Source organism: Haematobia irritans, chromosome 4 (genome assembly GCF_050003625.1).
Source record: "Haematobia irritans isolate KBUSLIRL chromosome 4, ASM5000362v1, whole genome shotgun sequence".
NCBI classification, from domain to species: Eukaryota; Metazoa; Arthropoda; class Insecta; order Diptera; family Muscidae; genus Haematobia; species Haematobia irritans.
In genome coordinates this window covers 14,360,522-14,432,610 of record NC_134400.1, presented here as the reverse complement: position 1 = coordinate 14,432,610, position 72,089 = coordinate 14,360,522, and the positions used below count along the sequence as shown (strand labels likewise).

At 28.5% G+C, this 72,089-nt stretch overlaps 2 protein-coding genes across 5 annotated transcripts; one reads left to right on the top strand and one right to left on the bottom strand.

Annotated features, from left to right (window-relative positions):
• Positions 1-12,637: 12,637 nt before the first annotated feature.
• On the top strand, positions 12,638-54,588 carry LOC142236996 (uncharacterized). 4 transcript variants are annotated; one of them, XM_075308284.1, is made up of 5 exons: positions 12,638-12,655; positions 36,561-37,052; positions 47,624-48,377; positions 49,284-49,394; positions 51,832-54,588. In XM_075308284.1, exons 2-5 carry the CDS (start codon positions 36,971-36,973, stop codon positions 51,908-51,910), a joined length of 1,026 nt encoding a protein of 341 aa, XP_075164399.1. In that variant the 5' UTR covers positions 12,638-12,655; positions 36,561-36,970; the 3' UTR covers positions 51,911-54,588. The 4 variants fall into 4 exon arrangements, with proteins under 4 accessions (XP_075164399.1, XP_075164396.1, XP_075164398.1 ...); XM_075308281.1 differs by lacking the exon at positions 12,638-12,655 and adding an exon at positions 28,863-28,925 and having other exon boundaries at positions 36,564-37,052; XM_075308283.1 differs by lacking the exon at positions 12,638-12,655 and adding an exon at positions 28,871-28,925.
• An 11,996-nt stretch (positions 54,589-66,584) lies between these two features.
• Positions 66,585-67,717, bottom strand: Ocho (ocho). Its single transcript, XM_075305756.1, has one exon. The coding sequence runs from the start codon at positions 67,565-67,567 to the stop codon at positions 67,058-67,060; it is 510 nt and encodes a 169-aa protein (XP_075161871.1). The 5' UTR covers positions 67,568-67,717; the 3' UTR covers positions 66,585-67,057.
• Between the last annotated feature and the right edge of the window lie 4,372 nt (positions 67,718-72,089).

Genomic DNA, 72,089 nt, shown 5'->3' with positions numbered 1-72,089 from the left:
TCGTTTCTATAGAAAATTTTGTCAAAATTTTATTTGTATAGAAAATTTTGTCGAAATTGTATATTTATACATTTCTATAGAACATTTTTGCAAAATTTACTTTCTATATAAAATTCTGTCAAATTGTATTTCAATAGAAAATTTTTAAAAATTATATTCCTATAGAAAATTTTGTCAAAATTTTATTTCTGTAGAATATTTTTGCAAAGTTTTATTTCTATAGAACATTTTTATTAAAATTTTATTTCTATAGAAAATTTTATTTCTATAGAACATTTTTGCAAACTTTAATTTCTATAGAAAATTTTGTCAAAATTTTATTTCTATGGAAGTTTGTGTCAAAATTTTATTTTTATAAAAATTTTTGTCAAAATTTAATTTTTTTAGAAAATTCTGGCAAAATTGTATTTCTATAAAAAAAATTTTGTCAAAATTTTATTTCCCTAGAAAATTTTGCCAAAATTTTATTTCCATAGAAAATTTTGTCAAAATTTTATTTCTATAATAAATTCTAGCAAAATTTTATTTCTATAGAAAATTTTGCCAAAATTTTATTTCTGTAGAAAATTTTACCTTTTAGTGGTCATGTAGAAATGAAGCGAGCAATCTCCATTTTAAGCCACTCTTGACTGACACGTGCTGAGTCCGATAGTCCTAATGAAATGTCCGTGGTCTCTGTCCGATATGTTTGTCTGCCCAGGGATTCAATACTGTCTTTGACCCCAATCGGTATTTATTTTGTCCCCATAACCTTACCATCGGTGGAAGTTGAGTTCTGATGTCCAATCGAAAGTTTAAATTTTCAGTTGCACTCCTTGGCAAGTAAATCCGATCTTTTTAATAAAATTAACTGTCACAGGATTAAATCCGTCAGATGTTAGACGAATGGTTTTGAAATGATATGTTAGTAACCTGAAGTTGGTTGGCCATATACCTGGCGACGTTTTATCGTAGCAGATTAAGAACAAATGTACTCTACTGTTTTCTAAAACCGTTTTTAAGAGAAAAAAATCGACATTCCATGAAAATGTTACAAAATTTATTGTAATCGATTGAGTTTTTAATGCAAAGCTTTACATATAGCTCCCAATAAATTTGAAGGACTTTGAAGGACAGATGACATCGAAGATGTTGGTCTACAGAATGGTGTAGTGTATAGTATGGTCAATTACGCAAGACTTTAGACTTTCCTTACTTGTTTTTATATTCCTTTTGTGGTTTTTATTTCATAAATTTATCAAACACAATGTTGACAGAGACATCTAGCGTTTAATAACGTTTCCAAAGACAAGTATTAAATATCACTCATTTGGAGCATACTTTTAGGCGGATCTTTTAAAACTTGTTATGTGAGTGAAAATACTTTGCTAAACATATGTCATACAGCGAATTATATTATGGACCGATATGGATCAATTTTTGCATGATTGTACCAAATTTCAACCGGATCGGATGAAATTTAGTCCTCCCAGAGGTTCCGCAAGTCCATCCTGGAGATTGGGGGCTATACCTAAAAGTGATGTTTGTAATGTGTGACTTCTGTAAATTTGGGATCAAATCCATTGATTCATCTCTAGACAGACAGACAAACATTTGCAACAAAAGTCTCCTGGTCCAACAAAGATATTTCCATAATTTATCGAAAAAATATTTTCATAATCCGCACGAAATTATGCATTGAGATTTACTGCTAACAAGTTTAAATCTTTAATACTCTTGGATAAATTCAATGTAAACTTTTGCAATTGTTTAAATAGGATACTCACCTTGTTGTTGTTGATTTGAACCCATTGTCTGTCATTCTTTGTCCCTTTTCTGGCTTCCTGTGGCCGTGGCATCGGTGTAGGTATAGTGAAAGTGTTGTTATTCCCTTAATCTGAAAATAAATTTTTGGGCGAACCGAAAAAACGTAATTATCATTATTTTTTCCGGTTCAATAAATTTTTATGCTACTTGCCTTTTTTGCCTAACCCGAAACTGAAAGGAAATATTCCAGGGGAAAATGTGGTGAAGATTCTAAGAAAGAAAAAACAAACGCATAAAACTTAGATGAAACAAATGACTTGAAGGGAACTTAATGTAGGCGTATTGGACTTGGATTTGCTGGGTTCAATTTGTTTGCTTTGTGCCTGAGTGAAGGGGGTGGACAGGGGGTTTAAGAAGGTGACAAGGATTGTAGGTGTTTGATGTTTTGGGTTGAATCTTTTAAAAAATAAACTCACGTTCAATTTGGACGATTTAAACGAACATAAATTTGCCATTAAAATTCATTCATATTTGAGCAAAATGAGTGTCAAATTTTTTCCTGGAACATTTTTCAAATATCTGGTTACCGATTTTGCGAAAAAATTCGATAGAAATAAAATTTTGACAAATTTTTTAAAGAACTAAATTTTTTATAGAAATAAAATTTTGACAAAATTTTCTATGGAAATTAAATTTTGAGAAAATTTTCTATAGAACTAAAACATTGACAAAATTTTCTATAGAGATAAAATTTTGAGAAATTTTTCTATAGAAATAAAACTTTAAAAAAATGTTCCATAGAAATAAAATTTTAACAAAATTTTCTATAGAAATAAGGTTTTGAGAAAATTTTCTATAGAAATAAATTTTTTTATATAATTTTCTATAGAAATAGCATTTTAACAAATTTTTTAAAGAACTAAATTTTTCACAAAATTTTATATAGAAATAAAAATTTTGACAAAATTTTTTATAGAAATAAAATTTAGAGAAAATTATCTATAGAAATAAAATTTTTACAAAATTTAATATAGAAATATAATTTTGACAAAATTTTCTATAGGGAAAATTTTTACAAAATTTTTTTATATAAATTTCCTATAGAAATAAAATTTTGACAAAATTTTCTACTAAAATAAAATTTTGACAAAATTTTCTACAGAAATAAAATTTTGACAATATTTTCTATAGAAATAAAACTTTGACAAAATTTTCTATAGAAATATAATTTTGACAAAATTTTCTATAGAAATTAAATTTTGACAAAATTGTCTATAGAAATAAAATTTAGAGAAAATTTTCTATAGAAATAAAATTTTCAGAAATTTTTCTATAGAAAAACAAATTTTTTAAAGAACTAAAATTTTGACAAAATTCTCTATAGAAATAAAATTTTGACAATATTTTCTATAGAAATTAAATTTTGACAAAATTTTCTATAGAAATATAATTTTGACAATATTTTCTATAGAAATTAAATTTTGACAAAATTTTTTATAGAAATAAAATTTAGAGAAAATTATCTATAGAAATAAAATTTTTACAAAATTTAATATAGAAGTATAATTTTGACAAAATTTTCTATAGGGAAAATTTTTACAAAATTTTTTTATATAAATTTCCTATAGAAATAAAATTTTGACAAAATTTTCTACTAAAATAAAATTTTGACAAAATTTTCTACAGAAATAAAATTTTGACACAATTTTCTATAGAAATAAAATTTTGACAAAATTTTCTATGGAAATAAAATTTTGAAAATATTTTCTATAGAAATAAAATTTTGACAATATTTTCTACAGAAATAAAATTTTGACAAAATTTTCTATGGAAATAAAATTTTGAAAACATTTTATATAGAAATAAAATTTTGACAATATTTTCTACAGAAATAAAATTTTGACAAAATTTAATATAGAAATAAAATTTTGACAAAAATTTCTATAAAATTTTGACAAAATTTTCTATAGAAATAAAAATTTGAGAACATGTTCTATAGAAATACAATTTTAACAGATTTTTCTATAGAAATAAAATTTTGACAAAATTTTCTCTAGAAATAAATTTTTTACAAGATTTTAGAAATAAAAGTTTGAGATAATTTTCTGTAGAAATAAAATTTTCACAAAATTTTCTAAAGAAATAAAATTTAGAGAAAATTATCTATAGAAATAAAATTTTAACTAAATTTAATATAGAAATATAATTTTGACAAAATTTTTTATAGGAAAAAATTTTTACAAAATTTTTTATATAAATTTCCTATAGAAATAAAGTTTTGACAAAATTTTCTATGGAAATAAAATTTTGAAAACATTTTCTATAGAAATAAAATTTTGACAATATTTTCTACAGAAATAAAATTTTGACAAAATTTTCTATGGAAATAAAATTTTGAAAACATTTTCCATAGAAATAAAATTTTTCTATAGAAAAACAAATTTTTTAAAGAACTAAAATTTTGACAAAATTCTCTATAGAAATTAAATTTTGACAAAATTTTCTATAGAAATATAATTTTGACAATATTTTCTATAGAAATTAAATTTTGACAAAATTTTCTATAGAAATAAAATTTAAAGAAAATTATCTATAGAAATAAAATTTTTACAAAATTTAATATAGAAATATGATTTTGACAAAATTTTCTATAGGGAAAATTTTTACAAAATTTTTTTATATAAATTTCCTATAGAAATAAAATTTTGACAAAATTTTCTACTAAAATAAAATTTTGACAAAATTTTCTACAGAAATAAAATTTTGACACAATTTTCTACAGAAATAAAATTTTGACAAAATTTTTTATGGAAATAAAATTTTGAAAATATTTTCTATAGGAATAAAATTTTGACAATATTTTCTACAGAAATAAAATTTTGACAAAATTTTCTATGGAAATAAAATTTTGAAAACATTTTCTATGGAAATAAAATTTTGAAAACATTTTCTATAGAAATAAAATTTTGACAATATTTGCTACAGAAATAAAATTTTGACAAAATTTTTTATATGAAAATACAATTTTGAGGAAAATTTCTACAGAAATAAATTTTTGATAACATTTTTTATATGAAAATACAATTTTGAGAAAAATTTCTACAGAAATAAAATTTTGACAAAATTTTCTATGGAAATAAAATTTTGAAAACATTTTCTATAGAAATAAAATTTTGACAATATTTTCTACAGAAATAAAATTTTGACAAAATTTTTTATATGAAAATTAGGAAAATTTCTATAGAAATATACATTTTTGATAACAATTTGAAATACAATTTTAACAAATTTTTCTAAAGAAATAAAATTTTGACAAAATTTTGTCTAGCAATAAAATTTTTACAAGATTTTCTATAGAAAAATTTTGACAAAATTTTGAGATAAAAGTTTGAGATAATTTTCGGTAGAAATAAAATTTTCACAAAATTTTCTATAGAAATAAAATTCCTTGCTTCTGATTTAATCTTTTGCACCACTTCCAGATTCTTAAAGGACATTCTCATTGATGTTTTTTTCATCGATACCTAAATTTACAAATGAATATGGCCGGACTGATGTTTCTGGAAATATATTCGTACTGATTGCTTTCATTAAAACAGGAAATGTTGGCTTCCACATTTCTTTCTCTGCTGCTTTAATATACAAAACAATACTGTTTGGAGAAATCATAACATCCATTTGATCTCGTGCCAATCCTCTTAGTTCTTCTATCCATTCATTATTTGATATTCTATAAGCCGGAAATAATATGTGTATTCAAATTTAAATGAACGGAAGTAATTTCAAGGATAGCAATGGACAACCAATCACCAAGGACAAAAGCAATCAGTCGTATTATATCAATGGGTGTGGAATCCACACTGTGGATTGACCACCACTAACAAAAAGAAGAACCCAAAAAGACAACATTACTGGCAATCATGCATCACAACTACAGATTGAAGGTAAAATCCGGTGTTGCTAGCTTATTCATGTTTAGATCTACCCCAGCAAAAAAAAATTGGAAGTTCTTCCAATGGCACAACTTTAAAAGCACTTCCAGAAGATGCACACCAAATGATGTTCTTTATTTTAACTACCCAGGAAGTTCTTTTAATTCGGTTTTTTATAACTTTGTTTTTTCATACTTTTAATGGATAGTTTTAACTTTTTTTGTTTCAATTAGGTTAAAAACAGAGTAAGAATTCATAAAATGGTACAAATCATTTAAATTTTGTCGACAAAAATGCTAAATCCAATCTGAAAAAATTGTGAATTTTTGAAAATATTTGAGGTCAAACGTTTGCGACAAGCGTTAGAATCTATTACAAATTATAAAAAATTATAAAAAATATTTATTTGACAAAATATCACAGAATTTTTTAATTTACATCCAAAACATTCAATTCGGATCACACCTAAAGAAGTGATGCAAATTCAGTGCAACGGCTGTTGAAATGGAGAACTTCCGTCCTATGACAAGCCCATGTTAAATTCATCGCTTCTGCGTCAATTTTGCACCACTTCCGGATCTAAAAAGAACATTATCATTACTTTTTTGGCAACGCTTTTTATGCTGGGACGTCAATTCCATGTTGTGTGATATGGACAACATATCATGTTTTGCAATCAATTACATTCTGAGAACAACATCAATTGACCGAACAGTTCAATCGGAAATTATTACAAGTCAAATTAAAATTGGAATAAAAATGAAATTCAATGACTTGAATTAAAGACAAATAAATAACCCATAAAGAAACTTCAAAGCTGGGGGCCAAAAATTGTCAACATTTTATTTTCCATAGAAATAATTTTATTTTCCTATAGAAATTAAATTTTGTCAAAATCTTATTTCTATAGTAAATTTTGTCAAAATGTTGTTTCTATAGAAAAGTTTGTCAAAATGTTGTTTCTTTAGAAAATTTTGTCAACATTTTATTTCTGTAGAAAATTTTGTCAAAATTTTATTTCTATCGAAAATTTTATCAAAATTTTATTTCTATCGAAAATTTTATCAAAATTTTATTCCTATAGAAAATGTTGTCAAAATTTTATTTCTGTAGAAAATATTGTCTAAATTTTATTTCTATAGAAAATATTGTCAAAATGTTATTTCTATAGAAAACTAGCGTAATCCGGCCCGCTTCGCTGCGCCTTCCTAAGCATATTTGGAGGAATATTTTGCGTTAACATAGTCAACTATATCCTTCGTGCTGAAAACAAATTCGAAAAGATTTGAATTCTTTTAAACAAAACGGACTACTTGATTTTTCGTTTATAGGTACAAATACGGCGGGAGAGGGTATACCTTCTTCTATATTTCTTGTGAATTTTAAGTGTGGTTTGTCAAGGAAAGGTATCCTTCTCCTCAACATATCTGAAAATTAGGCACTATATTATAATAACATACAAAGAATTACTCTTTCCCATCCAATAAATCGGAAAAAGCAAAATTAGTAAAAAATTTTACCACATTAACATTTGCTAAAATGTTGGAAAATGATGCACCCTCTACGTTGGCTGCCAATTTCATGTAAATTTAAGTTCTTTACTAAAAAGAAGTCTGGCAGAAGCCTGTGCAAAAATCATAAAATTATGTACCGAGTTCCCATTTACGGACAACCCTCTACTTTCAATTTAAGAAAAAAAAGGACAAAAGGGAACCCTCCCCCCACCTTCGCTCCACTCCGACCTGATATCGGTCTATCACGTACCCTATATTAATTTCGCAACTACTCAATGGTCCCTATAAATTCTATCGAAGTAAATCGACAAAGTTTATTTCAATTTTCCCCTTCCCCAACCAGATATCGAAAAATCATATACTAATTTAAAAATCATGTATAAATTTAATCACCTCCTCCCACGTTCCCTGTAAATTTCAAGTAGATCGGCGATGTTTAAATTTTGCTCTATTGTTTTAAAGGGACGTCACTTTCCCCGATACAATATCGACAAACACCGTAGTGAATAGCACCCCTAACCTTCCCTGAAAGTTCTTGAAACTTTCCTTCAAGTGTGGGGCAAGGAAGGTTGCCTCTTCGTTCATAACCTTCCCCCACTGCCTATGTAAATTTCAAGAAAACTTTCTCTCCTTAGTCGCCTTTCTCTTCCCTTTGGAACTTTCGGCGGATCTAGTGTTCGATGATCTTAAGCGCTGTGATAAAAGACGCGTAGCTTGATCTTCTACAGATTCTGAATTTATACGATTTGAAAATCGTACTTGTTCTGATTGCACTCGGGCATCATGTTGTTGTTGTGTCTCTGATTGTCGCGATGCAGCAGTTCTTATCAGTTGGGAGCGTAATCGTTCATCCCATTGTTGTTGCGTCTCCGATTCTCTTAATGAAAGAGTTCTGACCAATTGCGATTGGAGTCGTGTATCGCGTTGTTCTTGCGTTTCAGATTGTCTCAATGCAATAGTTCTTACCATTTGCGATTGGAGCCGAATATCGCGCTGATTCTGAATTTCGATTTCTCGAGAAGCTAACGTCCGTATTCGTTGTGCTTGGATTCAGCGGCGACTTTCTTCAGATTTCTCTAATGTACGCAATGTGCTTGATCGAAATCTTTGTGACAGGATTCGAATTTCATGCTGTTGGTTTGTCTCTGCTTGTCTAGAAGTTGTTGCTCTATTTCTATTTTCTTCTAAACGCAACTCACGCTCTTCTTGCGACTCTTTATTCCTTCTTTGTTTTAGTTTCTGCGATTTTATAGAAAGTTTCGTAAGAGTTACCTTCTTCTTCATTGGCATGATTTAAAAATTTATTACAGGAGTTACAGAGTTGTGAATGCAAATGGTAATAATTGCTACACACTGATTTCACACTGACTACTTTATCGGTAATAGTTATGAAAGGTAAAATAACAAAGCCACAATTTAATAGTTTTTTTAATATCAAAAGATACGCGTGTCCGCACTATTTCGTTTTTAAAAAGCAGGTAGAATAGTTTCCTAAAAACATTTTGCACGACTACTGTGAAGAGTAGTACTGTACACTGTATTTTACTGTACTGTATTTAAAAAAAGTAGAGTAAAGGGGAGAGACCCCTCCACGACTAAATTTCGAAAAATAAATTAGCGGCTCCTTTTCTAGGGGCCACCCCTACCATCCTGAAAAATTTTAAGTTAATCGGAGAAGTTATGTCCAATTTTCAAAAAAATCGCGCAAGGAGGAGGTACCCCTCCCAGACCAAATACCAAAAAATGAGGTACCCTATTTTCACCACATGGTCACCCTCTACATTCTTGAAAAGTTCAAGTAAATCTGCTTGACCGTTTCCGACTTCAAGCAAATCCGAAACTTGAAAAAGGATCGGCAAGGGGGAGGTACGCCTCCGGCAAAGGGTCCCTTCCCTGATTCAATTTCAGAAAATGAAGTTGCGGATCTTTGTCCCATAGTCACCCCCAACTTTCACTGAAAATTTTAAGCAAATCGAAGAACGTAAGTCAAATTAACAAAAAGTCGGGCAAGGGGGAGGTACCTCTCCACGACCGGATATAACAAAAGGGAGTACCTTTTTCTACCAAATGATCATATTTTACCTTCGGTTCAACCGTTTGCGAGTTCAAGCAAATCTGAAAACGTAAGTCCAATTCTAAAAAAATCGAGCAAGGGGGTGGTACCCCCACCCCCCCGGGACAGAAATATAAAAATGATTTACCCTATTTCTACTACATGATCATCCTTTACCTTCTCTTAAAATTTCAAATAAGTCGGTTCAGCCGCTTCCGATTTCAAGCAAATCGGAAAATTTGAGCTCTATTTTCAAAAAGTCGCTTAAGGGGAGGTACCCCCTCCCGACCAAATTTCGAAAAAAAAATTTGCGAATCTTTGTCTAGGGATCACCCCCTACTATCCCAGAAAATTTCGTGCAAATCGGTCAACTTTGGTCTAATTTTCAAAAAGTCGGACAAAGGGGAGGTTCCTCTTAGCGACCATATGTCAAAAAATGAGGTACCCTATTTTCAGCACATGAGTGCCCCCCACGATCTCTGAAAGTTTCAAGTAAATCGGTTCAACCGTTTTCGCGCCAACCCGGAAAATACAAATAAACAAATAAACAAACAAACAAACAAACAAATAAACAAACATAATTTGAATTTTATATATATAGATTTTCTCAAAATTTTGATTTTATAGAAAATTTTGTCAAAATTTTATTTCTATAGAAAATTTTCTCAAAATTTTATTTCTGTAGAAAATTTTCTCAAAATTTTATTTCTATAGAAAAATTTGTCGAAATGTTATTTTCTATAGAAAATTTTGTCAAGTTTTTATTTCTATAGAAAATTTTTAAAAATTATATTTCTATAGAAAAATTTGTCAAAATTTTACTTCGATAGAAAATTTTTAAAAATTGTATTTCTATAGAAAATTTTGTCAAAATTTTACTTCGATAGAAAATTTTGTAAAAAATTTATTTTCTATAGAAAATTTTGTAAAAAATTTATTTTCTATAGAAAATTTTGTAAAAATTTTATTTGTATAAAAAATTTCTAAAAATAGAAGATATTGTTAAATTTTTATTTCTATTAAAAATTTTGTCAAAATTTTATTTCTATAGATAATTTTTTCAAAAATTTATTTCTATAGAAAATTTTTTGTCAAAATTGTACTTAAGAAAATAAAATTTTGATTTTATAGAAAATTTTCTCAAAATTTTATTTCTATAGAAAATTTTGTCAACATTTTATTTCTACAATTTTGTCAAAATTTTATTTTCTATAGAAAATGATTCTCGCTTCAATTTAAATTATATAAAACTAATTATATTATATAAAACTATATAAAACTTCAAAATTGCTTAAAAAGAAGAAATCGCTCTAGTCGCTCAAGCAGAATAAAATGAATAATCAGAATAAAATTTTATTTCTATAGAAAATTTTGTCAAAATCTTATTTCTATAGATTTTTTTAATTTTATTTCTAAAAAAAATCTTAATTTCTTTCTATAAAAATTTTTTCTCAAAATTTTATTTCTCAAAATTTTATTTCTTAGATAATTTTGTCAAAATTTTTTTTTTATAGAAAATTTTCTAAAAATTTTTTGTTTCTACAGAAAAGTTTGTCAAAATTTTAGTCTATAGAAAACTTAAAAAAATTTGATTTCTTTACAAAATTCTATCAAAGTTTTATTTTCTAAAATTAAAAACAAGATTGTCTTCACATAAATCGGATTTAAAAACAACAGACAAACCAATGGAACAAAAAACAGCACTTGCGGCCCACTGTACTCTGGCTAGTCACATACCTAACTTAAACAACGTAGAGCTCCTAAGCAAGGTAAACAACTACAGACGAAGATTTACTCTGGAGATGTTACACATAATTAACACTCCAACTGACGAGAGAATAAAAAAGAATAAAATTTAAATGAGAAGGTCAACAATATCAACAAGAACAATTTTATTTCTATAGAAAATGTTGTCAAAATTTTATTTCTGTACTAAATTTAAGTAACAAATTTATTTCTATAGAAAATTTGGTCAAAATTTTATATTTATAGAAAATTTCGTGAAAATTTTATATCTTTAGAAAATTTTGTCAAAAATTTATTTTTTTAGAAAAAAAAATGTTGACATTTTATTTCTGTAGAAAATTTTGTCAAAAATTTATTTCTATTGAAAATTTTGTCAAAATTTTATTTCTATCGAAAATTTTGTCAAAATTTTATTCCTATAGAAAATGTTGTCAAAATTTTATTTCTATAGAAAATATTGTCTAAATTTTATTTCTATAGAAAATATTGTCAAAATGTTATTTCTATAGAAAATTTTCTCAAAATTTTGATTTTATAGAAAACTTTGTCAAAATTTTATTTCTATAGAAAATTTTCTCAAAATTTTATTTCTGTAGAAAATTTTCTCAAAATTTTATTTCTATAGAAAAATTTGTCGAAATGTTATTTTCTATAGAAAATTTTGTCAAAATGTTATTTTCTATAAAAAAAATTTTGTCAAGTTTTTATTTCTATAGAAAATTTTTAAAAATTATATTTCTATAGAAAAATTTGTCAAAATTTTACTTCGATAGAAAATTTTGTAAAAAATGTATTTTCTATAGAAAATTTTGTAAAAAAATTATATTCTATAGAAAATTTTGTGAAAAATTTATTTTCTATAGAAAATTTTGTAAAAATTTTATTTGTATAAAAAAAAATTCTAAAAATTTTATTTTTATAGAAAATATTGTTAAATTTTTATTTCTATTAAAATTTTTGTCAAAATTTTATTTCTATAGATAATTTTTTCAAAAATTTATTTCTATAGAAAATTTTTGTCAAAATTGTACTTAAGAAAATAAAATTTTGATTTTATAGAAAATTTTCTCAAAATTTTATTTCTATAGAAAATTTTGTCAACATTTTATTTCTATAATTTTGTCAAAATTTTATTTTCTATAGAAAATGATTCTCGCTTCAATTTAAATTATATAAAACTATATAAAACTTCAAAATTGCTTAAAAAGAAGAAATCGCTCTAATTCTGACGAAACTAAAAGGTCATCATTGAAATTTTTTGAATTTATGTTGCCTTCCAGTTGTAGTTAATTTATCATAAGGTTTTAACTTTTTACCTAGTGTGCACCTGTGGCCACTTAAATTAAAATCGCATCTGAGCACTATAAGAATACTCGTGCTAGTAAAGAAAAATAAAGAGATAAGCGCCAATATAGTGTCCAAACTGTCGTACCTGTCATTTTATGGGCAAAATAATAAACTCAATTTATTCTTCTAGATTTTTCCAGTTATTGAACAGAAAGTTTTTTGCCCCCACAAAGAACTTTTCTTTATCGAAAGAAGCCTGTTATCGCTGTATGTCTCCTTGCTCACAGTCGCCAATACTTTTGGTTGTTCTATTGTAATGATGTCCTGGCTGAAAGGGGCTATAAAAATCATACTGGCAAATATATAAAGAGAAACAGGTAAATATGATATCAAACTAATTTCGAATTTTATGACACCGGAGCTTAAAACAAAAATCGCAAACTAATATCATTACTTGAAGTAAGGCAAGGCTGAACTACAGCAACCCCCCTCGCCACCCAAAAAAAAAACTTTAAACCAAAGAGGCAAAATCGTCCTAATATTTATTAGCCTATTTTGAAGCTTTTTTATCTTTGATCCAAAGTTTCCATATCTCAGCTAATTTAAAGATTATTTCTTTAAATCAAAAGTCATCTCTTTCCTCTTCCCACTCCCCCCTAAAAAAAGAGCATCACAAATCCTTAGACAGTGTCATAAGTGCAGTGATGCCAACTCGCGAAGGTCAAAAAGCACCAAAAATATATTTTAAATTCTAACATACCTCCTCCCACCACAAACTACTAAAGCCAGCTAAAATTCAATGCTCTACTAAAAAAACAAAAAAAACTTCCAAAGATGTATTATAGAACTTTTGTTTTGAAGCATGATTTGTTTATGAAATTATTAACTTATATTCAAGTGTACACCTTGATTAGTTTGAATGCTTTCATCCCATTCATTTTGATCAGTAATGTCTTTAAAATTTCACATTATTTTTTTAGAGGAGAAAAACATTTTTTCGACATTAAATTTTTGACATATTAATAAAGGGTGATTTGTTAAGAGCTTGATAACTTTTTTTTTTTAAAAAACGCATAAAATTTGCAAAATCTCATCGGTTCTTTATTTGAAACGTTAGATTGGTCCATGACATTTACTTTTTGAAGATAATTTCATTTAAATGTTGACCGCGGCTGCGTCTTAGGTGGTCCATTCGGAAAGTCCAATTTTGGGCAACTTTTTCGAGCATTTCGGCCGGAATAGCCCGAATTTCTTCGGAAATGTTGTCTTCCAAAGCTGGAATAGTTGCTGGCTTATTTCTGTAGACTTTAGACTTGACGTAGCCCCACAAAAAATAGTCTAAAGGCGTCAAATGGCATGATCTTGGTGGCCAACTTACCGGTCCATTTCTTGAGATGAATTGTTCTCCGAAGTTTTCCCTCAAAATGGCCATAGAATCGCGAGCTGTGTGGCATGTAGCGCCATCTTGTTGAAACCACATGTCAACCAAGTTCAGTTCTTCCATTTTTGGCAACAAAAAGTTTGTTAGCATCGAACGATAGCGATCGCCATTCACCGTAACGATGCGTCCAACAGCATCTTTGAAAAAATACGGTCCAATGATTCCACCAGCGTACAAACCACACCAAACAGTGCATTTGTCGGGATGCATGGGCAGTTCTTGAACGGCTTCTGGTTGCTCTTCACTCCAAATGCGGCAATTTTGCTTATTTACGTAGCCATTCAACCAGAAATGAGCCTCATCGCTGAACAAAATTTGTCGATAAAAAAGCGGATTTTCTGCCAACTTTTCTAGGGCCCATTCACTGAAAATTCGACGTTGTGGCAGATCGTTCGGCTTCAGTTCTTGCACGAGCTGTATTTTATACGGTTTTACACCAAGATCTTTGCGTAAAATCTTCCATGTGGTCGAATAACACAAACCCAATTGCTGCGAACGGCGACGAATCGACATTTCACGGTCTTCAGCAACACTCTCAGAAACAGACGCAATATTCTCTTCTGTACGCACTGTACGCATTCGTGTGGTTGGTTTAATGTCCAATAAAGTAAACTGAGTGCGAAACTTGGTCACAATCGCATTAATTGTTTGCTCACTTGGTCGATTATGTAGACCATAAATCGGACGTAAAGCGCGAAACACATTTCGAACCGAACACTGATTTTGGTAATAAAATTCAATGATTTGCAAGCGTTGCTCGTTAGTAAGTCTATTCATGATGAAATGTCAAAGCATACTGAGCATCTTTCTCTTTGACACCATGTCTGAAATCCCACGTGATCTGTCAAATACTAATGCATGAAAATCCTAACCTCAAAAGAATCACCCTTTATTTGGAGGGAGTGTATTTCTAATTTCAGTTATGAGTGCTTTTGTGAATTTAAAAAAAGTTTTAAATGGCATCTTTAACAAGTTCAGAAATTCATCACTCGTCGCTAAGCATTTCTAAAGAATACCCTAAATACCAATATTGATTAAAAAAAGAATCAATACCACCTTCATAATAATCAAATTCTATATTTTGCAATACAGTTGAGTTTCTTAAGTTTTTGAAAGTCTAATCCGAATTTTGTATGAAAAGATATCGTCAATTTTATACTGTTAATATTGTTCAAATTGAAAAAAGCACCAAAAGCACTAAATGAAAATGCCAGAAAGCACCAAGTTGGTGCTTTTTTTGAAAAGGCACTAAAAAGACAATTTGGTGCTTTTTGGAAATCAAAAAGCACTAAATTTGGTGCTAAAAGCACCAAATTGGCATCACTGCATAAGTGTTTCCATGTGAGGTGAGTTTACTTTATTTACGGAAAATAAATTGAACTGGAATCTACTTAAGAGACAGAAATTTGTTGCCATTGTAATTGTTATAATGCCAATTCCATCCCACTCTATGTTTTTTTGATATGGAATTCTTGATGATGGTGCAAATAAGCTTGTGTCGACGACGATAACGTTGATGGAGTGATGTAGCATTTGCCACTCTAACACTCCCCTTGGGATTTCATTTATTTCTATGGGATATCTCATAGAGCTAATATATGCTTGTGTGTGCTCGTATGTGTGCTGGTCTCTTTTTTCTTCATTATGAGTGAATGTTTATGACAAATTACTCTTCTCTTCATTATAGCAAAATCAGTGATGCTCACTACTGGAAAAAAATTCATTGAGTGAGATAAATAGGAATTTCCACGACTATGTGCAGTGTTGTTTAAAACACTTGTAACTACACGCTCACAAAAAATCGCTTCTGTAACATATACTCCCAAACATATTTTGCTTCAAGCATATACATTTTTGGCTATTGCCCAAACATTTATATGTTTGATCTCTTCCAATATATAATATGTTTGAAAGCATATTGGTCTAAACAATATATGTTTGGGTAGTCAATTTCCAAACATTTTGTATTTTTGCATCCAAATTCAATAATGTTGTCTTCCAAAAAACAATATGTTATTATGTGGACATATAATATGTTTGGAAGCATTTTGCACCCAAAAATATTATATGCTTAAAAAAAATTCTCCCAAACAATATTGTGCTCAAAATTTTATTTATTTATTTATATATTTACAATCATAATGAATTATGAAAATAAACAGGTAATATAGGTGCTAACAACATAGGTTTTCGAACTGAATGCTCAAAATTTTGTTTCTGCCTAATTGTATATTCCCCCACATCTTTCTCACTTCCACGAGATTTTTTAGTTATTAGCACCGTTTTCTGTAATACAAACATTTTAGAAGAAATTATTCAATTTTATAATTTTTTATTTTAATTTTACCTTTTGCCGGACGGGGATTCGAACAGCGGACCACACAGTTTGTAAGGATCATAGAAGTAGCTGATCAATTGCCCAAGGAAAAATAAAATGTTAATTTTGTAATAACAAGCAACAACCACCAACTTAATTCAATATCGCTCCCTGTTAAATAGCGCTCCAAGCTACTAAACACATATATGTTTATAGGCTATTTCTAAATTAATATATGTTTGCATCCAAGCATATTATATTTACAAACATTTTATGTCCCAAACATAATATGTTCTAACATATTAACATATATGTCCCAAACATGTTATGCTAGTTTTTGAACATTATATGCTTGCACTCAAAAATATTGTGTTTAAAAATTTGTGTTCCAAACATATAATGTTTATAGCCAAACATATGAAAAACAGTCTTTTTCATCCGTGTATGACCTCAAGCCGAATAAAATGAATAATCAGAATAAAATTTTATTTCTATAGAAATTTTTGTCAAAATCTTATTTCTATAGATTTTTTTAATTTTATTTCTAAAAAAATTCTTAATTTTTTTCTATAAAAAAATTTTCTCAAAATTTTATTTCTCAAAAAAATTTTCTCTAAATTTTATTTCTAAGATAATTTTGTCAAAATTTTATTTTTTATAAAAAAAATTTTAAAAATTTTTTGTTTCTACAGAAAAGTTTGTCAAAATTTTTGTCTATAGAAAACTTAATAAAAATTTGATTTCTTTACAAAATTCTATCAAAGTTTTATTTTGTAAAATTAAAAACAAGATTGTCTTCACATAAATCGGATTTAAAAACAACAGAACAACAACAGAACAGAAAACAGCACTTGCGGTCCACTGTACTCTGGCTAGTCACAAACCTAACTTAAACAACTTAGAGATCCTAAGCAAGGTAAACAACTACAGTCGAAGATACTACTCTGGAAATGTTACACATAATTAACACTCCAACTGACGAGAGAATAAAAAAAAGAATAAAATTTAAATGAAAAGGTCAACAATATCAACAAGAAAAGTGTTATTTCTATAGAAAATGTTGTCAAAATTTTATTTCTTTACTAAATTTAAGTAACAAATTTATTTCTATAGAAAATTTGGTCAAAATTTTCTTTTTATAGAAAATTTCGTGAAAATTTTATATCTTTAGAAAATTTTGTCAAAAATTTATTTTTTTAGAAAATTTTGTCAAATCTTTATTTATATAGAAAATTTTGTCAAATTTTATTTCTGTAGATAATTTTGTCAAAAATTTATTTCTATAGAAAAATTTTTATTTCTATAGAAACATTTTTGTCAACATTTTATTTCTATAGAAAATTTTGTCAAATTTTTAGTTTGTATAGAAAATTTTCTCAAAATTTTATTTCTATAGAAAATTTTGTCAAATTTTTAGTTTGTATAGAAAATTTCCTCAAAATTTTATTTCTATAGAAAATTGTTTTTGTAACATTTTATTTCTATAGAAAAATTGATCAAATTTTTTGTATAGAAATAAAATTTGGTCACAATTTTATTTCTATAGAAAATTTTTTCAAAATTTTGTTATTATAGAAATTTTCTCAAAATTTTATTTCTGTAGCAAATTTTCTCAGAATTTTATTTCAATAGAAAATTTTCTCAAAATTTTATTTCTATAGAAAATTTTATCAAAATTTTATTTCTATAGAAAATGTTCTCAAAATTTTATTTCTATAGAAAATTTTCTCAAAATGTTATTTCTATAGAAAATTTTCTCAAAATTTTATTTCTATAGAAAATTTTGTCAAAATTGTATTTATATAGAAAATTTTGTCAATTTTTTTTTCTATAGAAAATTTTGTCAATTTTTTTTATAGAAAATTTTGTCAAAATTTTATTTGTGTTGTGTTTTTTTTTTCACTTTGATACTTTTGTGCCACCTTTTTGCCACTTTGTGTCACTTTTTTTTAATTCCTTTAATCTTAATATATTTTGTGCATTTTTTACTGCTAATCCTATTAAGATTACAAATGTGCTGGATAATTTCGTCAAGCGAAAACACATAGCGCCTAAAACTATGTAACGAAAATTGTCTAAACAACGTAAGTCATGTTACTCCCCTCAACTGTTAACTTCAATTGGTGACTTTCTATAAAATCGAGATAAAATTATTGAAAAAATTGATTCGATTTAAAAAACTAATATAAATTCATTTAATTCGTATTGTTTTGTTTTTTTTTTGCATGTGTTGTGTCTGTGAGTGTGGCTTCGAAATATAAAATATTTTGTTTTTCCTTTACAAACAACCCAAACAATTTATTTAAGATTTATATTGGTCTTTACAATCTTACTTGAAAAGAAGAAAAAAAAACACAAAAAAAAAACTTTTTGAAAAAGTTTTACCAGTCAGAATACAAAATCAGTAAATAAAAACAATGGTGAACAAAAGTTTTATTCCATATTTTTTTTTTTTTTGGATTTTGCACATTTCCAAAAAAAAAAAACAAATACCAAGCCTTAGTACGCAAAACAAATACAATTTCTAGTGAAATGGCATAATAAGTTACAAGACATAATTTTCCCACGAATCAATGGGCAGGAGAATATATGAACAAAGGAAGACATTTCTAAGAATTTCTCAGTATCTGGTTTTTGTTACGGACATGTTCATTTGTTTGCTATAAATGTTGCCTTTCAAAAAAGTTTCACTTTATGTTGTACTTCCTTTTTCTTTTTCGTTTGTGTAAGTTATTCACTCTCTCGACCTATGTCTTGGACCCCCCAAACCCACAAAGTTTGGAATGAAGCAAAAAACCATTCAAATTTATGTCTTTTACAAAGTGTAAATGACAGTTGGAAAACATGAAATTAATGTCAATAACTTGTCATAATTAAAATATACCCTCATAAAAACTATATATGCAATATGGTAAAATAATCTAGGGGTTTAATAAATTCGGGTGAACTGTTTTTTTTTTGTAAAAGAAACAAAGAAAATAACAAATAAACTACCAAAATTTGGAGAAAATTACCAAAAAAACTGGCAAACAAAAAAATCTTCTGTAGAAAATTTTGCCAAAATTTTATTTCTATAGAAATGTTTTTTTCAAAATTTTATTTCTATAGAAATTTTTTCTCTAAATTTTAGCTTCTATAGAAAATTTTCTCAAAACTTCATTTCTATAGAAATTTTTGTCAAAATTTTAATTCTATAGAAAATTTTGAAAAACTTTAATTTCTACAGAAAATTTTGTTGAAATTTTATTTCTTTAGAAAATTTTGTCAAAATTTTATTTCTGTAGAAAATTTTGTCAAAATTTTAGTTCTTATAGAAAATTTGTATTATTGGCCAAAATTTTATATTCTATAGAAAATGTTGTTAAAATTTTGCTTTCTATAGAAATTTTGTTTTAAAATATTAGTTTCTATAGAAAATTTTGTCAACATTTATTTCTATAGAAAATGTCAATATTTTATTTCTATAGAAAAATTTTCTCAAAATTTTAGTGTCTATAGAAAAATTTCTCAAAACTTCATTTCTATAGAAAAATTTCTCAAAACTTCATTTCTATAGAAAATTTTGTCAAAATTTTGGTTTCTATAGAAAATTTTCTCAACATTTTATTTCTATAGAAAATTTTGCCAATATTTTATCTCTATAGAAAATTTTTTAAAAATTTTGTTTCTATTGAATATTTTGTAATTTTTTTTCTATAGAAAATTGTGTCAACATTTTATTTCTATAGAACATTTTGTCGAAATTTTATTTCTATCGAAAATTTTTCTCAAAATTTCAGTGTCTATAGAAAAATTTCTCAAAACTTCATTTCTATAGAAAATTTTTTCAAACTTTATTTCCAAAGAAAAATTTCTCAAAATTTTATTGCTATAGAAAAATTTGCCAAAATTTTATTTCTATAGAAAATTTTATCAAAATGTTTGCTTCTATAGAAAATTTCCTCAAAATTTTATTTCTATAGAAATTTTTTTGGAGAGGAGTACCTTGCAAAATCTACCAAAACATCAAAATTAGGCTATAACCTAACCTAACTTATAATTCTTTTCCGTCGTTGACCTTTTCCTAAATATCACAATATGGAATTCCCACACTCTTAATACCACCCCTCGAATTGCATAAAATACTCAATAAAGCCAAATGACAAGTTATTCAATATCTTATTAGCACATCACCACCACTCACTTCACTTTCGTCCTTTGATCCTAGCTCGTCCGGAATCGATGTCAATTTACAATTTTTTTTTTAGTTGCGTTTTGATTCGATTCGTTGATATTATACTTTAGTTTACTTCATTATCGCAGTATCTGTCTGCCAGTTATTGAAAGATATTTTTCTGATTTTCTCAATTGATTCGATATAGACTTTTATTCCCTAGCTCCAAAGGAGTACGATATGCGTTTTGTAAAAGGCAAAACGAAAAATGATTTATTATGGGTGCCTGTGTCATAATGTTCGTGAGAGGCATATCACCATTCAAATGACATTTATTGGCCATTTTATACGGAGCTATAATATCCCTTTTTAAGCCAGCGTTGCCGTTGTACGGTGCCACAACATTTGTCGAAGCACACTTCTAGTCGACGTACTCTAGACTAAGAAACACGTGGTTTGAGTAATCTCACACCACTAATGGAAAGATGACTAGCGGGTAGGCGGCTGAATAATACGATCGAGCTAATAAATGGATGAAGCCGTAATTCTAGAGAGGTCGCTATTCTTTGGCTTACGGGTGACGAACTAAGGAACTGGGGACTAAAGAGAGAGACTAAAATGATCCCACATCCCCCGGTGATGAATGGAACCAAATGTGGAACAAGAGAGTTCGTTGCTCTCTGGTTCAGGGGTGACTAACTAAGGAATACGTGACTAGAGTGATCACACACCTCTGGCTGGAGTAATCGTACATTTCTATATTGGAAGGATGAAGGGAGGGAAGGCGCCTGACTACAATGATCGTACACCCGTAGCTAATGGATGATAATAGAGAGTTCGGGTTTATGGGTGGCTAACTAAGGAACGTGAACTAAAAAGATTGCACACCTCTAACGGACGTATGACTGAAGGGGAGGCGCCCAACTAGAATGATCCCACATCATTAGCTGATGAATGCAACAAAACGTGGTACTAGAGAGTTCGCCTTTTCTAGGTTACGGGTGACGAACTAAGGACTATGTAACTAGAGTGATCGCACACCTTCAGTGGGCGGACAACGGACTCAGGAGCAAGTGGTTAGAGTGATCGCGGACACCTAGCTGATGAATGGAAGAAATCGTGGTACTATGGAGATCGCTGTCATCTAGTTTACGAGGACGAACTAAGGAACAAGTGGATGAAGTATTTGCACACCTCTGGTGGAAATATGAAGGGAGGGGAGGCGCCTGACTAGAATGGTCGTAGATCGCTCTCATCTAGTTTACCAGAACGAACTGAAGAACAGGTGGCTGGAATGATCGCACGCCTCAGGAGCAAGTGACACCCTAGCGATTGATCGAAGTAATCGTAGTACTAGGGAGATCGCTCTCATCTAGTTTACGAGGACGAACTAAGGAATACGTGGCTGGAATGATCGCACACCTCTGATGGAAGGATGATGGGAAGGAAGGCGCCTGATTAACATGGTTGTACACCAGTAGCTAATGGATGGCATTAGAGAGGTCGCTGTCCTTTGGTTTACGAACTTATGAATACGAAGCTAGAGTGATCTCACACCTCTAGTGGACGGACGATGGACTCATGAGCAAGTGGCTAGAGTGATCGCACATCCCTAGCTGATGGATGGAAGAAATCGTCGTGCTAGAAAGATCGTTCTCATCTAGTTTACGAAGACGAACTAAGGAACATGTGGCTGGAGTGATCGCACATCTCTAGTGGAAGAATAAAGGGAGGGTGGCGCCTGACTATAATGATCGTACACACCTAGCTAGGGGATGGTATTAGAGAGGTCGCACACCAGTACCGGATACATAGCTGGAGGAGAGACGCCCGACTAGAATGGTCCCACATCCCTAGCTGATGAATGGAACAAAAAGTCGTACTAGAAAGTTCGTTAATCTCTAATTTACGGGGGACCAACTACGGAATACGTAACTAGAGTGATCGCGCACCTCTCGTGGACAGACTAAGGAGCAAAGGGTTAGAATATTCGTCCAAACATAGATGATGGATGGAAGAACTCGTGGTATAACAGAAATCGCTCTCATCTAGTTTACGAGGCAGAACTAAGGAACTCGTGGACAAAGTGATCGTACATCTCTGGTGGAAGGATGAAGAAACACGGGACTTGATTTATGAGGATGTGGTAAAGGCGTATACCCATAATATCCGTCGGCCTTTGAATTTGTCTATGCACTCTTCTAGTAGACGACCAATAGAACACGTGGCCAGAGTAATCGCAAAACTCTAGTGTAAGAATGACTTGAGAGTAGGCGCCTGACTAATACGATCGCACACCCCTAGCTAATGGATAGATGAAACCGTATTAGTAGAGAAGTCGCTGTCCTTTGGGAGCCACCGTGGTGCAATGGTTAGCATGCCTGCCTTGCATACACAAGGTCGTGGATACGATTCCTGCTTCGACCGAACACCAAAAAGGTTTTCAGCGGTAGATTATCACACCTCAGTAATGCTGGCGAGGTGTGAGTGTTTCAAAGCTTCTCTAAGTGGTTTCACTGCAATGTGGAACGCCGTTCGGACTCGGCTATAAAAAGGATGTCCCTTACCATTGTGCTTAACATGGAATCGGGTAGCACTCAGTGATAAGAGAGAAGGTCACCATTGTGGTATCACAATGGACTGAATAGTCTAAGTGACGGGCTGCCACCTAACCTAACCTTTGGTTTACTTGTAACGAACTAAGTGGGCGCATGAATGAAGGGGAGGAGCATACTCCTAGTTGAAGGATGGTACTCAAGATGTCGCTCTCCTCTAGTTTATGTGTGACTAAAGAGATCGTACACTGCTAGCTGATGGATGGAAGAAAATCTGGTGTTCGAGAGGTCACTCACACTCCTCCAGTTCACCTGCGACGAACAAGTGACTAGAGTAATCGCACACCTCTGGTGGGCGGATGACTGATATAAGAAACTGTAGTACTAGAGAGGTCGCTCTCCTCTGACTAAGGAGCCTTTCTAAGGAGCCTTTTCAAAATAATGTAAAATTTTGTCCTTTAATATTGTACAACTTTAAATCAATTCTATTCAAACATTATGGAGCTTGGATGGGCGGAGGTTAAGGGTGCGGTGAGAATAAATTCTCCATGATGTATAGTAATGTGCCATCAACTGTTTATTTTGCCCAAAACAATTTGTTAACTTGCTTGTTTCACCAACAAATAATGTCTTATTCTACACCTTCTTCAGAGTCTCGTATGTCCCCTCACCCCTGAGAGTTGTACCACTCCATTTGCCAACAACCAGAGGAGTGTTCAATCTTATGTTACATCGGGTTACAGCTCATGTCATCAGTTTTCGTTTCGATTTTCTAGAATTTCGCATATAAAATAAGAAACAAAACATAAGTCGTGATAGATGCATTTAATTCGATAGGCCACAACGGTGGTGATGGCAAAAATGAGAGTGAATGTCTCGTTTTTCTTTTTCCCCGCCAGAAGCATTTTTTTTAATGTGAAGTCATACACATAGCCACCTATCACACCATTGAATTGGGGCCACAAATTGCAAAAGTTTTTCTATTCCTTCGTCTTTTCGCAAATGTTTGCTACTTGGATTTCTTGAAAAGGAGAAGTCTGCAATGTTTTGTTTGCTTGGGGATTTCGGGATCATAAATAATGTATTACTGACGACAGCTGTAAAACAATGTCTTCTAAGAGCAGAATTGATGTTTTTTCATCCCCAATGGTGATAGTGAAGTATTTGATATCGCACTCAAACACCGTTTACTTGAATCCAATGATTTCGACATTCCCCTAAGGATTCCGATATTGATTACGAGTCAAAGATGCGACTTCTTTAAAATAAAGTTCAATTTCATCTATGTCATTTACCATGATCCCAGACTAATACTGTGGTTCCTTTTAGTACGTCACGCCTAAGATATCCAGTCAAAATTTTCTATATTTTTTTTTGAGAAAATTTTCCAAAAAACATAACATTTTGAGAAAATTTTTCTATAAAAAATAAAATTTTGAGAAAATTTTCTATAGAAATGAAATTTTGAGAAAATTTTCTATAGAAATAAAATTTTGAGAAAATTTTTAAAAGAAATAAAATTTTGAGAAAATTTTCTATAGAAATAAAATTTTGACAAAATTTTCAAAAGAAATAAAATTTTGAGAAAATTTTTTATAACAAAATGAAATTTTGACAACATTTTCTATAGAAAAAATTTTTTGCCAAATTTGCAATAGAAATAAAATTTTGTCAAAATTCTCTATAGAAATAAAATTTTGAAAAAATTTTCTATAGAAATAAATTTTTGCCCAATTTGCAATAGAAATAAAATTTTGACAAAATTTTCTATAGAAATAAAATTTTGACAAAATTCTCTATAGAAAAAAAAAATTAAAAAATTTGCTATAGAAATACAATTTTGACAAAATTTTCTATAGAAATAAATTTTTGCCAAATTTTCAATAGAAATAAAATTTTGACAAAATGTTCTATAGAAATAAAATTGTTTTTTGTTTTTACTTCATATTTTTCATATCGTTTCACAATTTATTTTAAATTGATTGGTGTACATTTTTTTTGTTGACTCTACCTACCATGCAAATATTGGTCCATAACGGTCTATAATTACATATGGAAACTATATAAACTGATCACCACATTTGAAATCACTGTGCATTTTAATATTTCGCCCTTAATATCTCATACCTATGTCCATATTTGAAGTTACTGCTGTGTCTCACAACTCTGGATTGCATAGAAACAGCTACAGCTGAAAACGAAGTGAGAAACATGAGGAATAACAAAAACAATGCTCCATATGTAAAGGAAGTAATAACCCAAAGAAAAACAGCTGATAGGGAACATAAATAAATGTGGGATACTGTGTGTGTGTATGTGTGTGCGAGTGGATGGAGCACAAACATATGATGGCTTAACTGAGTCTTAAAGCAAAACAACTGTTTCTGAGTGAGTTTTAGGCTTTAACTTTTATAACTTGGAAAACTAGAGAGAGAGAGAGAGAATAAAAAAAAACGTCTTTGCAAAGATAAAATACACAGCAGGGATGGAAAATTGTCTCAGAATTTTTTTCTTCAAATATAAAATATATAGAAGGGATGGGACTTAATATTAACTTTATAGAAAATTTTGTCAAAATTTTATTTCTATAGAAAATTTTATCAAAGTTGTATTAATATAGAAAATTTTGTCAAAATGTTATTTCTATAGAAAATTTTATTTCTATACAAAATTTTGTGAACATTTTTTTATAACAAATTATTTTTTTTTATAACAATAAAACAAATTTTCTCAAAATTTTATTTCTATAGAGAATTGTGTCAAAATTTTATTTTTATAGAACATTTTCTCAAAATTTTATTTCTGTAGAAAATGTTGTCAAAATTTTCTTTCTTTAGATCATTTTCTCAAAATTTTATTTCTATAGAATATTTTGTCAAAATTTTATTTCTATAGAAAATTTTGCCAAAATTTTATTTCTATAGAAAATTTTATTTAAAAAAAAAAAAAAGGTTGTCAAAATTTTATTTCCATAGAAAATTTTGTTAAATATTATTTCTACATTAAATTTTCTTAAAATTTTATTTCTGTAAAAAATTTTCTTAAAATTTTATTTCTATAAAAAATTTTGTCAAATTTTTTTGTAACAAATTAACAAATTATTTTTATACCCACCACCATCGAATCCGTCACCATTCTATAATAATAAGTTTGTCATTCCGTTTGTAACACATCGAAATATCGATTTCCGACTATATAAAGTATATATATTCTTGATCAGGGAGAAATTCTAAGACGATATAGCCATGTCCGTCTGTCTGTCTGTTGTAATCACGCTACAGTCTTCAATAATAAAGCAATCGTGCTGAAATTTCGCACAAACTCGTCTTTTGTCTGCAGGCAGGTCAAGTTCGTAGATGGGCTATATCGGTCCAAGTTTTGATATAGTCCCCATATAAACCGACCTCCCGATTTGGGGTCTTGGGCTTATAAAAACCTTAGTTTCTATCCAATTTGCCTGAAATTGGAAATCTAGAGGTATTTTAGGACCACAAAGAGGTGTTCCAAAAATGGTGAGTATCGGTCCATGTTTTGGTATAGCCCCCATATAGACCGATCTCCCGATTATATTTCTAGGGCTTCTAGAATCGGTAGTTTCTATCCAATTTGCCTGAAATTGGAAATATAGAGGTATTTTAGCACCATAAACAGGTGTGCCAAAAATGGTGACTATCGGTTGATGTTTAGGTATAGCCCCCATATCGACCGATTTCCCGATTTTACTTCTTGGGCTTCTAGAATCCGTAGTTATTATCCAATTTGGTTGAAATTTGAAATCTAGAGGTATTTTAGGACCATAAAGAGGTGTGCTAAAAATGGTGAGTATTGGTCCAGGTTTTGGTATATCCCCCATATAGACCGATCTCCCGATATGGGGTCTTGTAGAATCCGTAGTTTTTATCCAATTTGCCTGAAATTCGAAATCTAGAGGTATTTTGGAACAATAAAGAGGTGTGCCGAAAATGGTGAGTATCGGTCCATGTTTTGGTATAGCCCCCATATAGACCGATCTCCAGTTTTTACTTCTTGGGCTCTAAAATTTGTACTTTTTATCTAATTTGCCTGAAATCAGAAATCTAGAGGTATTTTAAAACCCTAAAGAGGTGTGCTGAAAATAATGAGTATCGGACCATGTTTTTATGGCCTCCATATAGACCGATCTCCAGATTTTATTCTTGGGCTTATAGAAACCATAGTTTTTATCCAACTTGCCTCAAATTGGAAATCTAGAGGTATTTTAGGACCATAAAAAGGTGTGCTGAAAATGGTGAGTATAGGTCCATGTTTTGATATAGCCATCAGATAGACCGATCTCCCGATATTACTTTTTGGGATTCTAGAAACTGTAATTGTTGTCCACTTTGCCTGAAATTAAAAATCTGGAGTTTTTTAGGAATATAAATAGGCGTGCAAGAAAAGATTTTATTTTTAGGCTTCTAGAATCCGTAGTTTTTATCTAATTTGCCTGAAATGAGAAATCCAGAGGTATTTTAGGACCTTAAATATGAGAGCCGAAAATGGCGTGTATTGGTCCATGTTTTGGTTTATCTCCCAAATAGACCGATCTCCCGATTTTACTTCTTGGGCTTTTAAAAACCATAGTTTTTATCAAATTTACATGAAATTTTAAATCTAGAAGTATTTTAGGAACATAAAGAGGTGTGCCGAAAATGGTGAATATCGATCCATGTGCACTGATAATGAAAATTGCTTGAAATTGAATTATAGTTTCCAGATTTTACTTCTGGTAATCATTTAAATAATGGGGGTAAAAATCTACAGATGTTAGATTTTAAATCAAGGCGTTATTTCGTCGTTTTCTTGCACACTTGCACACTATGTTTATGATTCCTCTAAAACTCAAACAAATATGGTTCTTATAAATCCAGAATCTGATCTAGTCTTCATAGATAAATTCTTTGAATTTATCTTCGGGAAGTGTACTGGTTGAACTGATCTGCTTGTCATCAAATCCCCCTGACATTTTCACAGGAAATTATAATATTAGATTCATGGTGGTGGGTATTTAAGATTCGGCCCGGCCGAACTTACTGCTTTATATACTTGTTTTATAACAATATAACAAATGTTCTCAAAATTTTATTTCAATAGAAAATTTTGTCAAAATTTTATTTTTATAGATCATTTTGTCAAAATTTTATTTCTATAAAAAATTTTATTTCTATAGAAAAATTTTTCAAAATTTTATTTCTATAGAAAATTTTGTCAAAATTTTATTTTTATAGAAAATTTTGTCAAAATTTAATTCTTAGAAAAGGTTTCCAAAATTTTAGTTCTATAGAAAATTTTATTTCTATAGGAAAATTACTCATCATTTAATTCTATAGAAAATTTTCTAAAAAAATGTATTTTGTCAAAATTGTATCTTTATAAAAAAATATTGTCACATTTTGTTATAACAAATTTACAAATTAATTTTTTTTTAAACAATATAACAAATTTTATCAAAATTTTATGTATATAGAAAATTTTCTCAAAATTTTAGTTCTATACAAAATTTTGTCAAAAAAAAAGTTTTGTTTGTTTTGTGTTTCTATAGAAAATTTTATAAAATTTGCTGTCTATAGAAAATTTTGTCAAAATTGTATTTCTTTAGAAAATTTTATCCTTCCGCTCACTAACATAAAACGCTTAAGAGTTAAATTCATTTACAATTTTAGTGACACCTTGAATGTGAAGAGTTTAATAACGCTCTCGATTTTAATAATGCTCATGTTTTCAGACACATCGCTAAGGCAAATTACTCAAAAAATTGTTTGTGAGTCACGGTATTTTTCGTGAGTCACCACATTTTCGTGCGAGAGTGTGCGTGAGTACAAATTTTCGTTTCGTGAGTGTGCGTGAGCGTGTGTCCTATCAAACAATATCGTGCGTGAGTGTGCGTGAGTAAGATTTCTCCGTCGTGAGTGTGCGTGAGTAAACTATTACTCACGTGCACATCCCTACTTATAAGCATAGTTTACAAGAGCCTCTCTCTTATGGTATTGCCATGCGCTGCGTGTGACAATAGACCGTAAAATGAAATGAGTGAAGAACATTTCTTGCAACCACTCATTGAGCATTGAGGAGTATAACCAAGTATTAAATGTATAAATCCCCTGCATAGCAACCGGCCGGAATAGTAGCTTTTTAGCATTGCAGGCAGGCTGGCAAACGCGAGGTTAGCAATAACGGACGACGAGAGTAAAATATATTAGGACTCAAGGCAAAAAGAAAAGGCCTTATAACTACGAATGTTCGTTTCTTTGCGAAAACATGTCATGATTATTCTTTTTGTAATAGCCCAGAATTGTGATGTGATAGACAAAATAGAAATCAAATCGTTTAATATTCGTCTCTTCAATTAAGTTTTCAAAGACATAAGGTTGTGAGTGTGAATTCGTTGTAGGACATTTGAATAAATGTTGGCCCCAAAAAGTGCTTCGAATTCCAGGTTCAAAAAATTGTTAATTTTTTTTCTGTTAAAAGCCTTAAAATGCCAACAATCAGAAACGCATAAAATAATCGATTGAATGAAATGTGTGATAAATTAAGATTGAGTGAGTGTTTCAGTTATTCAACAATGCCTCAGAAATAACTAAAGAAGTGAACAAATTTCTCAACATTCTCTGAGATTACCGATTTCCTATACGTACACACGCACATACCCCCATAACAATCCTTACATGGTTTCCATACAGTTTTTGTATTTATAGTGACAATTGAGAGACGATTGTTGCACAATGTTTGCTACATAGCAGGGCCGATTGCAACCGACATTTACAATTGAAGTCTGGCCTTAGCAACAAAGTTGAAGAATTAATTCTCACTGGCACACACGCACCTTACAGAGTTAGTAACAACAACAGCTTTCAACTGAGAACCAAATGGAACATTCGCAACCGAAATACTCACATGCATACCCCGCCCCTCATGCCATAGCCCTTAAGACCATATGCCACATTCTGTCATTTGGTCGTCATTGAATTCGATGTGCAATTATTTCCCCCCATCACGATTTCGTTTTGTTTCCCAAGCTTTCATTCACAATGTCTTCTTCTTCTTTTGCTTTCTTTGAGGCCCAGGAAAGTGTGTTGGAGAAAAAGGCAAGAAAATGGAAAATTTTCACGCGTGATTGTCTACAGTTAAACTAAACCGCAATCGACTATTATTTATTGTTGTTGCCAAGACATTTTCGCAAGCGGCTCGGCTCTTAAGTCAACTTCTTTTTTTAACTTTTTAGAAAATACCGCGATGCACAGTAGGATGAAATAAAATAAAGAAGATAAATTAAAGAAACAAAATTTGCAATTCTTAGCATTTTTTAAGTGAAATTTATTTATTTATTGAATTATTTAATATTAATACAACAAACTCATTATCTTAAATATTACAGTCTTCCAACTACAATGTTATCATAATAAAGGGTGATTTTTGAAATAAAAAAATCAAAAAATGCTTGAAATCTTTCATTCATAATTAAGACCAAACTAAAGTAGTTTGACAGTGAAATAAAACAGGTAATGTGCGTTAGCTGTTTAATCCAGAGTTTCGAAAAAGATAATAGCTAAAAAATCACCTTTTATATATTTTATTGAAATATAAATTAAAATAATTTATAAAAACCTACACGCAAAGAAAAAAACGTTTGGAAAACGTGTACCGAAAACGTTTTTCTTTTGTTAGAGTTTTTTGAATTGCTTCGAAAAGTATACTCTTTTATCACCAAAAAAATTCGTTTGTTACAAGATTTTTATTTTTTCAGTAAAAAAAGTTATTTTTGAACCAACAACACAGTCCATTTCGTTTATATCAAACACTGTTCTTTTCTAAATTTAGGTCTTTAATAAGACACATTTTACAGTTCATAGTAAAAATTTAATATAAAGGGTGATTTGTTAAAAGCTTGATAACTTTTTAAAAAAAAAAAAACGCATAAAATTTGCAAAATCTCATCGGTTCTTTATTTGAAACGTTAGATTGGTCCATGACATTTACTTTTTGAAGATAATTTCATTTAAATGTTGACCGCGGCTGCGTCTTAGGTGGTCCATTCGGAAAGTCCAATTTTGGGCAACTTTTTCGAGCATTTCGGCCGGAATAGCCCGAATTTCTTCGGAAATGTTGTCTTCCAAAGCTGGAATAGTTGCTGGCTTATTTCTGTAGACTTTAGACTTGACGTAGCCCCACAAAAAATAGTCTAAAGGCGTCAAATCGCATGATCTTGGTGGCCAACTTACCGGTCCATTTCTTGAGATGAATTGTTCTCCGAAGTTTTCCCTCAAAATGGCCATAGAATCGCGAGCTGTGTGGCATGTAGCGCCATCTTGTTGAAACCACATGTCAACCAAGTTCAGTTCTTCCATTTTTGGCAACAAAAAGTTTGTTAGCATCGAACGATAGCGATCGCCATTCACCGTAACGTTGCGTCCAACAGCATCTTTGAAAAAATACGGTCCAATGATTCCACCAGCGTACAAACCACACCAAACAGTGCATTTTTCGGGATGCATGGGCAGTTATTGAACGGCTTCTGGTTGCTCTTCACTCCAAATGCGGCAATTTTGCTTATTTACGTAGCCATTCAACCAGAAATGAGCCTCATCGCTGAACAAAATTTGTCGATAAAAAAGCGGATTTTCTGCCAACTTTTCTAGGGCCCATTCACTGAAAATTCGACGTTGTGGCTCGTTAGTAAGTCTATTCATGATGAAATGTCAAAGCATACTGAGCATCTTTCTCTTTGACACCATGTCTGAAATCCCACGTGATCTGTCAAATACTAATGCATGAAAATCCTAACCTCAAAAGAATCACCCTTTAGTAGAATGTAATGTTGAAAATTTTTTCGGAATCTTCCGATCATATCTGGAATATATGTAAAAAAAAAAAAAAAAAAAAAAAAAAAAAAAAAAAAACTTTGGTCGAAGCAGGGATCGAACCCACGACCCTTGCCATGCAAGTCAGACGTGCAACCACTGCTCCACGGTGCCCAACTAAATGTATTTTTCTGTTAAATAAACTTTGTTTAATCGGCTGGTGGGCGCCGCAAGCTATGCTATATAAATATAACTTAGTTATATGGGTAATTGTCTATTGATGACAATAACGGCTACATGGCTCAGTGGATAGTGTGTTGGCTTACAAATTGCATGGTCCGCGGTTCGATTCTCCGTCCAGGCGAAAGGTAAAAAAAAATTAAAAATTTATAAAATCGTATAATTTCTTCTACATTGTTTGTGTTACAGAAAAAGGTGCTAAGAACTAAAAAACTTCGTGGACGTGGGAAAGATGTGAGGGAAAATGCAATTAGCCAGAAAAAAAATTTTTTGAGTTAGTCTTTATGAAATTGTTTTTACATCCTGGAAAAGAATAAACGTTTATCACAAAAAAATAGACTTTTCTTCCAAATACACTTCCTTTCAACGAAAAGCAAATGAGAAACGAACTTTGTTTGTCTAAAATTTCGTTTGGGAGGAAAGAATTATTTTTTTGCGTGTAGTCAAGCTTAACAAAATCTGAATAAAACAAAATGTTATTTCTATAGAAAATTGTGTCAAAATTTTATTTATATAGAAATTTTGGTAAAATTTTATGTCTATAGAAAATTTTGTCAAAATTGTATTTCTTTAGAAAATTTTGTGAACATTTTATTTCTATAGGAAATTTTGTCAAAATTTTATTTCTATAGAAAATTTTGTCAAAATTTTATGTCTATAGAAAATTTTGTAAAATTTTATGTCTATACAAAATTATTTCAAAATTTTATTTCTCTAGAAAATGTTGTCAAAATCTTATTTCTATAGAAAATTTTGTTAATTTTTTTTCGATAGAAAATTTTGTCAAAATTTTATTTCTATATAATATTTTGTCAAAATTTTATTTCTATAGAAAATTTTGTCAAAATTTTATTTCTATAGAAAATTTTGTTATTTTTTTCGATAGAAAATTTTGTCAAAATTTTATTTCAATAGAAAATATTGTCAAAATTTTATTTCTATAGAAGATTTTGTCAAAATTTTATTTCTATAGAAAATATTGTCAAAATTTTATTTCTATAGAAAATTTTGTTAATTTTTTTTCGATAAAAAAATTTGTCAAAATTTTATTTTTATATAAAATCTTGTCAAAATTTTATTTCTATAAAAAATTTTGTTAATTTTTTTCGATAGAAAATTTTATTTCTATATAAAATTTTGTCAAAATTTTATTTCTATAGAAGATTTTGTCAAAATTTTATTTCTATAGAATTTTGTCAAAATTTTATTTCTATAGAAAATTTTGTCAAAATTTTATTTCTATAGAAAATTTTGTCAAAATTTTATTTCTATAGAAAGTTTTGTCAAAATTTTATTTCTATAGAAGATTTTGTCAAAATTTTATTTCTATAGAAGATTTTGTCAAAATTTTATTTCTATAGAAAATACAGTCGAAGCTCTGTTTAACGAATACCCCATTTAGCGAAAACCCGATTTAACGAACGACCAAATTTTTAACATTGAGTATTCTAAATAACGAACGGTTGAACAAAATTTACGTTCCATTTAACGAAAATGCTTCTAATCTTAAGAAAATAAACAAAAAAATCAGAAATTTTGACGACTGGTTTGAGTCCTTCGGAAAAGTCCACAAAATACAGCATTCCCAAGATGTTTAGATCGAATCAGCTCCGCTACGGGAAATCGATCTACCCCAGATCCGGCACAGGACCAGAACCAGAAGGGAACGACCACTGTAACACAGTTTGTCATTGACGAGGTAAATTTAGACTGCAAGATACGGCTTGAACTCATTTCGAAGAAGATGACATGAATTTAGTAGGACTATACATTTTCTGGGACAAACTGTTAGGATCCATTTTTAGCCCAATTCTAATCGCATCAGAAAGGAAAAACTTTTTGAATCTGGTTTAAGTCCTTCGGAAACGTCCACAAAATACAGCATTCCCAAGATGTTTAGATCGAATCAGCTCCGCTACGGGAAATCGATCTACCCCAGATCCGGCACAGGACCAGAACCAGAAGGGAACGACCACTGTAACACAGTTTGCCATTGACGAGGTAAATTTACACTGCAAGATACGGCTTGAAATCATTTCGAAGAAGATGACCTGAATTTAGTAGGACTATACATTTTCTGGGACAAACTGTTAGGATCCATTTTTTAGCCCAATTCTAATCGCATCAGAAAGGAAAAACTTTTTGAATTTGTTGATCTAATAAGATTTTAAAATCAGGGGAGTATAGAAATCAATAAATTATATGACATTTTAAAAAAATGTCACAAACTGGAGCACTGTTACTAGTCCTGTGATAAGTCCGTCAGTGGCAGTATGCACCAAGTTTCCGTTGGATCGCTATTTGGATCCTAAGTAAGGAGCTACTCAGTCTATTGTGATACCACAGGTGGTGAACTTCTCTCTTATTAATGAGAGCTACGCGATTCTATATTTAGCTCAATGACAAGGAACCTCGTTCTCTTAGCAGAAGAAAAACTATGAAATACACAGGAATGTCAGTATCATTACTGAGAGGGATAAACTACCGTTGAAAAACTTGTTTAGTGCTCGATCGAAACGCAGTGTTGCCAACTCCCCAAGGCCAAAAAGCACCAAAAATATATTATAAATTCTAACATACCACCTTCCACCACAAAATCGAAAATTAAACGCTCTACTAAAAAAAAAACTTCCGAAGATGTATTATACAACTTTTGTGAATTGAATTTTAAGAAGTTAACGTGGATATTAAGATCGAGTTTAGCTGCTAAAATTACCATTTTTCATAATTACTTTTCTTAAGTAATTCATTTTAAGGAATACAAACTTTGTGAAAATTTGCTTTTGGCTATTCCCCATCAAGTTCTAATAAAATTTGCAGCAAATATGCATAATTTTATGCCTTGTTTATTGATATAGTTTTCACATTAGCGGCAAAACTCGAACTTAGTACTCACCATTATGAACCGCTATTCAAGTTTACACTTTGATCAGTTTTAATGCTTTCGTCCAATTCATTTTGATCAGTTGTGCGTGCTTTTCTGAATCTAATACAAACGTTTTTAATGACATCTTTACCAAATTCAAAAATTCGACACTCATCGCTCGACTTTCCTACAGAATACCCTAAATAACTATATTAATTAAAAAATAATCAATACCAACTTCATAACAATCAAATTCTATATTTGGCAATAAATTTGAGTTTTTTTCGGCTCTTGAAAGTCTAATCAAAATTTTTGTATCAATTAAACTTAATACTGTTCAAAATAAAAAAACACCAAAAGCACTAAATGAAAATGAAAATGAAAAGGCACCAAAAAGGTAATTTGGTGCTTTTTAGAAATCAAAAAGCACTAAATTTGGTGCTAAAAGCACCAAATTGGCAACACTCTCGAAACGGGAATCTAGCGTTGAGAGTACATATATGCCGAACAGGAATCAGTGAACAATGGTGTATGTAGGACGTGTTAGGATGTTACTATGAACTCTAGATATGCTTGGCCTAGCTTGAAACCGGGCACACATCAAGGCGTATATTGACATGGGTGTATATAACCCCTTATAAGACAGCGAAACTTGCATCGTATTTTCAACCTATCCTAGACATATCAAATTCAACAGTTTATTTTAAGTGCCTCTGTAGTACTTTAATTTTGCCAAATACTTATGCATTGTTTCTCTCATATGGTAAAAAACTACGATTTTCAATAACATTTTAAATTCCCGTTCGATTTAACGAATTTTTCTAAATAACGAAAGGGCCTGACAATATATCGTTCGTAAAATCGAGCTTCGACTGTATTGTCAAAATTTTATTTCTATAGAAAATTTTGTCAACATTTTATGTCTATCGAAAATATTTCAAAATTTTATTTCTATAAAAAATCTTGTCAAAATTTTATTTCTATAGAAAATTTTGTCAAAATTTTATTTCTATCGAACAACATAGAAATAAATATCGAACATTTTGCAAAAATTTATTTCTTCAGACAGTTTTGTCAAAATTTTATTTCTATAGAATATTTTGTCAAATTTTATTTCTATAGAAAATTTTGCAAAATTTTATGTATATCGAAAATTATTTCAAAATTTTATTTCTAAGAAAATTTTGTTAAAATTGTTTTCTTTTGGAAAATTTGGGAAAAGTACTTTTTTGGTAATTTCTTAAAAATTGTAGTTTCTATCCCTGGCATAGACATACATGACAGTACTGCTTCTCGCCGGTTTGCGTTCTCTGGTACTCACCTCTATCCAAAAATTACTTTCATTACACAAAATCTTTTGATTAGGTTTCATATAGAATTATACTTCGGCCGATTGACATTATGTATGCCATTGCATTGCCTGGACCTATGCTTAATTACTCATTTCCTATATTTCACGTGAATGCATGAAGTCGGCTAATCTATGTGTGTATGTGTGCGTGCGTAAGTGAGGGTTGTATTGTAGGCTTTTTTGATTTTGTATTATTAATACATTATCTCCAAATATTTTAAATAACAAATGAGCATCTTTGATGATATAGAAGAGAACAAGGAGGGAGTATAAATGAAACAAGCAGTGAGTAGAGCGAGTGGAGAAATGAGTTTATAAGCCCTTTAAGTTAAACAAAAAAAAAAACATTGTGATTAAAAACAAAAACAAATAACTTTTTACAAGTATTATAAATTAATAATACATTGCAAATTTGATCTTGTCCAATGAAAGACAAATCCCAAATAAACCTAATTTATTTTCGATTACAACAACATTCTATATCTTAATTCTTCCCTCTCTCCAACACAACAAACCAACATAATTGGGCTCTTGTTGTAGCAGCATAAAAAATAACCGCCAAGACGTTACCACCAAGTCCTTCACCCGAAACTGCTGTGGAAGCAACTGCAATAGATGATCAATGCAATCATAGCGTTAGCATTAACAATATCGACACATCTATCATACAAAATTGTCGACGACGGCATCATTCCTATCATTGTCAACATTATAATAACCAGCAATACACCACTTCATTCACATCAACGCCAACATTGCCGCCGCCGACGTCGACGCAATCATTGCAATCTTCTCCACAACGAAGAACTTTATCATCATCACCGCCACTATTATCAACACATTCAACGTCAGATATTGAACAAGCAAGAGATTCATATCTATCAACATCGGCTCCTCCGACATCGCGTAACGTTTTGATCGGTTTGGATAATTTATTCTCATCGCTTCTCATGAAAATGGAAGTTTTGACCGTACAAAATCATCATATACAAAAGCAATTTCGCGTTCTTGGATCAACGAAAGCTAAGAAAGGTAAGTGCTAAACTTGAAATACAAATGCTTGCATTTCATCAAATTTCTTAATGTTCAAAAAACAGAACCCCAAAAGCAAAATTCAAGATATTAGCAAACAATTCTCAATAGTCGACTCAGAATTGATATGATCTAGCACTTGGTGTCCGTCCGTCAGTCACTATACATAAATATGTATTAGAGGTGTGGACGTGAGTAATAGTTTACTCACGCTCACGCACACTCACGAAAAGAAAATTTGTACTCACGCACGAAAACGTCGTGACTCAAGAAAAATACCGTGACCTACGAAAAATATCGTGACTCACGAATAATTTTATGATTAATTTACCTTACCGAAGTGTGTGAAAACATGAGCATTATTACATACCATATCTTTTGACTAAATAAAATTACAACCTATACTTTGGAGCCACCGTGATGCAATTGTTAGCATGTCCGCCTCGCATATGCAAGGTCCAGCTTCGACCGAACACCAAAAAAGTTTTTCAGCGGTGGATTATCCCACCCACCTAGTGACATTGCTGAGTGTTTCTAAGCTTCTCTAAGTGGTTTCACTGCAATGTAGAACGCCGTTCGGACTCGGCTATAAAAAGGAGGTCCCTTGTCATTGAGCTTAACATGGAATCGGACATCGGAATCTGTGACAAGAGAGAAGATCACCACTGTGGTATCACAATGGAGTGAATAGTCTAAGTGAGCCTGATACCTACCACTATACCTAACCTGACACTATACCTAACCTAACCTAGACTTTGATCACAGAAATGTTTTCAGACAGACATGGCTACATCGACTCAGAGGCAAGGTTGGCACAGTTGGTAGAATCCTTCCAAAAATGGTAGATATTTTATTGTTTGATAGATTGGTAGAATACTTGAATACGACTAAGAGGCACTTCATAAATTTTCTATAGAAATAAAATTTTGACAAAATTTTTTTATAGAAACAAAATTTTGGCAACATTTTCTTTAGAAATAACATTTTCACAAAATTTTCTGTAGAAATAACATTTCGACAAAGTTTTTCTACAGAAATAACATTTCGACAAAATTTTTCTACAGAAATAATATTTTGACCAAATTTTCTATAGACGCAAAACTTTGACATAATTTTCTATAGACGCAAAATTTTGATTCAATATTCTATAGAAATAAAATTTAGACAAAATTTTCCATAGAAATAAAATTTTGACAAAATTTTCTACAGGAATAAATGTTGACAAACTTTTCGATAGAAATTAAATTTTGACAAAATTTTTTATGGAAATAAAATTTTGACAAATATTTTTATGGAAATAAAATTTTGAAAAAATTTTTATAGACATAAAATTTTGACAAAATTGTCTATAGAAATAAAATGTTGACAAAATTTGTTATAGAAATAAAATTTTGATAATATTTTTTATGGAAATAAAATTTGGACAAAATTTTGTATAGAAATAAATGTTGATAATTTTCTATAGAAATAAAATATAGAAAATGTTTTTTATGGAAATAAAAATTTGAAAAGTTTTTTACAAAATGTTCTATAGAAATAAACATGTGACAAAATTTTCTATACACCGAAAAAAAGTGAACTATTTTATTGGAAGAATCAACTACCTCGCACGAAAATTGAACTAATTTTGCTCCACATTTTGAGATTTCCACAAAGCCTTGTTAAAACCAGGAAATTTTAATGCCCTGTTGTACTTTTTGTAGAAAAATTTGCAGTTCACGAAATTACATCTTCTCATAGAAGAAAAAATTAACTAAAAGTAAAGAAGAAAATAATTGGCGCCAAATCATGGCCAAATTCATTCTTACTATTTTTGGGAATCGTAGGAAACTCTTCTTTTGCTTTAGTTCATATTGAACTTACGTATGTGTACGGTCATTGAACTTTATACCCACGTTGAGTTCATAAAATTTTTGAGACATACTTAAAAAAAGTAAGATTTCATTATGCTGTGGAAAATTTCGATAAAAATAATACAATTTAACTACTAGAAAATAATTTTTTTCCAATAAAAACACGTTAAATTTAGAGTTAGTTTAACTACGGAAATTTTTTTCTGTGTAGAAATAAAATGTTGACAAATTTTTCTATAGAAATAACATTTTGAAAAAATTTCCTCTAGATATAAAATTTACACAATATTTTTATGGGAATAAAATTTTGGCAAAATTTTCAATAGAAATAAAATTTTGACAAAATTTTTTATAGAAATAAAATGTTGACAAAATTTTTTATAGAAATAAAATTTGAACAAAATTTTTTATAGAAATAAAATTTTGGTAGATTATTTTTGGCTCGAGTGGCAACCGTGTTCAGAGGCCAGCCCTGAACATTATTACCAATTAGGCACCATGTTCCACAAAATATAATTTACGTTACAACATATTTGTATTTACTACATTTCAACTTGGAAGCCATAGCAGATTTAAATTTCGTTGGTAGACGACAGTCATTAGTCTTTCCCCCCCAGCTAAGCCAGTATTGTGGCATTTTTCGTAGCGAGAAAAAGAGGCAAAGAATTACACAACTTCCTTTTTAATCCTGTCATTGTAGACGGTGGGACATGCTATTCATATAAAACGACAACAAGGCAACAAAGTCGGAAAGTAATCATTTCATGCAAAAATATAAAAATAAATAAACTTTTTTTTTGGAAAGATGGTAAAACCAACATCCAGTTAGAGTTGTTGTTATATTTGGGAGTTTCCTGGCAAATGGGGGAAAAATGTCCATTACTTAATTTGTGGGTTTTGTATTGCGATTCAAGTGAACTACTAAGTCAATTTAATTTTGCTAGAAGTAAAATAACAACAACAAGAACAGCAAAACCATGTTGGTAAATTTTGCTGCAAGTAAAACAACAGCAAAACCAAATAACAAGAATTCTTGAGAATCTATACGATAGAGATTTCAAACCCCTTCAAAAAAATAGAAAATATTTGTTACACAAACAAAAGTCATTTTATTTCTTTAAAAAATTTTGTCAAAACTTTATTTCTGTAAAAAATTTTGTTAAAAACTTATTTCTATAGAAAATTTTGTTAAAAATTTATTTCTAAAGAAAATTTTGTCAAAATTTCATTTCTATAGAAAATTTTGTCATAAAATTTTGAAAAATTTAGGAAATTTTGTCAAAATTTTATTTCTATAGAAAATTTTATCAACATTTTATTTCTATAGAAAATTTGGTCATAATTTTATTTCTATAGAAAATTGTGTCAAAATTCCATGTTTATAGACGATTTTGTAAAAAATTTGTTTCTGTAGAAAATTTTGTCGAAACTTTATTTCTATAGAAAATTGTGTCAAAATTTCTTTTTTATAGACGATTTTGTAAAAAATTTGTTTCTGTAGAAAATTTTGTCAATACTTTATTTCTATAGAAAATTTTTGCAAAATTTTATTTCTATAGAAAATTTTTGCAAAATGTTATTTCTAAAGAAAATGTTGTTAAAATTTTATTTCTACAGAAAAATTTTTCAAGTTTTTATTTCTATACAAAAATTTGTCAAAATTTTATTTTTGTAGAAGAGTTTGTAAAGATTTTATTTCTATACAAAATTTTGCCAAGACTTTATTTCTATAGAAAATTTTGTCAAAATTTTATTTCTATGGAAAATTTTGTCAAAATTTTATTTCTATGGAAAATTTATTTCTATAGAAATTTTTTTGAAAAATTTATTTCTGTAGAAAATTTTGTCAAAATTTTATTTCTATAGAAAATGTTATCAAAATTTTATTTCTATAGAAAATTATGTCAAACTTTTTTTGTATAGAAAATTTTGTCAAAATTTTATTTGTATAGAAAATGTTGTCAACATTTTATATCTATAGAAAATTTTGTGAAAATTTTATTTCTATAGAAAATTTTGTCAAAATTTTATTTCTATATCAAATTTTGTCAAAATTTTATTTCTATAGAAAATTTTGTCAAATTTTTATTTCTATAGAAAATTTTGTCAAAATTTTATTTCTTTAGAAAATTTTGTCAAAATTTTATTTCTATAGAACATTTGGTCATAATTGTATTTCTATAGAAAATTTTGATAATATTTTATTTCTATAGAAAAATTTGTCAAAATTTTAATTGCATAGAAAATTTTGTCAAAATTTTATTTCTATAGAAAAATTTGTCAAAATTTTATTTTTATAGAAAATTTGGTCAACATTTTATTTCTAAGACAATTTTTTTAAAATTTTATTTCTATAGAAAATTTTGTTAGAATTTTATTTCTATAGAAAATTTTGTTAGAATTCTATATCTATAGAAAATTTTGTCAAAATTTTATTTCTATAGAAAATTTTGTTAGAATTTTATTTCTATAGAAAATTTTGTCAAAATTTTATTTGTATAGAAAATTTTGTCAAAATTTTATATCTATAGAAAATTTTGTCAAAATTTTATTTCTATAGAAAATTTTGTCAAAATTTTATTTCTATAGAACATTTGGTCATAATTTTATTTCTATAGAAAATTGTGTCAAAATTTCATTTTTATAGACGATTTTGTAAAAGATTTGTTCCTGTAGAAAATTTTGTCAAAACTTTATTTCTATGGAAAATTTTTGCAAAATTTTATTTCTATAGAAAAATTTTGCAAAATTTTATTTCTATAGAAAATTTTTGCAAAATTTTATTTCTAAAGAAAATTTTGTTCCAACCATCTTGCAGTCTATAGGGCTTTGCCCAAATAAATTTGACAAGCATACTTTTCCGCTGTTGGTTAAGCTACACTTGTAGTTTAGTCAATGCATGGTCAATGCTGAGATAAAAAAAACAACAATAACGATTGAAGAGAAGTCAACAATAACAAGCAAAACGAATGAAGATAGGGGAAGCACGCTCAAAAACAAACCCAGCCAAATACATTCAAATCGATGATTTGAGTTTGGCAAAGGAAAAGAGATATGCTGGAAAATTTGTTTAGGCAGTAGCCGACTATCAAACCCTTTTTCGGGAGGTTCAAGTGTAGTTCACTTTGGGTTGAGTGAATTACCCGAATTTATTCTGATAATTAGTTGATAGTTTTGCTGCAAGTAGAGGATGCTGATGAGGAATGTGGTAATTCCGAAACAGCTGTACATCCAACCATCTTGCAGTCTATAGGGCTTTGCCCAAATAAATTTGACAAGCATACTTTTCCTCTGTTGGTTAAGCTACACTTGTAGTTTAGTCAATGCATGGTCAATGCTGAGATCAAAAAAAAAAAACAACAAAATTTTATTTCGATAGAAAATTTTGTCAAAACTTTATTTGTATAGAAAATTTTGTCAAAATTTTATTTCTATAGAAAATTTGGTCAAAATTTTATTTCTATAGAAAATTTTGTCAAAATTTTATTTCTATAGAAAATTTTTGAAAAATCTTATTTCTAAAGAAAATTTTGTTAAAATTTTATTTCTATAGAAAATTTGGTTATAATTTTATTTCTATAGAAAATTTTGTCAAAATTTTATTTCTATAGAAAATGTTGTTAAAATTTTATTTCTAAGACAATTTTTTCAAAATTTTATTTCTATAGAAAATTTTGTTAGAATTTTATTTCTATAGAAAATTTTATCAAAATTTTATTTCTATAGAAAATTAAATTTTAATATTTAAAATTATTAGGCATGCAAGTATCTTACGCTGCAATCTGGTCGGAACAAGACTCAAAAGTACATCAAAGCGTTTTTGTGAAATCTATACAAAAACAACGACAATATATATTTACATCAAACATATAATTATAATCAGCATATGTGTTAGTGTGTTTCTTTACAAGCATGCATCCATGTAAATAGGGCCCCCTCAGTTTCTATGTTCATTAAAACATATATAAACAAGGATTATTGCAATATCAACATCTATCTATCTACCATAGCTTTAAAGCTTCTAATGTAGAATGCCCTTCGGCAACGTAAATGTTGCGAAAAAGTTTGTGTTGTTGTTACTTATCTCCTATTCATACACACATGACTCGTCCTTCTTTTCTGTTCTTTGTAAGCAGAAACATTTATTCATGCCAATACATCGCTGAAGTGCGAGTATTCATTTTTTAATCTCTTACTCACCCCACAACTCCACCCCAAATGATCAAAGCACTCGCTAACAATACATACTTTATACATTTCATTACTATGTTTTATATTTTAATTGAACGAAAACATTTATAAACAAGTAAGGAAAGTCTAAAGTCGGGCGGGGCCGACTATATTATACCCTGCACCACTTTGTAGATCAAAATTTTCGATACCATATCACATCCGTCAAATGTGTTGGGGGCTATATATAAAGGTTTGTCCCAAATACATACATTTAAATATCACTCGATCTTGACAGAATTTGATAGACTTCTACAAAATCTATAGACTCGAAATTTAAGGCGGCTAATGCACTAGGGTGGAACACAATGTTAGTAAAAAAATAAGGGAAACATTTATATCTGAAGCAATGTTAAGGAAACTTCGCAAAAGTTTATCTATGATTTATCGCTCGATATATATGCATTAGAAGTTTAGGAAAATTAGAGCCATTTTTACAACTTTTCGACTAAGCAGTGGCGATTTTACATGGAAAATGCTTGTATTTTGACCATTTTTGTCGAAATCAGAATAACATATAAAGGGTGATTTGTTAAGAGCTTGATAACTTTTTTTTTAAAAAAAACGCATAAAATTTGCAAAATCTCATCGATTCTTTATTTGAAACGTTAGATTGGTCCATGACATTTACTTTTTGAAGATAATTTCATTTAAATGTTGACCGCGGCTGCGTCTTAGGTGGTTCATTCGGAAAGTCCAATTTTGGGCAACTTTTTCGAGCATTTCGGCCGGAATAGCCCGAATTTCTTCGGAAATGTTGTCTTCCAAAGCTGGAATAGTTGCTGGCTTATTTCTGTAGACTTTAGACTTGACGTAGCCCCACAAAAAATAGTCTAAAGGCGTCAAATCGCATGATCTTGGTGGCCAACTTACCGGTCCATTTCTTTAGATGAATTGTTCTCCGAAGTTTTCCCTCAAAATGGCCATAGAATCGCGAGCTGTGTGGCATGTAGCGCCATCTTGTTGAAACCACATGTCAACCAAGTTCAGTTCTTCCATTTTTGGCAACAAAAAGTTTGTTAGCATCGAACGATAGCGATCGCCATTCACCGTAACGTTGCGTCCAACAGCATCTTTGAAAAAATACGGTCCAATGATTCCACCAGCGTACAAACCACACCAAACAGTGCATTCGGGATGCATGGGCAGTTCTTGAACGGCTTCTGGTTGCTCTTCACTCCAAATGCGGCAATTTTGCTTATTTACGTAGCCATTCAACCAGAAATGAGCCTCATCGCTGAACAAAATTTGTCGATAAACACATTTCGAACCGAACACTGATTTTGGTAATAAAATTCAATGATTTGCAAGCGTTGCTCGTTAGTAAGTCTATTCATGATGAAATGTCAAAGCATACTGAGCATCTTTCTCTTTGACACCATGTCTGAAATCCTACGTGATCTGTCAAATACTAATGCATGAAAATCCTAACCTCAAAAGAATCACCCTTTATATGGGAGCTATATCTAAATCTGAACCGATTTCAACCAAATTTGGCACGCATAGCAACAATGCTAATTCTACTCCCTGTGCAAAATTTCAACTAAATCGGAGTTAAAAATTGGCCTCTGTGGTCATATGAGTGTAAATCGGGCGAAAGCTATATATGGGAGATGTATCTAAATCTGAACCGATTTCAACCAAATTTGGCACGCATAGCAACAATGCTAATTCTACTCCCTGTGCATAATTTCAACTAAATCGGACCAAAATATTGGCCTCTGTGGTCATATGAGTGTAAATCGGCCGAAAGCTATATATTGGAGCTATATCTAAATCTGAACCGATTTCAACCAAATATGGCACGCATAGCTACAATGCTAATTCTACTCCCTGTGCAAAATTTCAACTAAATCGGAGCAAAAAATTGGCGTCTGTGGTCATATTAGTGTAAATCGGGCGAAAGCTATATATGGGAGCTATATCTAAATCTGAACCGATTGCAACCAAAATTGGCACGCATAGCTACAATGCTAATTCTACTCCCTGTGCAAAATTTCAACCAAAGTGGGATAAAACTCTGGCTTCTGGGACCGTATTAGTCCATATCGGGCGAAAGATATATATGGGAGCTATATCTAAATCTGAACCGATTTCAATAAAATTTGGCACACTTGACTATAGTACTAATTGTTCTTCTCGTGCAAAATTATAAGTAAATTAGGGTAAAACTCTGGCTTCTAGGGTCATATAAGTCCATATCGGGCGAAATATATATATGGGAGCTATATCTAAATCTGAACCGATTTCTTCCAAAATCAATAGGGATCTATTCTGAGCCAAAACACATACTTGTGCCAAATTTGAAGTCGATTGGACTAAAACTGCGACCTAGACTTTGATTACAAAAATGTGTTCACGGACCGACGGACATCGCTATATCGACTCAAGAGCCCACCCTGAGCATTTTTGCCAAAGACACCATGTGTATATCTCGTCTCCTTCTGGGTGTTGCAAACATATGCACTAACTTATAATACCCTGTTCCACAGTGTGGAGCAGGGTATAAAAAGAGCTTTTGTTATTACATTGTAGGTTCCTTCAGTTTCTTAAAGCCGGCAGAGAAAGATTTATTTTATCTTTACTAATGACTGCCATCTATTGATGTAGTTTCACTTAACAGTTTCGTTCTCTTGTGATTTCCTACTCTCTGAAAAGATATTTGAGCGGTGATGCCAATCTGGTGCTTTTAGCACAATATTTAGTGTTTTTGGTTTTCATAAAGCACCATGTCGGTGTTCATTAGGATTGTCATTCGGGATCGTTTTTTTAAAATCCCGGGATTCGCGATTTAAAAATTTAGAATCTCGGGATCCCGGGATATTCCGGATCCCGAAATTTGCGGGATTTTTTTAAATATTATAAGTTATAACAATCTACAGCGGCAAAAAATTGTTGTACCTTTACCTTTAATTCAATTTTATTAACAAAAGAACATAAGACTAAATTAAAAATCTATTTCAAATTGCTATCATACTTAACTCAACAATATGACGAAAAGAAAAACAAAAAATTATGATAAAAATAAATTAATAAAGCAATTGCATATTGCTATCTTACTCAGCAAAACATTTTAAAGATTTTGATTAGATTAGGTATATTTTCGTACTCTTGTGTTAATCCTTTGGTACTTCATCGTTTTAAGTAACTTCTTAAAAATTTCACATTTCGACAAAAAGTTTGGAACTCTAATTCGCAACAGTGAGGCGTGGTGTACACAGACCCCGGGGGATAAAATATTTATAAATTTCTACACTGATGTCTCCAATTTGGATGGACATGTGGGTTTCGGAGTATATTCTAATGATCTGGAACTTCGAATATCGAAAAGATTACCTAATCACTGTAGCGTTTTCATGCTGAAATATTAGCAATAAGAGAGGTGGCGAATTGGCTGAGAAGTAATGTTCCAAAAAATGTTGGCATTAATATATACTGAGACAGTCAACCTGCAATAAAATCCTTGGTCTCTGTGTTCCTTAACTTGAAAACGGCCATCGACTGCCGCAAATCTCTCAACGAGATGGCTGAGCAGTACAATATTCACCTAATATGGGTGCCTGACCATAGGTTCCTAGACTTGCTAACTCATCCGCGAAGCCGATGAGTTAGCAAGTCTAGGAACTACCTTACATATTCCAGGGGAACTAGAATCTGTTGGTATGTTTTTGGCTACCTGCAAGCTCTTACTGCGTGAGAAGGCTGTCATGATGGCAAATGTTCGATGGGAGAATTGCAAGGGTTGTAACGACACCAAGCAAATATTGCCCCATTTAAACTTGAACCGCACACTAGATATGCTAGTGTTCTCAAGACGTCAGATATCACTTCTGATATCTGGTATAACGGGTCGCTGCCTGATAGGCGAATTTGCAAACAGTATTGGTGCGAAGTATAATGATTACTGTATGAGCTGTCATGATGCGGTGGAAAAGGAATCAATTAAACACCTCTTGTGTGAGTGTCCTGCATTTTGTGTAAGGCGTAAGCGAATTTTAGGGGCATATAGCTTTAGATTACTGGCGGAACTGGAAAACGTTAACTTAAGCAGTCTGCTAATGTTTGTGGTGAGAAATGCTATGTCAGAATTCTTAAGATATTTTTGGTGCTTTTTTCCCTTCGGGTGTTGGCATCACTGTTACTTTTAACGTTATACGAAAATTACTCATTCTCTCTCTCTCTCTCTTACAATTCGATTTCTTGTCTGAGCAAGATAATAACAGAAGCATAGGGAAGGAGTAATGACTGATAATTCTTGACCTGCGCTTTATTTTAAAACAGCTGTTCGGAGTCCCCCTACCCCTATGTTCCATCATAAATTCATTTTCTTTCCATATACGATTAGGTAGTAGTGTGAGTAACAACAAGAAAAATATGCATATCATACGGTAAAGTAAGTTCGAGGAATTTTTTTTTTGAGAAGCTCACGTGCTGCTGCATTGCATTAAACACTGAAGTATTGTAAGATTCTTTTGTTTGTTCTTGCAGACTGGACTAGTTCACTTACACCTCCATCGCCTACCTCGCCATCATCAACTACGACCAACGGCACCTATAATCATCATCACCAGTCCCAGCAGCAGCAATATTATCAGAGTCCCATTGAAGAACACTTTGATGTGGTGGATGGTATTAAACCACAACAGAATCCTTATTCGCATAGCGGTCATTCTGTTAAAAATACAACCTTCTCCTGCACACATATTGACAAACAAACACATTCGCTTGATATGGAGACGGCTTCTGCAGCTACTTCACCACCAAAAAGCATCATTAAGACGCCACCAAATGGTGCTCACTACTCATACAATAATAATTTGCTTTATTGTGCATCTGGTGGTAGCCCAACATCAACTATGATAAACAGAGGAGGAACAATACCGACATCGTATCACCAACATCATCATCATCACTACTGCAATAGCAACAGTGCCCTTGCATTTCCACCATCGCCGGCCTCATCAAATCTTTCCACACCCACCGAGGCCACTGAGCATTATGGTATTGGAGGACATCTTGACAATGATATTGATGCAGCAGCTGTTAATGAACTTTCACAGCGTTTGCAGTCGGAATTACGTGCAGCAAAAAGTCGTCATTTGTCATGCACTGAAGTTTCATTGCCATGGGACCTAACGCCGCGTATTGCCGCTGATATGATAAAAACCTCTGAGAGGGAGCCTTGCGGTGTACGGGGCTGTGCAATTTTTATCGATTTTGAAGATGAGACAGGCAATGCCAGGTATGAATGAAATTCCAACTTATTTATTTCTGATTGAGTGTGTGCGTAATTTTTTGGAATTGCAAACCAATAGTGGAACTAGTCCAGATTTCTATAAAAAAATTTGCCTCTAGGGTCCATTTAGCACAACGGAACTCGGTATTCATTTAAATAAATTCAGAAAAAGTTTTAAGGCCCGATGTGGTTTTAAGACCATTGTATTTTATTGGAACCTTTTACATCAGCAAAAAATCGGATCAGGATCTCTCTTTCCCATATAAATCCAGAGGCCCATATTTTTTCATTTTGCAATATATGGGATTGAGGACTAAAAAATATTTCACATTTCTCCCGAGAAACATCTTTATCATATATTGCGATTGCCAAATACATTTTGAAATATCCGTTTTTACCTAAAACAAAGAGGGCTAAAATATTTTTTTCGCATACAAATCTGCGGACCCGTCTATTTCCATTTGACCATACTTGGCGCATTTCTCTCAAAGAGAACCCTACACACATTTTAGTAGCCCATTTCCAACACACATTTTGCTATATCCCTTTTTTTACTGTTGGTAAGATAACTAAACGATCAATCTTTCACATATAAACCTGGATGCCCATCTGTTTCCATTTGACCATAGTGGACGAATTTCTTTCGAGAACCACTGGCCTTTCACATATACATCTGGAGTACCATCTTTTGATTTCTGTGATTCAGACGATGTTTAACAAACGTTTGTTATGCCATTTATGCTTCCCGTTTGGCCAACTTCTGTGTACGATAATATCACATTTTTCACATATAGATGGCGCTGAAACGAAATTTTTCTTACAAGGGTTTATTTTCCCCCATTGATCGAATCAAAAACTTCTAATATACAAAAATGTAAAGCCTTATTAATTTCTTATATTTTATATTTGCAGGCGCATTGCATCTTTTAAAATCGATCCACATACAGTATCCACATTTGAGTTATATTTAACATTGAAACAAGACAAAGGCGGCTGGACTTCATTATTGCCACAATTTCTCAAGTAAGTTTACTTCAATAACAGGTCAATTGAAAGAACCGGCACATAGATAATGCTACTAGAAATAAAATTTTGAGCGAATTTTCTATAGAAATAAAATTTTCAGAAAATTTTATATAGAAATAAAATTTTCAGAAAATTTTCTATAGAAGTAAAATTTTCAGAAAATTTATATAGAAATAAGATTCTCTGTAGAAATAAATTTTTCAGAAAATTTTCTATACAAATAAAATTTTGAGAAAATTTTCTATTGAAATAAAATTTTCTATAGAAATAAAATTTGCAGAAAATTTTCTATAGAAATAAAATTTTCAGAAAATTTTCTATAGAAATAAAATTTTCAGAAAATTTTCTATAGAAATAAAATTTTCTATAGAAATAAAATTTTCGGAAAATTTTCTATAGAAAAAAAACTTCCAGAAAATTTTTTATAGAAATAAAATTTTCGGAAAATTTTCTATAGAAATAAATTTTTGACGAAATTTTCTATAGAAATAAAATTTTCAGAAAATTTTCTATATAGAAATAAAATTTTAAAAAATATTTGCTTTAGAAATAAAATTTTCAGAAAATTATCAATAGATATAAAATTTTCTATAGAAATACGACGAAATTTTCTATAGAAATAAATTTTTGACGAAATGTTATATAGAAATGAAATAATCAATAGAAATAAAATTTTGAAAAATATTTGCTTTAGAAATAAAATTTTCATAAAATTTTCTATAGAAATAAAATGTTGACAAAATTTTCTATAGTAATAAAATTTTCAGAAATTTGTCTTTAGAAATAAAATTTTCTATAGAAATAAATTTTTGACGAAATTTTCTATAGAAATAAAATTTTCAGAAAATTTTCTATATAGAAATAAAATTTTGAAAAATATGTGCTTTAGAAATAAAATTTTCAGAAAATTTTCAATAGATATAAAATTTTCAGAAAATTTTCTATAGACATAAATTTTTGACGAAATGTTATATAGAAATAAAATTATCTATAAAAATAAAATTTTGAAAAATATTTGCTTTAGAAATAAAATTTTCAGAAAATTTTCTATAGAAATAAAATTTTGACAAAATTTTCTATAGTAATAAAATTTTGACAAAATTTTCTATAGTAATAAAATTTTCAGAAAATTTTCGATAGAAATAAAATTTTCAGAAATTTTTCTATAGAAATAAAATTTTCAGAAAATTTTCTATAGAAATAAAATTTTCAGAATATTTTCTATAGAAATAAAATTTTCAGAATATTTTCTATAGAAATAAAATTTTCAGAAAATTTTCTATAGAAGTAAAATTTTCAGAAAATTTTCTATAGAAATAAAGTTTTCAGAAAATTTTCTATAGAAATAAAGTTTTCAGAAAATTTTCTATAGAAATAAAATTTTCAGAAAATTTTCTATAGAAATAAAATTTTCAGAATATTTTCTATAGAAATAAAATTTTCAGAAATTTTATATAGAAATAAGATTTTCTGTAGAAATAAAATTTTCAGAAAATTTTCTATAGAAATAAAATTTTCAGAAAATTTTCTATAGAAATAAAATTTTCAAAAAAATTTCTATAGATACATACATTTTTGACGAAATGTTAATAGAAATAAAATTATCAATAGAAATAAAATTTTGAAAAATATTTGCTTTAGAAATAAAATTTTGACAAAATTTTCTATAGTAATAAAATTTTCAGAAATTTGTCTTTAGAAATAATATTTTCAGAAAATTTTCTATAGAAATAAAATTTTCAGAATATTTTCTATAGAAATAAAATTTTCAGAAATTTTTCTATAGAAATAAAATTTTAAGACAATTTTCTATAGAAATAAAATGTTGAGAAAATGTTCTATAGAAATAAAATTTTCAGAAAATTATCTATAGAAATACGACGAAATGTTCTATAGAAATAAATTTTTGACGAAATTTTCTATAGTAATAAATTTTTGACGAAATGTTATATAGAAATAAAATTATCTGTAGAAATAAAATTTTGACAAATATATGCTTTAGAAATAAAATTTTCTATAGAAATAAAATTTTGAGAAAATTTTCTATAGAAATAAAGTTTTGAGAAAATTTTCTATAGACATAAAATTTTGAGAAAATTTTCTATATAAATAAAATTTTGAGAAAATTTTCTATAGAAAAAAATTTTGAGAAAATTTTCTATAGAAAAAAAAATGTTATGAAAATTTTCTATAGAAATAACATATTCAGAAAATTGTCTATAGAAATAAAATTTTCAGAAAATTTTCTAAAGAAATAAAATTTTCTATAGAAATAAAATGTTGAGTAAATTTTTAAGAAATAAAATTTTTAGAAAATGTTCTATAGAAATAAAGACATTTTGAAGTAAGCATTATCTCTTTCTTGGTGTTTTCAATTGACTTGTTTTCTTTTTTTTTATAATTAAATGTTAATTGTATGTCCTTTTTTCAACAGAAACTTAACACGCAGCAGCACTATACTCATAAGTCCACATTTTACATTAAACAAACACAAGCTTTATGCCTGTGAGTAGGAGTTATTATATTTTCAAATACAAAGAAAAATCCACCTAAAATGTACAAAAATTAAAAAAGAGAAGAAGAAGGGAAAAAGAAAAACAAAAAGAAACTCAAAACTCATCATTAATTTAAGTCATTGATATATATTAGAGAAAATCCAAACAAAGCTAAAATGAAGAAAATGAAATTGATATAGAATTACTAACAAAAACATATTAAAAAGCATGAAATGTGATTTTGTGAATTCACCAGAATAAAAATTAGAATTAACTAAAAAACAAGAAACCAAAACAGGAAAAAAAGGGCGTGTCAATTGTGTTAGAATAACAAAATCAAAACATAAGTAACAAACAAAAAAACGTTAACAAATAGCTATTCCCTCCGATGTTTAAGAGAAATAATTATTTATTTCTTTCTATTTGTTATTTTAATATTCCATTTTATTTCTAAAAAAAATAGTATTATTTGTGACCAAGTCATATACGGATATACATATATTTATAAGGGGACTCTCTCAGAAACTATGATGTTATGATGAAAAATCGAAACAAGATCGAATAATTTAAGAATGATATTGTGAGATCTCGTTTTATAGTTTTACATAAATGGGAATATAAACATATTGGTGGAATTTGTATTGAAGTTTAAATAGGTTTTTGTTTTTGTTTTTTATTTATTTTTTTTGTTCATATTATTACCACAATAATTACAAAAGAGTTAAATTATAACTACTGAATAAAGTTTGGACCATATTCATTTCATTTTTTTTGTGATTCTCAGAATTTAAAACAAGACAAAAAAAATAATCATAGCTATAAAAAAATACGTAAACTTTATTCATCTTGAATATTTTGACTTTTCTTATTAATATAAATAATCTTTGTAAAACTCCAGGTGATCTTGCCTATGGATAGAATTAACTGAGTTAACAAAAACTTAAAAATACTTGGAGAAAATTTTATAGAAAAAAAAATAATTCAAATAATAGTCAGCAAAATTTAAACAATAACATAAAAATACTTTTAACAATTTCTCAAAAGTTTGCACAAACAAATTAATTTATTTTTTTCTCTACCATTTTGAAGTTAAACACGAGTAACACTAATCCCCCTTGCGCACACTGACACACACATGCAGTAATAAAATCAAAATGGAAAAATTAATAAAAAAATATAGACTCATAGAAAAGCTGATATGTTAATAATACACTCAAAAGAAAACATCAGTAATAATAGCAAAAATCAGTAAAATAGTAAAAAAAAATTTTTTTGTTTATAAAAATTCTCATATTAAATACACTCAGAAAAAATCTGCTAAACACAGTAACTTTTGTATTTTTTCTCTCTCCCTATTATTAAATTAAAAAAAAAAAAAACTATAGGAATAAAATTTTCAGAAAATTTTCTATAGAAATAAAATTTTCAGAAAATTTTCTATAGAATTACAATTTTCAGATATTTTTAGCAATAAAATTTTCGATAGAAATAAAATGTGAAGAAGTTTTTCTGTTTGTGTCTGCTTTTTCTGCAGACTTTTTGCTGTTTTAGCAGATTTTCTTGCTATATCTACTAACAAATTTCTTTGGGTTCGTGTTTGCTGTTGTTGCATTTTCCACTAGAAAGCAATTGGAGCTGAGCCAAAAAACTTGTTTGCTGTTATTGATGAATTTTTTTCTGAGTGTAAAACAAAATATTCAATTTTTCATTTCCTTTTCTTGTTTTAAGCAACTAAAAACAAAATCAATAATGAATGAAATGAGACAAACCAAGTTTTGACCAAATGTGATTTTTATTTATTTTTATTTTTTGTGAAAATTTACCATACCCACCTACACCTAAACAAAAAATTTTTATAACACAACCAACTACACCACCACCATCCTCTTCCCTTTGTAGTATAACTCAAAGCTAACAAACAAAATCAAATCTTAACAAAATAATTACAAAACTCTTATAATCTTAAAGATGATAATCCTCTTATACTTATACTTAGACCATATAAAATATAATATAACTATATATAGAATTACCTTTTTTTTTTTTTGATTTTTATAGTATAAACGAACGATGAATTTTTGTAGTAAATTAAAACAAAAATGAAAATGATGATGAGGACATTTTTTTGTATAAGGATCAGGATCCATAGTGAATGAATTAAAAACTCTTAAATCACAATAAACAAAAAAAAAAAAAACAAATTAAAAATTTAATAAACAAAATCGATGTGTGATATTAAACTATAATATAATATAAACTTAACAAAATGATATATGTATCTAGCTCTTAGTAATTTATAGAAACAAAAGAAAAACCAAATAAATTAATCCAAATAAACAAATTGTGAGAATATGTTATATGTATGTTATTAAACCAAAAATAAAGCAAAAAACAAAAAACAAAAATGAACCCAAATGAACCCAAAATGAAACAAAACGCCAATCACCATAGCTTATATAATATTCGATTTTTTAAGTATCTTTCTCCCCGCCCCCTCTATTTTAATTGTATATTATTCTATGAGTATTTCTTATCATTTGCTACTAGTTGCAGTGTCAAATGTTACAAAATATGAATAGAATATGTTTCTTTTTTTGTTTATTTGTTTGTATGTCCTCTATAATTTGTTTCTTTTTTTAATTAATTGTCTATTGTTTTTTAAATATAAATTGAAAATGAAATAAGAATTACAAGAATGTTGTTTTATTTAGTTATGTAAACAAGTATATAGAGCTGTAAGTTCGGCAGGGCCGAATCTTAAATACCCACCACAAACATAAAAAAACAAACTGTTTTTTATACAAGAATTTACTTTTATAGAAATAAAATTTTGACAAAATTATCTATAGAAATACAATTTTAACAAAATTTTAACAAAATTTTCTATAGAAATAAAATTTTCTATAGAAATAAAATTTTGACAAAATTTTCTATAGAAATAAATTTTTGACAAAATTTTCTATAGAAATAAAATTTTGACAAAATTTTCTATAGAAATAAAATTTTGACAAGATTTTCTATAGAGATAAAATTTTGACAAAATTTTCTATCGAAATAAAATTTTGACAAAATTTTCTATAGAAATTAATTTTGACAAAATTTTCTACAGAAATAAAATTTTGACAAAATTTTCTATAGAAATAAAATTTTCTATAGAAAAAAAAATTTAACAAAATTTTCTATAGAAATAATATTTTCAGAAAATTTTCTATAGAAATTAATTTTGACAAAATTTTCTATAGAAATAAAATTTTCCGAAAATTTTCTATAGAAATAAAATTTTCCGAAAATTTTCTATAGAAATAAAATTTTCCGAAAATTTTCTATAGAAATAAAATTTTCCGAAAACTTTATATAGAAATAAAATTTTCCGAACATTTTCTATAGAAATAAAATTTTCAGAAAATTTTCTATAGAAATAAAATTTTCAGAAAATTTTCTATAGAAATAAAAAATTTTCTATATAAATAATATTTTCAGAAAATTTTCTATATAAATAATATTTTCAGAAAATTTTCTATAGAAATTAATTTTGACAAAATTTTCTATAGATATAAAATTTTGACAAAATTTTCTATAGAAATAAAATTTTGACAAAATTTCTATAGAAATAAAATTTTGACAAAATTTTCTATAGAAATAAAATGTTGACAAAATTTTCCATAGAAATAAAATTTTAACAAAATTTTCTATAGAAATAAAATTTTGAGAAAATTTTCTATAGAAATAAATTTTTGACAAAATTTTCTATAGAAATAAAATTTTGACAAAATTTTCTATAGAAATAAAAGTTTGACATTTTCTATAGAAATAAAATTTTGACAAAAATTTCTATAGATATAAAATTTTGACAAAATTTTCTATAGAAATAAAATTTTAACAAAATTTTCTATAGAAACAAAATTTTGAGAAAATTTTCTATAGAAATAAATTTTTGACAAAATTTTCTATAGAAATAAAATTTTGACAAAATTTTCTATAGAAATAAAATTTTGACAAAATTTTCTATAGAAAATAAATTTTAACAAAATTTTCTATAGAAATAATATTTTCAGAAAATTTTCTATAGAAATTAATTTTGACAAAATTTTCTATAGAAATAAAATTTTCCGAAAATTTTCTATAGAAATAAAATTTTCCGAAAATTTTCTATAGAAATAAAATTTTCCGAAAACTTTATATAGAAATAAAATTTTCCGAAAATTTTCTATAGAAATAAAATTTTCCGAAAATTTTCTATATAAATAATATTTTCAGAAAATTTTCTATAGAAATTAATTTTGGAAAAATTTTCTATAGATATAAAATTTTGACAAAATTTTCTATAGAAATAAAATGTTGACAAAATTTTCTATAGAAATAAAATTTTGACAAAATTTTCTATAGAAATAAAATTTTGAGAAAATTTTCTATAGAAATAAATTTTTGACAACATTTTCTATAGAAATAAAAGTTTGACAACATTTTCTATAGAAATAAAATTTTGACAAAATTTTCTATAGAAATAAAATTTTCCAAAAATTTTCTATAGAAATAAAATTTTCCGAAAATTTTCTATAGAAATTAATTTTGACAAAATTTTCTATAGAAATAAAATTTTGACAAAATTTTCTATAGAAATAAAATTTTAACAAAATTTTCTATAGAAATAAATTTTTCATAAAATTTTCTATATAAATAAAATTTTTAGAAAATTTTCTTTATAAATAAAATTTTCAGAAAATTTTCTTTATAAATAAAATTTTCAGAAAATTTTCTATATAAATAAAATTTGCAGAAAATTTTCTATATAAATAAAATTTTCAGAAAATTTTCTACAGAAATAAAATTTCGACAAAATTTTCTATAGAAATAATATTTTGAAAAAAATTTCTATAGAAAATTTTGAGAAAATTGTCGATAGAAATAAAATTTTGACACAATTTTCTATAGAAATAAAATTTTATTTCTATCGAAAATTTTCTGAAAATTTTATATCTATAGAAAATTTTCTGAAAATTTTATTTCTATAGAAAATTTTCATAAAATTGTATTTCTATAGAAAGTTTTGTCAAAATTGATCTATACAAAAAATTTTGTCAAAATTGTATTTCTATAGAAAATTTTGTCAAAAATGTATTATTTTAAAATTTTGTCCAATTTTTATTTCTATTAAAAATTTGTGTAGTGCCTTTTAGTTGGAGAGGGGTATTTTGCAAATTCTACCAAAACATCGAATTCTACAAGAAATTAATTTCTACCCACCTTAATGTATAAATATAACTACAATTCCATTATCGCTACCAACATTTACAATTGCGCCTAAAACTATACTGTGATACGGAATATAATTGTTCATACTTTTGTTTTACACATGGTTCGTGAATTGGTTAGCCACCATAGGAACTCACCAGAGTATTACCAATAGTTCATCGATACTCAACACACATTACGCACAGTTTAAAAGGTACTGGGTGAGACAACGTAGCAATGGTTCGTGAATTGGTTAGCCACCAACCATAGGAACTCACCACGGTATTACCAACAATTCATACGCTACTCAACACACATTACGCATAGTTTAAAAGGCACTGGGTGAGATTACAACGTAGCAATGAAGCACTGAAGGAACATGTAGATTAATGGCTTAATGCAAGTTAATATGTAGCTCGCAATGAATTATCTATTGGAGGAAAATCTTTCAAAATTTACCAACTGAACAAGATATGGTGGAGTTTAAGAGACAAAGTCCTTGCAAAAAAATTCGGTAGTTGTTCAACAATCATTTCTTTTTAAAAGCATTCCGGGATTCTCTACCAATTTTTCTACTTCCTCTTAAATATAACGCTTTTTAATGTGTGACCGCCTTAGGTATGTCACTTTTTTTTTACTGTATTCTTACTATTTTTTCCAGTGGTATTTATATAAATAATTCTAAGAATTTTATATCAACGCAAATCTGCTATAGTTATTTATGAGTTTCTGCTATTGATGGACCTCACTGTTTATTATTTAGGGTTTTCGAAAAAGTGTTATTAGTTATCTCAATTGTTTCCAAAAACTGTCTTCCTAAGCACTTTATCTCATACATTTTCCAGACAAAAACCACCAAATTTTTCTTCCTAATTTTTTTGGACTATTTTTGATCCTGGTTTATGGAAGAAAATATCCTAATTACACCGCAGGGACGAGACAAATTCTTGTGAAGATGTTGCCATTTCAAGTGCTATGAGCGACATTATCTTCCGTTCTACAAGTGGTCATAGCCAACAATGTGGGTGGTTGAAAGTAACCAAGTAACTGTCTGGTCTGTCATAGACCTAATTACCAGTGTGGTTTATGGCGACTTCAATTGCTTGATTGGTCTGGATATGCCTTTGCCATTCATTGTTCTTTTTTTTCAATAATTATGAAATTTTGTTAATGTATGTCTACTTCAAGAGGATATGATGTTTGATGGGATGTTACTAAGGATAACATGATCGTTTCTAATGTGATTGGATGTATCCTGATTATGTTTTACGAGATAGAGATAAACGAGGAAATTTAAATACATAGAAAATTTTGTCAAAATGTCATTTCTATAGAAAATTTTTATAAAAATTTTATCAAAATTTTATTTCTAACGAAAATTTTTATAAAAATTGTATCTCTATAGAAAATATTGTCAAAATTTTATTTCTATAGAAAATTTTGTCAAAATTTTATTTCTAACGAAAATTTTGTCGAAATTTTATTTCTATAAAAAATGTTATCAAAATTTTATTTCTAACGAAAATTTTTATAAAAATTTTATCTCTATAGAAAATATTGTCAAAATTTTATTTCTATAGAAAACTTTCTCAAGATTTTATTGCTATAGAAAATTTTGTCAAAATTTTATTTCTATGGAAAATGTTATCAAAATTTTATTTCTATAGAAAATTTTGTCAAAATTTTATTTCTATAGAAAATTTTGTCAAAATTTTATTTCTATAGAAAATTTTGTCAAAATTTTATTTCTATAGAAAATTTTATCAAAATTTTATTTCTAACGAAAATTTTTATAAAAATTTTATTTCTAACGAAAATTTTTATAAAAATTTTATCTCTATAGAAAATATTGTCAAAATTTTATTTCTATAGAAAATTTTGTCAAAATTTCATTTATATAGAAAAGTTTGCCAACATTTGATTTCTATAGAAAATTTTTGTAAAAATTTTATCTCTATAGAAAATATTGTCAAAATTTTATTTCTATAGAAAATTTTGTCAAAATTTTATTTCTAAAAATTTTCTCAAGATTTTATTGCTATAGAAAATTTTGTCAAAATTTTATTTCTATGGAAAATGTTATCAAAATTTTATGTCTATAGAAAATTTTGTCAAAATTTTATTTCTATAGAAAATTTTGTCAAAATTTTATTTCTATAGAAAATTTTATCAAAGTTTTATTTCTAACGAAAATTTTTATAAAAATTTTATCTCTATAGAAAATATTGTCAAAATTTTATTTCTATAGAAAATTTTGTCAAAATTTCATTTATATAGAAAAGTTTGCCAACATTTGATTTCTATAGAAAATTTTTATAAAAATTTTATCTCTATAGAAAATATTGTCAAAATTTTATTTTTATAGAAAATTTTATCAAAATTTTATTTCTATAGAAAATTTTATCAAAATTTTATTTCTAACGAAAATTTTTATAAAAATTGTATCTCTATAGAAAATATTGTCCAAATTTTATTTCTATAGAAAATTTTGTCAAAATTTTATTTCTATAGAAAATTTTATCAAAATTTTATTTCTTACGAAAATTTTTATAAAAATTTTATCTTTATAGAAAATATTGTCAAAATTTTATTTCTATAGAAAATTTTCTCAAGATTTTATTGCTATAGAAAATTTTGTCAAAATTTTATTTCTATGGAAAATGTTATCAAAATTTTATTTCTATAGAAAATTTTGTCAAAATTTTATTTCTATAGAAAAGTTTGCCAACATTTTATTTCTATAGAAAAGTTTGCCAACATTTTATTTCTATAGAAAATTTTGTCAAAATTTTATTTCTATAGAAAATTTTGCCAAAATTTTATTTCTATAGAAAGTTTTATCAAAATTTTATTTCTAACGAAAATTTTTATAAAAATTTTATCTTTATAGAAAATATTGTCAAAATTTTATTTCTATAGAAAACTTTCTCAAGATTTTATTGCTATAGAAAATTTTGTCAAAATTTTATTTCTATGGAAAATGTTATCAACATTTTATTTCTATAGAAAATTTTGTCAAAATTTTATTTCTATAGAAAATTTTATCAAAATTTTATTTCTAACGAAAATTTTTATAAAAATTTTATCTCTATAGAAAATATTGTCAAAATTTTATTTCTATAGAAAATATTGTCAAAATTTTATTTCTATAGAAAATTTTGTCAAAATTTCTATAGAAAAGTTTGCCAACATTTTATTTCTATAGAAAATTTGTATAAACATTTTATCACTATAGAAAATATTGTCAAAATTTAATTTTTATAGAAAATTTTGTCAAAATTTTATTTCTATAGAAAAAATTTTATCAAAATTTTATTTCTAACGAAAATTTTTATAAAAATTTTATCTGTATAGAAAATATTGTCAAAATTTTATTTCTATGGAAAATTTTCTCAAGATTTTATTGCTATAGAAAATTTTCTCAAGATTTTATTGCTATAGAAAATTTTATCAAAATTTTATTTCTATGGAAAATGTTATCAAAACTTTATTTCTATAGAAAATTTTGTCAAAATTTTATTTCTATGGAAAATATTATCAAAATTTTATTTCTATAGAAATTTTTATCAAAATTTTATTTCTATAGAAAATTTTGTCGAAATTTTATTTCTATAGAGAGTTTTGTCAAAATTTCATTTCTATAGAAAAATTTGCCAATTTCTATAGAAAATTTTGTCAAAATTTTATTTCTATAAAATTTTTTCTCAAAATTTTATTTCTATAGAAAAGTTTGTGATGTACCTCTTAGTGGGAGAGGAATATTTTATAACATCTACCAAAATATCAAAAATTCTACCAATCTACCAAACAGTAGAAAATCAACCATGTTTGGTCGAATTCTACCAACTGTAGCAACTGTCAAATATGCATGCAATATTGAATGTATGCTAGTCTCAATAATGCCTAAGGTTGTCTCAATCTCACAATATGTCACATGACGCAAATTCATTGTTCCAATTAATAATTGAATTGATTAAAAACAATTCTGTGATTGATTTTCATATATTTTTATATATTAATACGCTACACTTATTTGTGGGGTACATATTGTGGGCTTATGAGACAGTTTTTCGGGATAAATTTGGTGTCAAAAGCAAGGTAATTTTCTGAAGATATGGCGAATCACATTAATTCTTCGATGTTGAATAAGTTTTAGTTTTTCTAAGTTTTAATTTTTCTAAAATTATTGCCATTTTTTTGGTTGCTGTGTTAGTTTGAGAGTAGCTGTTGTTTGCTTTGTTATAGCGTGGATACGTGTGTGTGTGTATTGTGTTTGGCTTTCTATGCTCAAAGTCACTCTGAGGGAGCATTGGTAGTGAGAAGAGAGTGAGTTATTAACAGGCAGTCCCGAAGGGCAAAAAGCACCATAAATATATTATAAATTCTAACATACAAATTTGGTGCTTTGTGGAAAGCAAAAAGCACCAAATTGGCATCACTGCTTTACCTTAACTGACTGGAATAAATTACGGCAAAATAAGAATAATAAAAGAGGGAGAGAGTTTTTGTTTTTACGCAAATTTTTGGTTTGGTTTGTGCATAGACATTATAATACATATATGATCCACTATTTTCTTAAAAAAAAAGTGTCAGTTCCAAAAATTAATTTTCTGACATTTCGTTTCGATTTTTTCGTAGAGAGTCAGTCCCAAATATTAATTTTCGTGCATTTTCTTTTGTGTTGTTCGTAAAGTACAATGCTGCTCAAAATTAAATTTCCTATTTTCGCGGTTTTGGTCACAATTTTTTTGTTCAAATATGAACTTTTAATATATTATTTTATTTATGAATCGTCTGGTGCATCGTAAACGTTCTAATTTTGTGTAAAATTGGCAAACTACAAAAAGGAAAACGAAAGAGATTGTAAGCGTGCTCTTATTTTTCTCGTTTATTCTTTATCTTCGGAACTGTCAAACATAGTTTGACACCCATGGCTCATCTATGTATTATAATGTCTATGGGTTTGTGTATTTGTTTGCAGCGAAAAACAAACTTTTGCATTGTGCGTAACGCGAACAAATAAGAAGGCGAAACACACACTAGTGAATTAGACTAGTTTAATGTAATAAAAAAACTTACTTGCCAAATATGAATTCCCTTGATATTCTATCGTAAAGGAAGAACGTAAAATTAAAACAAACACAATCTTATTGCACACAACATTATTTAACTGATAACTGTAACTGCAACAAAAATAAACCAAACAACTAATGATCCCGAAGACAATAACTTTACACGAAACCGAATAACGAACGAACTGAACAACACGAGCTTAAAAAGTGAACTGATACAAATCTCTTTCTCATTTCTATAAATGGAAAGGGAAAGACTTTCAGTTATAGCTTTGCTTTTTAATTTCCGAACAGGGTTGCCAATAAATTTTCAGAAAAAAATGCTTGTCAATGTAAATAATCGGTAATGTAATTAATATTAAAATAAAACACATTTTTTTTTTTTTTGGGGTAAAAAGAAAACCAAAATATTTCAAATACAAAAAGACAATTAATAAGCACAACTATGCATTTCAACAAAGAATTTTTTTTATAAAAATAACAATAAAATAAAAAAAAACATTTTTTGGTTAAAAACAAAAATATTTCACATAAAAACAGATAAGAAAAGTATAAAGTCTAACCGATTCTATGGAAAGTTTGTAATTTCATTATGTAGGATATGACTACAATATGGGTAAAACATCATTGAAATTATAGGTATTCTGGCCTTATTTCCCCACATCGAAATATTATATGGGAGTGTTATCTAAATCAGAGCCGATTTGGATAGAATTAGGAAAACGTAAATAAAGGGTGGTTAAATTGTAAGGGCCGATGTTGAATGTGAACCACACCTAAACGCCAAGTTTTTTCCGAATTATATTTGACATTTCTCTATTTCAGACTTACTCAATTTGAACCGTGGAGAGATGCACAATCCAACAACGTGTTAAAGTTCTCCAGACTTATTATGAAAATGGGCGTTAATTTTCGAAGAAAATCATCTTCTGTGATGAGGCACATTTTCACCTCAGTGGATTCGTCAATAAACAGAATTGCCGCATTTGGGCGAATGAGAATCCAAGAGTGATTGTCGAAAAACAAATGCACCCACAAAGAGTGACTGTTTGGTGCGGTTTATGGGCTGGCGGCATCATCGGGCCTTATTTTTTCCAAAATGAGGCCGGTCAGGCAGTTACTGTGAATGGTGTTCTCTATCGTGAGATGATAACGAACTTTTTATAGCCCGAATTGGAAGATATGGATGTGGACGATATGTGGTTTCAGCAGGACGGTGCCACTTGCCACACAGCTAACGAAACAATGACTCTTTTGCGCAACAAATTCAATGGCCGTGTTATCTCACGTAATGGCGATGTCAATTGGCCGCCAAGATCATGTGATTTGATACCGTTGGACTTTTTTCTTTGGGGTTATATGAAAGAAAAGGTGTACGTCGATAAGCCAGCAAAAATTCAAGAGCTAAAGGATGAGATAATTCGGCACATTAACGGCATAGAACCTCCATTATGCCTCAGCGTCATCGAAAATTTGGACCATCGGATGGAGCCCATTTGGCCCATTTGACCGATATTTTGTTCCATACATAATAAAATAAAATTACAATAATTTCCTAAATAGTTTGTGTTTTATTCAAAATCAACATTGAAATTTTAACCACCCTTTAGAATATTAGATCTATTCTCCATGGTACATATAAAGTCAATTAGAATTAAATCTTGTTGTATCTCGGAGGCAACATCTAAGTATTTTAGCCATATTTCCCCCATCGAACAAACGCATATGTATGGTGGCTATATTAAAATCTATACCGATTTTGAAAAAAATCTCTCTAAGCCAAATTGCAGAATTTGCGCGGAATATAACTTTGGCCTCCTGACGGTTGCCACAGTTGATAGAATTCTACCAAAAAATGGTAGATTTTTTACTGTTGGTAGATAGGTAGAATTCTTGATGTTTTGGTAGATTTTGCAAAAACTTCCTCTTTAACTAAGAGATATTTAAATTTTATTTGACAAAATTTTCTAAAGAAATAAAATTTTTACAAATTTTTCTATAGAAATAAAATTTTTACATAAATTTCTATAGAAATAAAATTTTTACAAAAATTTCTATAGAAATAAAATTTGTACACAATTTTCTATAGAAATAAAATTTTGGAAAATTTTCTATAGAAATAAAATTTTGACAAAAATTTCTACAGAAATAAAATTTTTAAAAAAAAATTTTCTATAGAAATAAAATGTTGATAAATTTTCCAAAAAAAAAAAAACAATTTTACCAAAAATTTCTATAGAAATAAAATTTTGACAAAACTTTCTGAAGAAATATATTTTTGCAAAGTAATATTTTTTGGGAGTTTTTGGTAAGATTTTCTCCGAATATTGGTAGATTATTTTTGTCTCAAGTTTCAACCGTGACTGTAATGCTTCGCATTGTTTTAGTACGTTTTGTCTGTTTTGTCTGTTTTGCCACATTTGTTTTTTGGGAGTCGCGCGTTTAATTCCCAAAAAAGCATGTGTTATAATTATCAAAATTATTTGGTACGCGAAAGCGTGAGCTAATATCATCATTTTCGAAACCAAACTCGGCATTTGGCGATAAATTGGCAACCCTAGCTGAGAGTCTTTCCGTTTCCATCTATATATAGTGGAGAAAGAGATCTATATCAATTTCCTCTCTTTCTCTCTCATGAGTTTTTCCTTTCAACAGCGTAACTAACAGTTGACTTTTTAAGCTTGCGTTGTTCAGTCGGTTTCGTGTAAAGTTTTCTTCTTTTTCGGTATTTATTTGTCATCCTTCGGACAGTTTTTGTGTTTATTTATCACATTTGCGAAATGTGACTATCGATTAATTAATTAATAATAATTTCAGTTGTTGCCATTATCAGTTACTATTGTGCTAAGTGAATTTGTTTTTCGTTCTCGTTCGTTTACCATTGAATAATGTCAAGCCAATTCATATTTGCTGGGAATCAACTGAGGCAAGTAAGTTTGTTGGTTTTGTTGTGTGTGTGTGTGCGTGTGTTTGCTTTAGTATACTAAAACTATATAACGTTTTTAGTATACTATAAATTATAGTTTTGCTGTACTACTACTATTTGCTATATTGTATGAATTGTTTGCTTCTTATGACTTCTTTGGAATCCGTTATGTGTGAAAAAGGTTGTATTTCGCTGAAAACAAAAAACACCCAAAAAACAGCAAATTAGTTCTCTCTCTCTCTCGCTTGTTATTCTCAATTTGCCGAAGTTTATTCAGTGATGCCAAGCACTGAATGGAAACGCCAAAAAGCACCAACTTGGTGCATTTTGTGAAAAGGCACTAAAGAGGTGGCTTTTTGGCAATCAAAAGCACTAAATTTGTTGTTAAAGGCCCAAATAGCAAATTTTCTATAGAAATAAAATTTTGACAAAATTTTCTATAGAACTACCATTTTGACCAAATTTTCTATAGAAATAAAATTTTGACAAAATTTTCTATAGAACTAAAATTTTGACAAAATTTTCTATAGAACTAAAATTTTGACAAAATTTTCTATAGAACTAAAATTTTGACAAAATTTTCTATAGAACTAAAAATGTTGAACAAATTTTCTATAGAAATAAAATTTTGATAAAATGTTCTATAGAAATCAAATTTTTAAAAAAATTTTCTATAGAAATAAAATGTTGACAAAATTTTCTATAGAAATAAAATTTTGATAAAATGTTCTATGGAAATCAAATTTTTAAAAAAATTTTCTCTAGAAATTAAAATTGAAAAAAAATCTATAGAAATAAAAATTTTTAAAAAATGTTCTACAAAAGTACAAATTTAAAAAAAAAAAATGTCTTTAGAATTAATTTTTTCTGAAATTTTCTTTGGAATTAAAAAATGTCTTTAGACATCATTTTTTTAATTATCTTTGGAAATCAATTTTTATTAAACATTTTCTATAGAACGTTTTCTATAGAAATAAAATTGTGAAAAAATTTTCTAAAGAAATAAAATTTTGAAAAAATTTTCTATAGAAATTGAAATTTTAAAAAATTTTGCTATAGAAATAAAAATTTAAAAAAATGTTCTACAAAAAGCAAATTTTTAAAAAGAATTCTATAGTAATTAAAATTTTAAAATAAATTTCTATAGAAATAAAATTTTAAAAAAATGTTCTACAAAAATAATACAATAGCTAACAATGAATATTTTCTATTATAGGATTAATAATAAAGTGCGTACTTTGAATACATTAAACTTTTGAGCCTTTGTTTTGCTTTTGCTAATTTTTCTTTATATTATTTAAAAAAAAATCCCAATATTACCTGGACTCCCACCAAAGAAGATTAAATACAATATTTTGTTTTTTTGTTTAATAATTTTTTGTTTTTATTTTATATTTGTTTTTGTTTGTTTTTACCATACAATATATTCTCTAATAAAAATTTTATTAAAATAAAACGTCAAGAAAATATATATTTAAATTTTTTTCAAAATTGAACATTTTTTTAACAAGAAAAAAAGTTTATTTTGTAAGAAAGTTAATTTTGTAAAATATAATTTTATGTAAATATAATAAAAATTAATTTGTATTTATGAAAAAAAAAAACTAACAACTTTTATAGAAAAAGTAGAGATTTTTCTTAAATATCAAAGCCAGTAGTATGTCTGCATATCCAACGATCCCTTAGTTTTTTGTCAACAGCTTCCATTTGAAAACTTTTCCTCAGGTTAACGGTTAAGAGATTTTGACGACAAAGTCGATGTAACCAAACTAAGTCGCAAAACCCCCTTGTTACCTTCCTCTTTTATGAAAAGCTAATGGAGCCTTTTTGCAAATGCTTATTACCCTCAATGCCAAGAGTGCTTCGTATTTAGATTTGACACGAAAATCCTTTCCCAGATTAGATTCAGCTATGTGTGTGTGTGTATTTGAGTGTTTAGGCTTGGGCCCAACGATCTAGGAAATTCCATTCGATTTGATAGGGTTCGATGTTTTCACGTTGTACCGAGGTCCAGAAAAATGTTCCAGCATTTGTGCGTGCAAAGTGTACAGGAACATAAAGATTCTCCTTGTCCACATACTCCAAATGCCGGCTACCATCTTCATTGATGACCACTATAGCCTCACCAGTTTCACTATGACGCAATTCATCCATAAGACGATTCTCCAAATGTTCATTGGCCATATTCTCCATGTCATTATTGAGCCAATCGAATTCACTTTCTTTCTCCTCAGAGGCAATGTAGGAACTGCGTTTTGGCTTGGCAGCTTTCGACTTGAAGATGCGACCCAAGACAGGCTTTAGAATATTTTTAAGACGCCGTGATGGTGAGACCTTGGACTTGTAGATGGTATAGCTTTGATTCTTATAATTGTTGTTGTTGTACAATACAGAATTGTTGTTGTTGTTGTATTGATGGCTTAAATTCATATTGGTGGTGTTCATGATGAAAATCCAAAAATGCTTTACTAGTTTGCTGGTTGTGTTGTTGATTGTTTGAATGCTGTTGAGCGTTTAATACTCAACCAACGATGGCTTGGACTATTTATACATTCTTGTTGTGAGAGTCCCTACTAAATTGGAGTCTCAGTCAACAGAGTGTTAAGCAACCACCAATCACAAGTGAGGAAAAGGGCAGGTGTTCGTAAAGAAAAATTCTCACGTTCAGCATCCCAGAGCTAAGCAATAAGAGAAGATGTAAGTAAATCTTTTCTTAGTCCTAAGATTGTTGATCGTTCTAATAATGCACTTGTGCATGTGTGTGTGCGCGCGAGAGTGTATTCTTTTCATAATCTCTTCCACAAAATGTGAGAGGAGTAGTTGTGAACAGCAGGTAGTTTTTGTTTTTCAAATGATGCTACACCCAAGCGTGAGAAACTTTTTGGTTTATTTTCTGAAATCAAGAAAATATTCTTAGCATTTTTCTCAGGATCATGTTTTCTAGATATCCTTAAGGGATAAAAATCATCATCATCATCATGATAATCATCCCGCAAACGACAGGTTTTGTAGTTGTTGGCAATGATGTTGCTGATGATTTATTTTGGTTTCTTGTTAATATGATCCTTCCAGAAAAGGAATTTGTAAACAAGTTCGTCCATACAAGCGTGGGAATGTGGAGTTAGAAAATTTTATTTTTAGCAAAAACTCTCATAGTTGTAGTTGAATCCCCCTTTTCCTATTATCCTGAGGTAAACACCTCAATCTGTTGTAATAATGTTGTTGGTGATGTGATGTGTCCTCGAGCACAGTGGTTTAAAGGGCAAATATTAAATTAAAACAAAAAAATTAAATAAAAAAAAAAAAAAATTCTATAGAAATTAATTTTTTAAAACATTTTCTATAGAAATAAAATTTTGACAAAATTTCTATAGAAATAAAATTTTGAAAAATTTTTTATGGAAATAAAATTTTGATAAAATTTTCAATAGAAATAAAATTTTTAAAAAATTTTCTATAGAAATTAAAATTTTTAAAACAAATTTCTATAGAAATTAAATTTTTAACAAAATTTTCTATAGACATAAAATTAAAAAACAATCTATAGAAATAAAATTTTGACAAAATTTTCTATAGAAATAATATTTTGACAAAATTTTGCTATAGACATTAAATTTTTAAAAAATTTTCTATAGAAATTAAAATTAAAAAAAAAAAATTTCTATAGAAATTAAATTTTAACAAAATTTTCTATAGACATAAAATTTAAAAAAAAATCTATAGAAATAAAATTTTCTATAGACATAAAATTTTCATAACATTTTCTATAGAAATAAAATTTTGACAAAATTTTGCTATAGAAATTAAATTAAAATTTTCTTTTATAGAAATTAAATTTTTAAAAAAATTTCGACAGAAATAACATTTTTGACAAAATTTTCTACAGAAATAAAATGTTGACACTATTTTCTGTAGAAATAAAATTTTGGCAAAATTTTCTATTGAAATAAAATTTTAACTAAATTTATATAGAAAATAAAATTTGACAAAATTTTCTATAAAAATGATTTTTTTTTCAAATTTTCTATATAAAAATATAATATTAACAAAATTTTTTGACAAAATGTTCTATACAAATAAAATTTTTAAAAAATCTTTTATAAAAATAAGATTTTGACAAAATGTTCTATAGAAAAAAAATTTGGACAAAAATTTCTATAGAAATAACATTTTTAAGAAATTTTCTATAAAAATTACATTTTTAAACATTTTTAAAAAATGTTCTATTGATATAAAATTTTTACAAAAATTTTCATAGAAATAAAATTAAAAAAAAAATTCTATAGAAATACAATTTTGACAAAATTTTCTATAGAATAAAATAAAATTTTGACAAAATTTTTAGAATAAAATAAAATTTTGTCAAAATTTTCTATAGAAACAAATTTTTGACAAAATTTTCTATAAAAATAAAATTTTGACAAAATTTTCTATAGAAATAAAATTTTTAAGAAATTTTCAATAAAAATTACATTTTAAAAAAATTTTCTATAAAAATTACATTTTTAAAAAATTTTCTATAAAAATTACATTTTTAAAAAATTTTCTTTTGAAATAACATTTTTACAAAAATTTCGATAGAAATAAAATTAAAAAATCTATAGAAATAAAATTTTGACAACATTTTCAATAGATATAAAATTTTTCTGTAGAAATTTTTAAAAAATTTTCTATAGAAATCAAATTTTGAAAAAATTGTCTATAGAAATCAAATTTCGAAAAAATTGTCTATAGAAATAAAATTTTGACAAAATTTCCCATAGAAATAAAATTTTGACAAAATTTTCTATAGAAATAAAATTAAAAAAAAATGCGTATGGAAATTAAATTTTTAAAAAATTTCTATAGAAATAAAGTTTTGGTCAAAATTTTCTGAAGAAATAAAATTTTGACAAAATTTCCGACAGAAATGACAAAATTTTCTATAGCTGAAAAAGTATCTCATAATTTCAAATATTTTGTCGTTTTTAACCACTGTCAATTATTATGGTTGCAATATTGTCATACGCTGATGATGTTGGTTGTTATCCTTGAAACCCAAAGAAAAGAAAAATCCAAATAATTATTGTTTATGTAAAATGATATGAATTTTATGCCATATGTTGTTGTTTATTCAAAAATCTTTGTTATTTTTTTTGTTGATGGTTTTATACCTTCATATAGGGTTTCTTTTCGAAAAAAGCCAAAAACACAAAAAATTGCACAGCAGTTGTTAGGCTACTTTAGAAGGTAGCAAAATTAAAAAAAAAAAATAGTTCGCCAAAAAACTAAGTGAATAAAAGAAAAAAATCAAAACAAAACAAACAATACGGACTAACAGCATTTAGCTCGTAAATGTGATATTGCAGAATTTGCTCCAGTATTGAAGGAATCCTTTTGTGGCTTGGGGAAGATATTTGTCTCGTGATTTTGTTGTGATTTTTCGATGTCTTGGGGAGATTTTTGGCACTTGCTGCATTTCATTCATCATTCTTCCTTTTTCGCTTACATAAAGAGCAGTTCGACTGACGATTCAATTAATTTGGAAAATAGTTCGGTGTTTCAAAGAGGTAATTCAAAAAACCCGCAAAGATTCAAAATATATACGTGTCCTAAATTTAAAGAAAATCATTTTAAATATAATTTTGTTGTTTTTTTTTTTTAATTTAATGTAAAGATTTTTTTTGTGTCAAAAGAAAATTTCATTTGGGTAAAAAGTAAACTCTTCTTTTAGTGTACCTACCATGGAGGCTAAAGTGACAAAAATCCTCCATCTCGTATTGACAGAAAGTCCTTGGCTGAAGTCCAGAATTAGCTAAGGTAGTGTAGTTATTGCGTGCGTCGAATTCAATTTGTAAACGAGGAGGTTTCGATATTCATAACATTTGTTTTAAGATTGTGTCTTAAGTCTTTTGATTTGTTGTACTCTAATGTTCCACTTGGGAGCATATGACTTCTTCAAATATAGTAAAAGATATTTTGTCGATGCCAAATAGTGCATCGAATTCAATTTGTAAACGAGGAAGTTTTATAGTGACTACTATTGTTTTAAGTTTGTGTCTTAAGTCTTTTTATTTGCTGTGCTCTATTGTTCCACCTGAGAACATAGCACTTCTACAAGAATATTATAAGCTATTTTTTCGAAGCCTATAATTATACTGGTGCAAAATAGTGCGTCGAATTCAATTTGTAAACGAGGAGGTTTCGATATTGACAAATTTTGTTTTAAGTTTGTGTCTTAAGTCTTTTGATTTCTTTCACTTCTATTGTTCCACTTGGGAGCATTGGATTTCTACACGAATATTATAAGCTATTTTATCGAAGCCTATAATAATACCTTGCGCCATTATATGGAACAGTGTATTCTAGGTTAGTGGATATGTTTGCAATTCCCAGAAGCAGACGCGATAGGCACAAGATTTCTGACTACTTCCGAAGTCGATTTAGCGATGTCCGTCCGTCCATATCTCCTTCTTTCCGCGAACACATTTTTGTAAACCATGTCTAGGTCGCTAGGTTTTGGTCCAATCGATTTAAAATTTCGAAGAAGTATGTGTTTTGGGTCAGAATATGGCCTAAAGAGAGACAACTCTTCTTTTAGTGTTCTTACCATGGCGGCTAAAGTGGCAAAAACCTTGGAATTTTGAACCTATGCAATTTTTTCGTTGGCTTAATATTAACGATAAATGTCGATAATATTACGAAGATTTTTCTATTAGTGTAATGTATGTGTTTTGTTTTAATTTAAGCATATATTTTTTGCGACAAAACATATTTTCGTTTAGCTAAAATATCGTTCCTCCGAAAAGAAAACTCTCCTTTTAGTGTACCTACCATGGAGGCAAAAGTGACAAAAATCCTCCATTTCGTATTGGAGTCTAGTCCATGGGAGGAAGCAAGAATTAGCCAAGGTAGTGTAGTTATTTCAAGAAAGATGCAAAATAGTGCTTCGTATTTAATTTGTGAACGTGGAGGTTTCGGTATTGAT

Coding starts and splice junctions, on each gene's coding strand:
- LOC142236996 (XM_075308284.1), top strand. CDS start 36,971: ATGAAAATGGAAGTTTTGACCGTACAAAATCATCATATACAAAAGCAA. Junction 48,378..49,283: donor GATGAGACAGGCAATGCCAG/GTATGAATGAAA, acceptor TTATATTTGCAG/GCGCATTGCATCTTTTAAAA. Junction 49,395..51,831: donor TTATTGCCACAATTTCTCAA/GTAAGTTTACTT, acceptor TTTTTTCAACAG/AAACTTAACACGCAGCAGCA.
- Ocho (XM_075305756.1), bottom strand. CDS start 67,567: ATGAACACCACCAATATGAATTTAAGCCATCAATACAACAACAACAAC.